The sequence below is a fragment of the Watersipora subatra genome, chromosome 5, assembly GCF_963576615.1.
Source record: "Watersipora subatra chromosome 5, tzWatSuba1.1, whole genome shotgun sequence".
In the NCBI taxonomy this organism is placed as follows: domain Eukaryota; kingdom Metazoa; phylum Bryozoa; class Gymnolaemata; order Cheilostomatida; family Watersiporidae; genus Watersipora; species Watersipora subatra.
The window spans coordinates 5263690-5335778 of NC_088712.1; the positions used below are offsets into that span (position 1 = coordinate 5263690).

Genomic DNA, 72089 nt, shown 5'->3' on the forward strand with positions numbered 1-72089 from the left:
ATGGCAGCAAAAATATCACAAAAAGAAATTATAAAGATACAAACAAAAGGTTTTTGATTGAAGTACACATATACCAGCTGCCAAAGATTGACAGTGACCTTCAGATGAAAAACGAAAATGAGCTACATGTATTACCTTCTGCGGTGAAAATGTCAGTGTGAATGAACGGGTTACTTAGACGCCAGGTTAAACTACACAACACATGATACTGGTGAAGAAAGGCTGCCTGTTATTATGAAACTTTACGACAACCATTGGAAAGCTCAGTGTTTATTTGTCATATGAATGTCAACAAAATTTGGAATTGTCTGTGATTGATCTAAGAGAGGACAATTCTGTTTTTGATGAGTTGAGCACGGGCACTGTGTGTTTAGTGTGTTGAGAGAAGGCAGTACTTGAAATTCTCAACAATACTCTCTGTTTACTCTTTATATGCATCGAATCAAGAATGATGAGCCTCAAACTTTAATCCAAACAATAGTGCTGTGATGCCTCAGCCGTCATCAAACAGATGAGGAGTTGCCTATCCATGACCTAACATGCAGTTTCGGTATCACTATTATACTTTATCGAACCCGATTAAGTACTTAACCATTACATAATGCTGTAACCATGACAGGATTCAGCAACATTTTTTACCCACAGCAGCAATTGGGACCGCTTCCCAATAAAAAGAGAGCACATGAAGCTGCAGCCATTTTAACATGTATACACACATATATATATATATATATATATATACAGATTTAAATGCGTATAGATGTTTGAAAATATCAACATATATATAAATATAATTATGTATACATGCGGTGTGTAAATATATACAGCACGCATATGCGTATACATGTTTATTTATAAATGTATATGCACTGAACTGCACTAATGAGGCTTAAATAGCCAAAACAGTACTGTCTGTAGCATGAGTGTATATGCGCATATAACAAGATATTTACAAAAAGATATACCATGCTGCATGTATGAAATAAAACACTTTGTCAATTGTTAATTTCTCATAAAATACCTGGTGTCCATCCAAGGCCTAATTAATAATTAGAAGAAAAATACAAACTTAGCCAAACCACATGTTTCCTTTTAGTTAATGAGATTAAAATCAAAACAACCAAATAATTCCCCTGGTATTAAACACACAATCCAAAACAAAAAGGCCCGATGTGCATTCGGCTGCCAGCTGCCGAAGTAACATTAAAAATTCCACCAACTTCAGTAACTATCTATGCATTTGATTTATTCATGATATAATTTACACTCAATATGTGCTCAATAATTCATGTTGCAGGTGCTCTGGAGAAAGACTCGACACTGGAGATGAGATGTAGGCCAGGCATCCGAGTGTCGCACATCATTAAAAGTATATTTTGGGCAATGCAAATGGTAAACAACTCATTTTAATGTTGCAAGTCTACCACTATCTTCAAATTTAGAGTTTTATGTTGAAGTAAACATACAAAAAAGTTAATTAAAAAAAAATGTCACCAGTTCTTTTTTGAAGTCGCCGAGACCCACAACAGAACGATAAAATGGCGACGGGTTGCCAACCTCTGATCCATGATTGCGAGCTAGATCTAGTAAGCAAGCGAAACAAATGGATCAGTACAATAATATATTATTAAGCAATGATAAGAGCAGTACAATGTACATAATATATTCATGCTCAGAAAAACTGTAATAGACTACACGAGGAAACAACTTCCTATACTGGCTTATAGTCAAGTTTGGACTCTAGCTTTTTGTTTTCAGCAACCTTTCTCACAGCTTTCATGAAATCTTCATCTATCACATAATCTCTTTCACCTCGTATGGCGAACATGCCTAGAATAGAATATTAACCATTACATGCGCATATGTAAACAGAAAACGAAGAGAATTTGGACAGACTATATAAAAAATAAACTAACAACACAAAAACGTAATATATAGGTAACCAAACATAGCAAGCAAAAATAGCAGCTTAACCTACCAGCTTCTGTACAAACATTCCTCAAATCAGCCCCATTGAAGTCATCTGAGAGTTTGACAACAGCTTCCCAATCTAAAGACAGACAAATCCCTAGTAGTAACGAGACTACACAGATAAGATGTCAACTTGCTGTGTGACAACAAGTTGACACACAACCCTAGATTATCAACTAGGTTAACTCACAAAGACCTATAAGTGCAATGGGTGTCAGCATGAACAAGGCTCGCTGAATACTGTGACAAATAAATTATGTTAAAATGATATACATGTACATAAACACAGGCTCAAAAGAAAATGCATAACATTAAAATCAGAGTTGTCTTATCATGTTTACAATTAATAGTTAAGAGCAAACAACTCCTAATTACTATGAAAGTTTGTAAATGTCTTAGACGTGTCGTGAGCATGTCTTGTACAGACAACAATGGTCGATGTATGACCTTCAAAAATACATATTAAAGCAAAACCTGAAAACAATTTTTAGTAATGCACAGCGAGTGTAGCGGTTTAGTTAAAAAGCGTTGAAACCACAAAATAAATTTTGGAATTGTCTGTGATCTAAGAGAGGCAATGCTCTGGCATTGATGATGGTATAAATGTGGACGAGAACAGGGAAATATAGTTATATATTAAACAGCCTACAGGTAAAAAGCCTCAATTTGACAACTTTCTTTCAATGGATGCTTTCCAATATTTGACGCATTACAAGCTTTTAGGAATATTTATTTTTTCAACATGAGATCGAAGTTTCAAGGCATTTGAAAGTTCAAAAATCTTTAAGCAGTGTTTGCCCTCTTGCTTCTATTAGAAATATCATCAAGGGTTCATCTTGGTATATGGCTTTGAGACTATGTCAAGAGCTTACGTCTTGAATGATTCCTGTCATATGTTAGTGATAGTTAGATAATCTCATTGCAGCTTCTGGCTAGAGGAAAACTAGCAATAAAATTATCTCTCGTATCTCACGGCTTCAACCATTGCAGCTTCACTTTAACACGGCTAATCAAATTTCTTTAAAGGTTGACTGGCAACAAAATTCACATTACAGTTATTTGGTATCAAAAGATTCACCATGGCTTACTCTGCTGTGTTGTAGGTGCAACATATGTGGAAATGTGACAAGCTCTTAAAAGCTCCAAAGGGAAGAGTTAATCGCCGCCATCACCAAAATGCCATAAATTATTATCCCTTTTCAAAACGGCTCAAATGGGATGTAGATGAACACGGTAGCTTTTGTTTACACTTTTATGGAACCTCATTCGAAGAAATATTTTCCCAAATACACTTCACACATTCAATAAAACCATGGCTATTGTCCTTGAGCGCCTGTTTCATCGTCATTGTAATGCTGTCACCGTGATGATGTCACTTTAAGCACTGACATCTCATAACCTACTGTAAAAAATTGTTTAATTTTTCAACCTTAACTCGAAAGAGTGTATATCATACTCTGATGAACATGAGGAGCCTGTTAGTCTCATGTGATAGTCGAAAAATGCTGCAGAAAATGTTCGTGCTGTTTGGCAGGAAGTGTGGGTCACATGATCAGATTACGATTAGATGATCACACCTGGGTGAAACAAAACTGTAAGGTAGCGAGCATCTATATTTGCTACGGGCTTACCGGTAGGACCCGAAGTGCTTGTCATAACCTAGTGCTCCAAAATGTTTTATATTGAGCCTTTTATTGGCCTTTTATTTTACGTGATAACATCACGTGTCAGAACAATAACCAAAATGTTTGAGGACGCCATCAAAATAAAGAGATTCCAAACTACGACGTTTTCGTGATGGCTGCAATTAACTGTTCGTTTTTGAGTTTTAAAGAGTTTGTAATCACATTTCCACATATTTTGAACCTACAACACAGCAGAGTAAAACATGGTGAATCTTTTGATAACAAATAACTGTAATGTAAATTTTGTTGCAAGTAAACCTTTAATTTTTGTTGAAATCAGGTTTAAAAGTGGTAGTTGTCATTATTTTCAATTCAATAACGTCAGTACAATGTACAAAAGTACATTACATTTTATTGTGTATATGTGATTCCAGGGTGTCACAATGTGCCTGGCCACTAGGTTAGTCTCCATACACATAGTCCTACACTGTTAGTACATCACTGGGGCATGAATTGCATGCATCTGGATGAAAGTACGCGACGCTGAAGAACACAGTCTATTCATACTAAATTCCCCTAGTAATGAGCTGCCTCATGTCAGTGACTCAAGTAGAATCTGATACAAAAATAGCTCGAGACGCTTTTCAACTATTGAATAGAATTGGACCCTCTCCTCCCTCAATTTCAGATAATTGCGATTAAAACGTTTTCCATGATTTCACTATCCAGAATGTGATTGGTTCAAAAATATTTACACTTGATTTTGATTATTTCCCCTGAGACGCTTCACTGTTCAGTTCTCATTAAAGACTTACGGATTTCGATATTGCACATACAAGTATGGCGCAAGAATGTAAATAAGTAAGGAATGTATATAAGTATGTGCAAGGACATGTACAAGGGCTACGGAAGAATACAGCTACTTCCAAGTATAGCGATTGTAAAAGTTTAGAAAACAGTTTGAACTCTTTGAAGGGTTAAAATGATAGTTCATAGGTGAAGAAATTCTAGTTTTTATGTAGTGGAAATCACCATTTTATGGTAGAGCCTGGAAAATGGGCTCCCCAAACTACGAGGATTATTGTATAAAGCAAGACACTGGTACTTACTTGGAAATCATTCGCTTACTCGGTGTAACTTTCACCGAGTAAGCGGGAAATTTTAAAAACATACCAACAGTGCATGACCTGTAAATGAAACGAAGTGAAATGTTGAGTACATACCAATTTCACCATGTTTAGAGATGGGAGCAGCATGAATCTTTAAAATGTCCATTCGCGCCTGTTCGTTTGGTAAGGGAATCTCTATCTTCCGATCAAGTCTGCCTGGTCGCATCAGCGCTGGGTCGAGTGTGTCTGGACGATTTGTCGCCATTATGATTTTGACTTTTCCAAGCACATCAAAACCATCCATCTGATTGAGTAGCTGAGGATAGTAGAAAAAATTCAATCGAAACTGTGACAAACAGAACTAAGTTACGGCTACAAGCAAAGATGTGGGGCTGTCTTTGAACTTTGAAGCTCACAGCTAAAGAGTGATATGCAAAATTGTTTATACAACTACAGGAAAACCTTTATTGGAACTCCTTGTCAGTGTGTTTTTCAACCCTCCCATATAATATCATTCTATTAGAGGTGACATTAAAATAGAGAGTTGCGCTTTACTTTTCGCCAAGCTGGTCAGAATTTTGGGAGCATGAAGTTAACCCTTATTTTACAGGTGACGTGGCGTTAATGTTGCCAATATTCTGCACATTACACCAATGCAATTATTTATTTCAATTGCGTCGCTTTCAAAGTTAAAAAAAAAACTAAAAAATTTAGAGTTAGAAAATGGGCTTCGATACGCCGTAACAATACGTACCATTATTTTTCAATCCTAACCCTGTGGTGGCGCTCTATCAGAGGTGGCATTCAAATAAAGGTGATTTTCAGATTGTTTAACATTATCCAACCCAAATTGTAATAAAATTTCAATAGACTGCTACAGAAGCAAACCATTGAAATACCATGAAGTGTTGTTCATAAACCAGGTAAGTACATTATTTGGATATTTGGCACAATGATTATTAATATAATCATTATGTGCCAAAACCTGTTGTAGTGAGCAAGATAATCAGTAGTTCGCATTTGATGTTGTGATATACAGAAAGTATTTGTGGTAATATTTAACTATTTGTGGTAGTATAACGAAACATTTTAAGGCACTTATTAAAGAAAAGGGTTAGTTCTACGATCCAAGATTTAATCTAATACACAATAACTACTCTCTTATAAATAATAGTGTTTTAATTTTATCAAGCAGAGATTTAAGAACAGACCTTTATATGTTTTCAGGGCTGGGATATTGTTTCAATTCATAAACCATATAAAGTAGACGCTCCTATAACGTATACCTCCTATAACGTAAATTCCAGATGACATAGCAATGATGCGAAATTTTTGCTTCCTACTATGTAAAAAATTCCATATAACACAAAGTGTCAAGTTGGGAGAGTTTTCAAAAGCGATTTGAGTGTTAGTTTATTTCGCCGCTGTTGCGGGAAAAAAAAAACGCTGTGCGCTTAGCGAACCAAATATATTAAATATAACTGTCGCACCATTCTAGTTTGTCGTTATAGATCATTGAATGTGTCGACAAAAGGCGAATAGGATAGCTTCGCAAGTGTTCATAGATACAAAGGCGATCGGTAATTGTAGGTGTTTCAGCATTGGTCTACCAGTTTCATTGTCACGAGTTGGAGTATCGTCGAAAATTATCTTTATCCAAGCCTTGACCCCTGGATAGTAATAGACGACAGGTAGAACTGCTTTTTGTAATAAAAGTATTCTGTTGTTTTGCCTTATTGTAGACATACAAAATATTTGTTATTAGCTTTACTTTGCATAATAGACTTTGCGTTTAGAAAAATGAGCAAATCGTTGTAAATGAACGCCGAAAATGTGCAGTTCATATCAACTTGCGGTAAGTTTACTGCAATCATGGACTATAAAACCAGTGAGATTGATCAAAAAAAAGAGAAAAGATGTTGATGCAAACAAAGTTTTCTGCAGTTTCGGTACAGCCTACAAATTAAGTTCAGTAAAGTTTTTTCTTTTATTCCATGACCAAAGGGGTGAGTTTGGAAAGATCTTGGAACGGATTATGCAATTTATATGCATTTTACTGTTCTTATAACGTAAACGCTCCTGGAATTTTACGTATAATATTTACGTTATAGGAGCGTCTACTGTACAGAGGAACCACTACTTACAAAAGCAATTCATTCTGGAAGTCGTCGGTCAATACTCAGATAATTTTGTGAAAAGAAACCCATTTTACTGCAAAAATGTCTTAATTTGTTTCGAGCCATCCCACCAAACTTGGATGTGATTTTGTATGAATAGTAAATGCATGTAATGATTAACATCTATAACAAATACATATTAGAATATTATTACTATTTTACTATTACTATATTACTAGTAAGTGGAAAAAAAATACATGGGTAGAAGAACGGGAGAATAACAAAAAAACTAACAATGGTAGGCTTATTTGCCCTTGGAGTTGGCCATTTAGCCAAGACTAAGCCAAGACCACGATAAGTGGGATGACTATAATAATAGGAGGTGAGCGTTGTAATTGTGTCTCGATTTTGTTTTGCTCAGAATGTTTTTAGAACGCAAGTAAAGCATTTATTTACATCGCCGCGATTTAACAAAATCTATGTCATCATAGAAAAAAGCAGAATTTAATTGCTAGAAACTAAAATTGTCCTACCCTTTTTGTGAGGTATAATAACTCCAGACTGTAAAACGAACGAAAACCAAACGCTTGTCGTCTACTGACTATCTCTAGCAAATGAAACCCAGTGATGTGTTGTGCATCGTATCCACAGGCGGTAAAAGGGTCAAAATACAAGACAAACTAATGAGGTGAAACACAACAGGCCTTTGGTATCTTAAAATTCTGCCTTAAAGATTGACTTGCAATAAAATTCACATTACAGTTATTTGGTATCAAAAGATTCACCATGTCTTACTCTGGTGTGTTGTAAGTGCCAAATATGTGGAAATGTAATTACAAGCTCTTAAAAGCTCAAAAACGAAAAGCCGCCGTAGATTGGAATCTCTTTATTTTGATGACGTAGCCATGAAATTTGGTTATTGTCTTGTCACGTATGTTCTCACGTGAATTGAAAGGCCAACAAAAAGCTCAATATAAACTTATCGTAGCACTAGTTTATGACAAACACTTCGGGTTTTACCGAAGACCCCATATCAAATATAGATGCTCACTACTTTAGTTTTGTTTCGGCTTGGTCGAATAGGCAAGTCGTAATCTGATCATGGGACCAAGTACTTCAAAAATAGTTTTTGCAGCACTTTTCGATTATCACAGGGGACCAACAGGCTCGTCATGATTATCATACAATGATATATACTCCTTCGAGGTAAGGTTAAAAGATTAAATGAATTTTTACGGTAAGTTATAAGATATCACTGCTAAAAGTGACAGCATTACAATGATGATAACACAGACGCGTAAGAACAATAGACATGGTTTTATTGAATGCGTGAAGTATATTTGTGAAAATATTTCGACGAATAAGGTTGTATGAAAGTGTAAACAAAAACCATCTCTCACAACTACGTCACATTTGAGCTGTTTTGGAAAGTGAATCCAAACTACGGCGGTCTCGTGTGACTGCGATTAACTGTTCGTTTTTGAGCTTTTAAGAGCTTGTATACACATTTTCACATATTTTGCACCTACAACACAGCAGAGTAAGACATGGTGAATCTTTTGATATCAAATAACTATAATGTGAATTTTGTTGCAAGTCAACCTTTAATAATTTCGTATGAAGAGACTTTCGAGAGTAGAGGTCAGTAGTAGAGGTCAAGTATTAGTCATATTTTACACCTCATCGTAAATAAACTAGGCATGAAATAAATGCCTAAAAACTATTTTTGTTTGAAGCATTGGAAGCCTGTGTTATAATATCTAATAGATTACATTTTTACATGGTTGTACGAAAAATATATTTCCCGATGCTTCAAACCTAATGATTTTCAAAGCACCATCACTGGCTCTTCAAATTGAACTACAAAATGCTATTATGAACTATATTTGCAATTACATTAATAAAGAATAAATTAATTAGGGATGAGCTCCTCGTCATTTCCTATACACAAACTGCTAAATTACTATCTAATAATACCCAAGTAATAGAAAAACACTACAAACAAACACCGTATTGATAATATAAGAGAGATATTTTACTGCGACCAAGTTTTGCCAATTTTAATCTACAAACATCTTGGCAGTCAGGCGACCTGAAATATCAAAAACAGTGTTCAATGACAAAAAATTCCGATACTTTTGGATAAAATCTACTAAAATTTTGGTTTATCTTCAATGACACAGGAGCAATCACATTTCCTCGGTAAACAGGAAACTCAAGTCAGCCCCTAAAGGTTAGCCGGTAGGAAATGCAGCACAGGCTGATGATTTATTCACCAACAAACTCAAATAATTTTAGGCATCACAAACTAAAGAAAGGAAGTATTACCTCCATGAGAGTACGCTGAATTTCTCTGTCTGCTGAGGTGCCTTCGCTGAACCGTCTGCCACCAATGGCATCAATCTCGTCCATAAATATGATACATGGCTGGTGGTCCCTAGCAAAAGCGAACATCTCCCTAATGAGCCGTGCACTCTCCCCGATGTACTTATCCACAATGGCACTGGAAACAACCTGCCAAATGAATGAATTTTAAAGGATGGTCAAGCGGAGTGACTTTTCTGTGAATTGATATTCAGTTTGAAGCGAAGGATATCTATAAACTATTATTAACAATGAATAATGAGACATGCCTGTGTTTCCTACGAGCTGCTTCGCAGTACATGGGTGAATGGTAATAAACTGAGCATTTGCCCGTTTTAAAAAAATTGTTATTTTTAAGTCATCAATGCTTTACCAATAATTCATACACAATAAAAATACTGTACTATAAATGAAACTAATCAAGTGTACATGTCCTGTCATCAAATTAATCTCCGAGACAAAACTCGTGAAAAAACAAGACTGATGTATCCGACATCTGAGTGATTTCAGATTTTCACCACATCAAATTCAAAATTAAGACAGAGTCTGTCCCTCTACAGCTTGACAGAATCATTAAAACCACCGTGTTAGCAAACAATGACAAACACCTGAAGAGGCTGGACGAGGATGGAAGTTTGAGTCAATTATCAAAGACTGTAAAACTGATTGGGTTACCTTTAGGAAGTTCGCATCAAGTTGACTAGCAACAGCTCTTGCAAGGAGAGTCTTGCCTGTTCCAGGTGGGCCGTAGAGGAGGACACCTTTTGGTGGGGTAATTCCAACCCTCTACAACGGAAGCCAAGAAATGATAAGCCAGTCCAGTTATCAAGGACAGTCGAGACATAGAGATAAGTTGAGTCGTACTCAATAGATGAATATAATTAGTATTTGTGAAGGTTTCCAAGACAAGGATTGGGTATGAACGACCCCAACTAAGAACAGAGAAATAGAACTAATTATGTTATCTATGGATTGACAAGCAACTGGGAAAAATAACTAGGGATAGAAGTAATTTTTAATTGACTGAGCAGAAGGCTCTGCAGATGCAAACGCTGAAATTGAAACATCTTTCGTTTAATGAACACAGTTCCAATTTAAAGTTGGTAAAATAATTTCATGTCTGTAAAATTTCTATAAATTTAATAAAGGTCCACTATAATTTAAAATTCATATTTTTGTATTAAATCTATATAGATAGTAAAGGAATACCTGGAAGAGCTCAGGGTTGATAAGTGGGAGTTCAATGACTTCTCTCAACTCTCTGACCTGTTCCCCAAGACCACCAACCTGGTTGTAATTGATATCGCATGGGTCCTCCATGAACATATTGTACACAACAGGGTCTACCTCCCTCGGCAAGTACCTGGAGCTGTCATCACAACAATACATGAGACCATTGTATTGTTGTAATGTCAAAACAATACAAACCATTCAAAGCATTATGATTCGTTGAGGCAATAGTTGGAATTGCAATTATGTGTACAAATGCAAAATAAAATAAAAAAGTTCTAAAGTGAATAATTAATCAAATTTTATCTACTTAGTGTCAGGTGGCCAGAAATTCGGAAAAATAAATTTAACCCATTTATGAATGAAGTGATGCTAATGTCAACTATGTTTTACACTATCCATCGAGCTGAGCGACATTAATGCCATCTGCATCAACACTTTTGCCAAACTGTTTTTCAATAATATCGAAGGATCACACCGAATTGAACAAGGAACAGCTTTGAGTAAAAATAATTAGACAATAAGATTATTATTGATCTTAACCCTTTTGCAGGCATAGCAACATTATTGTCGTTTTGACTGCCGATAATGGGCAGAGCGAGTATTATATCGCCACGCGACCGTTTTTTATGAATTGATTTCTGGTTGGCTTATTGCCTTTTTCGTTTAATTTTTTCATCAATATTAAACTACAATAGATCGGTTAATAGTAATGCTTTCAACGTTTTTAGGAAAAGTGTAATCAAATTAAATGTTATATTTTTATCACCTCCTCTCTCTCCAAGCCAACCACAGCCAAGCCTAAACTTAATTGATATCTTTCCAAGATAAAGTGACAATAAAACACGATCTTACTGTTTATTAAATTATTAATTTCGTTTTTATGTAAAATTATTGTTTCAACATTTAGCCCCATGATATAGCTTTATATAACACACTGGTATTAATTGCTCTATGTAATTACACAAAGAATTCATCATTGTTCTATGGTGTTAAATGAATTAAATTATTGGTGGGTGAAAACTCAACTGAAAGATAACAAGGTAGATGCATTGAATGAGTCATACCGCATGATAGCGAGTGTTGTCATATCGAGTGCGACACGTGTGCCCTGCTTTAAATTTGACTTATCCAATGTCCTTCCGCAGCCCACGACGTACCTTGGACCATTTGTCGCCTTCACTATGACTGAAATTAAGACATTCAATACTAACAGTTATCAAGCTTGGTAGCTGCTACTCAGTAGGTCTCAGGAGCAGAAACAAGAGAGCTAGGTTAAAACTTACCTGTGAAAGGGTCAAGCCTATCATTGCCACCAATATTCAACAGCACACAAGTAGGCTAACTGAACTACCTTATCAAAAACAGGTCATGCAAAATGCTCTGCTCTTTCATGACCTGTTTTCACATAAACACACGGCAACACGCTGTGCGCAGGATGAATGGCAAGCAAAGCATGTGCCCAACTTCGGTAGCTGTTTAAAAAGAGACTGTGTCATAAACTATTTATAGGATCAGGACTAGTATGTTATGATACAGATGATAGTAATAAAATATTATAACGTACCAGTGTGAGACAACAAGTGCTGAACAACTGCTTGCCTGGTACTTAATAATGCAACAATAAGATACATAATCTTACACTGTGAAATACCCATCATAATCTTCAAAGGAAAGCTAAGAAAAGAACAAAAATCAATAGACTTTAGCATTGACAGCCCCATGGTAGTGTTCTCACTGATACGCTTATCACTGTTTGGTTACACCAAATGTAGGTATCTACAACGGAAAGGAACTTGTGACCTGTACGGCAAAAAGGTGTTTCAAGCTGACAGATGATGTGTTATGAGCAACTGCTTTTTAACCTGTGAAACTACAATTTAGAGTTATTCGATCCTTCATTTCAAAAAAGTACAGACAACTCCTTGCTTTATAAAGTCTCATTCGTTAAATTTAGTAGTTCAAAATTTATTGGAAGGATCTGAAAGTTTGACAAGCATGTCACAAATTTCCTTATTATAAATAAACAGTATTATGCCAGAATATGAAAACAGCAGAAATGATTTGAACAGGCTCAAATGAACTAGCAAATCCAACACTGCTTGTATATTCCAGAATGCAAAATGCCAGCTCAGTGAGATAAAGCTAACTAAATAGAGCAAAAATAAATGCAAATTTAGCTTTGGTTTAAACCCGATGAAGAACAAGTAGCAGCTTTTTATAAACTGTAAACACCAAATTATCTGTTTATATACGCTGAACACGCATGACTCTGTATAACTCAAGCTAATGAAGAGAAAGCTTCTAGCTGTTCAAACATCTATATATGTGACTCAGGCAGTCAGAATGTACAATCGTGCTAAAACCACATTTTTGAGTTATTTAAATATTTAAAATCAGCAAAGTCTGAAGATTCTAATGCATTTTAAATTTTTTAAATCGGGTTGTTTATGCCCAGGTTATGCAAAATTTAGTAGAGAAGGTCTTGTGATGAACTAAAACTGTTGTTTTAAGTTTAAGCAGGATAAAGTTGGTGATTCATGAACTGTAAATCATAGTATTTGTTTACAAATCAAAATGCTATAGCAAACAACCTTAATCTCAACCTATATTGATGAAATCTGGCATTCTCCACAATAAAACCCGGAAAAAGACGATCGTTGCATTTTTATTCCAATTCGATTGACTGTTGACCTCCCAAAGGTCATGGTAAGGTTAACAATATATGTGGCTAAAAGCTCACTGTCCTGGAGATAATCATTAAAAGGGTATGCTTCAAACTGGGCACTTCTCATCAAGCTATATTGCTATGACTGCATATAATGACAGTCCTACAACTTAACAAAGAGTTGGAAGTGTATTCAGAATTGTTAACCTATACAGAAGGTCGTGGTAAGGTCAATGAAAAGTGACAACAGAGGGCATCAGTATGCGGAAATATCAACCCAAATTATCAAGTGACCATTCAATCTAGAGCTCTTTTTTATGTAGTTTAACACTCACACAGTGTAGCACGAGTACGCTGCAGAGATTTATCGTAGCGCATTGGAGGGGTTTGTTTGTTATGCTAGTGGCAATTTGTCCCAACACAACCATATCCAATGTTTCCTTTGGTAATCCTTGATACACAGTTCTAATGAGATTTAATTGTTCAGATGGCATAAAACTAGCACACAATTTCCTACATTTGCACCCACTTATTAGTTTGATGTCAACAGCTAAAATGGGAATGTTATCAGCAGTGATAGCCTGATTGTTATTCTCTTTAATTTAATTTATTCGCATTATCGTTTGCAGCTAGGGAAAGAGTAGGATACATGGACATGGAGGTTACTTGGACCACTCCCTATATCTAGAGTTGTGTCCTCTTATCTTGGTAATTGCTGCCATAATCCTTCAAGCCAATCAGCATCAAGGTCACGGTTGCCATCTTAGGTCAAATCATACAAAGACTCTGAGCTGTGGAGGTAAGTCGTCTTATGCAGGATATTTTTTGTTAAATTTCTTGATTTCAAGATTATGTACACACTATAAAACTGATGATAGTGATTAGACGGTGAAGTATATGTTGGAACAGTTTGTTAAGATCATATTCACACCAGAATAAAATCTGTTGAAATAAATTGTCAAATTTTATTGCTTATTGAAAATCACATGGTCTGAGGATACATGGGACATTTTTGAAAAGGATACATGGTCCAACCGGTACATGTATCCTCCTCTATTGGTTTTCATAAGATACTTGGGTCAAATGGCCCAACCATCCTCTTGCAGTTGTTATGTTTTTATATTAACAGATAATGCCTCAATTCTAAAAGAAAAAAACTGATCGCTGTCATCTTCCACATGAGGAGATGAAGCTGACTGTACAAAAGGTGGTAGATGACAAAGAATCAATGAGGAGCGTGTCAAAAGCGATGAACATTTCACGTTCAACTCTCAGTAGGTGAGTTACTAGAAGTGAGTACAATTTTTGTCTGTAAGCCTATAGGCCTACTTTTACATAGCCTTATGGCCTACTGTGATTACTGACAATTGGCCTCCTGGACTTGGCGTTGGTATATTTAGTGTAGTTCTCTTTTTTATGTTCACAGAACCCTGTAAGTGTGAAATTTATAATGGGTTGCAGATTATATTTCAATGAATGCTGCATTGGGGCCTCATTATCAAGCTGTGAGTTTGAAAAGTCATTTTGCCATGATGCTATAGATCAATTATCAAATTATTCTTTCAGATATGTGGAAAAGTACAAAGCCAACAATTCTTCAACTCTCACTGCAAACTTCCACCAAAGAATGTTGTTCTCCATGGAACAGGAAACTACAATCAAAGAATACCTTATTGACTGCTCCAATCGGTATTATGGTCTCACTCGCGAAGCTACTCGAAAGTTTGTTTATGATTTGGCCAAGGACAACAACATCAAGATGCCCAATTCCTGGATAACAAACAAAACTGCAGGAGAAAAATGGCTAGTTGGTTTCATGGCGAGAAACAAGGAGCTATCTCTGCGACAACCTGAGGCAACTTTCATTGCCAGAGCAGCGGCCTTCACGAGAGGAAATGTCATTAGCTTCTTCGATTCATTGGAAGAAGTGTACAAACGTACGAATGTTGATGGTTTTAGAATATTCAATCTTGACAAATCCGGGTTTACTACCGTACAAGAACTACCCAAAGTCATATCACCAAGAGTTCAAAAGCAGGTCGGGCAACAGACAAGTAGAGAGAGAGGTAATTGGTCACCTGTTGTGCGAAAGTCAATGCAGTCGGTAACAAGCTGCCCCCAGTGTTGATTTTCCCAAGAAAAAAGTATAATGAAACCTTCATGAATGGAGCACCAGAGGGAAGTCTTAGTCTAACAAACACCCTAACAGGATCCGCATGGATGACATCTGATTTGTTCATCAGAATTTTTGAACATATCATAAAGCATGCAGGCCAACAAAAGAAGCCCCGATGGTCTTGGTGATAGATAACCAAGCAAGCCATTGTGGCTACACTGTGCTGAAGATGTGCAGAGATAATGGCATCCATATCGTCACATTTCCTCCTCATACTTCAAACAAAACCCAGCCACTCGATCGCACGGTGTTTGGTCCGATGACCCAGTATTTCAACTCAGGAGCTAACTCATGGCAAATCACGCACACAGGGTAGCCAATCAACATCTACCAAAGTGTTCAACTTATTGGATCTACGTACACACGAGCCTGCAGTGCAAAAATATCATAAGTGGATTTAAGGCAGCTGGAATTTGGCCACTCAACAGAGATGTCTATACTGATGTTGATTACCTCCCATCTACAGTGTTTCAGGATGTCCATACAGCTCCTACACCTGACCAAGAACAACCTTCTACAATTGGTGCAGATGGAGCATCAGACCAGCAACCTTCCACGAGTGGTGCAGATGGAGCATCGGACCAGCAACCTTCTACGAGTGGTGCAGGTGGGGCAGCAGACCAGCAACCTTCCACGAGTGGTGCAAGTGGAGCATCGAACCAGCAACCTTCTACGAGTGAGGTAGTGACTAGACCTCTGCAAAAGCAAGGCAGATTTAAAAATCCGCCCTCAGTTGTCAGATCACTTCAAAAAAAGATGGCTGTTGCTACGCCAAAACGAAGAAGAAAACTGGCCGAACATGGTTACATTACTTCAACGCCCTCTCTGAAGAAGCAAAAGCCTGCACTCCATGATGACAGTTCCTCTGGTGACAAAGTTGATGGTGTTGTACCACTTGATGATTCTTCTGGGGATGAACTCGAAGAGCCTCCAGTGGAACTCCCAGGGGTTAGTGTGTTGTGACTTATGTCTAGTTGAATCCATCAATACAGACTAAAGGACTTGGGAACTTGGTGCGATTTCTTAAATACATAAAGCATTTTATAGCAGCGGAGTGAAAGGGCCCTATGCAAAAGTTATTCATGAAAATTTTGTTTTGTTTTCATTTCAGGAGATCAAAGCAGAAGTTGGTAAATACTATGTGGTACGATTTGATAATAAGAAAGCTCAGATGTTTTATGTGGGAAAGATTGTTACTCTGGTCGATGATTCCAGCGTAAAGATGATATTCCACCACAGAGGAGCTGATGGTATTTTCTGACTTACTGCTACAGAGGATGTCGCGACAATCAGCTTGGTAGATTTACATACCATGCTCCCTGAGCCCACCAATTAATCTGGAAGTCAAACCAGGGAGCAGAGAGGGCTCAAATTTGACGTGGAGTTTGGAAACAAAGTCAGATTAACTTTTAGTAACTTTTCATTCAATAGTTTAATCATAGTGCAATACATTATTTGTCAAATTTCATATATTCCATGACCACAAATATAACCTAACATGAAATACAAACTACTGTAATTTTCATATTTGAAGAGGATACTTGAATCGCCCATGTCCAAGCATCCTTGATGGCGGCCCATGTCTCCTACATGGTGGCCCATGTATCCTGATTTGAAGGATACATGGGCCACCACTTTGGATGGCAGATTCTGTGAATACAGGTAGTTGCACCATGCTGCTATTTGCTGCTCAGGCAGACTTTATGTAGGTCTATACCATCACTGATTTTCAACTATGTACTTGGCAAGACTATTTATGTAGATATTAGCGTCTAAAGAAAAATGCTGTTTTCGAGGCCCATGTATCCTACTCTTCCCCTACATTTTGCGTAAGCAGCTGTATTTCTAAAGTTGCCCTATATTTTCACAATCCTCATCATTACTTTCACTATGATCTGAGGCAGCTGACTCAGATTTTAAGTAGAAATACTCATCTAGCATCAACTAGCCTTAATTTTTGCGATGGCTCTAATTTGTTCTAGCCTGAAGCATTAAAACAGGAAATAGCCACATACATGCGCGCACACGCAGTTAGAACCTACATGTATATTTATGATCTTGGGTTATGAAAAATTCCATAGCAACCACCGATATGGGTATAGTTAAATGACAATTCTTGCTTTATGATTGGTCAGACACAAAAATAAACAAGACCATGTGAAAGAGCAGAGTTGAATGCATTATAAACCACTGTTTACTAAAATAGTGACGGTGAGTCATATAATAGCGTAAAGCACGCTTAGCGCGCTATTGTGAACAATGCAATTACCGCACGATTGTACATTCTGACGGGTAGGGTCACATATAGTACTGCCTGCAGACTATCTATTCTAGCCAAATTGTAAAAACAAGCTTATACGATGCTATTAAATCACTGCTTGCCAGCAATTTCCATATTGAACCGACCACAATCTTGTTAAAAACAGCTTTTATCCCGACTGGCCTTAAAATAAAACACTCGTTATTATTTAAGACAAGTTTTAAAAGACGACTAGGCAATCTTAATGAAAATTCTGTGTGAAGTCTCAAATACAAAAAAATTTTGCCAAGTACTTTTCAGTTGCGTTGATTGTTGGCTAATTATATATGATGGAAATAGTTGGCATTTGTCATTGTCTAATTCTTTAACATGAGCAAGGGGAGCAACTAGAAGTTATTCTTCAAAACCCAAAAGGGATTTACATGAACTTACATGCCAACATCTGACATTCACGAAATGCATTCCCTATGTAGCTGTCACACCTAGTTCTTAGTGCTATATATTTTACTATTGATTAATATATTCTGTACAATATCAGTTAAACTTTAAATCATGCCACCTGTAAATAGCTGTATAGCAAATGCTACGAAAGAGCACAGTAAGAAACATGAACTCTCAAAATACAGTTAGTGACTTCACAGTTTCTAAAGTTTCCCGTATGAAGAAGCGCAATAGCGTTTATTAAACTTGTGTTCTTCAAAATGGTAAAGATGCTCATCAAATAGTTACTTACATTTGTCCTCTGTGAGCTGTCGGAGGACCTCACCAACATTCTAAAGAAGTAAAATTTATGTATTTTAGTTCTGTGATGCAAGGAAAAGGTCCATGACATATTTATCCAATTTTAAATTATAGCTTTGGTGCTTAGTTGGTTGCTGGGAAACTAAGCACATACCTGCCCGACGCTTTGCAGTGCTTGCAGATCATCATCGGATTTGTCATATTGTTTTGTGAGCTCCTTTAACTGTTCTCTCACTAGACGAGAAAAGAAGTACCAGTCATCAAGTGCCTCACTGATGAACCCGGTTACACAAATTTTAAGTCCAAACAGGCTATAAATGTAGTATCGCTAAAACAGGGAACTGTCTAATTCTTCCAGATTGATACAAATCACGCTACATTTGCACACTTGTACTTTATGACTTATTTTTTAATGAAAATTACCTCCATGATTACTAATGCAGCTTAATTAATACACTTACAAAACGAATTGTGCACGGTAAATATTAACAGATAACGATTTATTCTTGTAAACGCTGTGCTAATAACAAATATGTTTCAATACCCATAATCTAGTGCAACAGTAAATATAATATTGATCCTATTTAATATAACCAAGCTATTAATCAATCTGCTATTACTCATCTCTACTTTTTGATCTTAGAAACTAGTTTTACCACGCCATAGTAGGGTGATAATTTAATTTCCATGTAATATGCTGGTAAAGCATGTTATCAGCTGCTAAAAGGTTTGGTTTGCAACTTGACTCAACATTGCTGATGGTCCATTGCGAGTAATGCATATCTCTACTACTCTACGTTAGATTAACAATTTTATAGTGAAACCAATAATTGCGTATCGGCAATTCTATTTATATAGTTTATAACCGAAACTGAACAAAGCGCTAAGTTAAAAGAACATCGAATGTTCTAAAATACGCAACACAAAAGTGTGACAGGTAAGCAACTGAAAATATATTTGTTAATTTTGTTCTGATGCCAGTTACAAATTATTCATTGTCTCTCATACAGCTCGTATTTCCATAATTTTTGACTTAAGGTCATGGTACATATCTTTAATCAAAAGTTCATAGAGTAGGTAAACTCTTTTAGAAGTTTGCTCTCTATGGTAACAAGATATCGCCGAGTTAAAATACATTATGGGCTCATCTATTTTTTGATTAAAGCGCTTTGTGTAATCTTTTTGGCTTCCACACTTGTCTGGGCTATCCATAACACACATCATTGTTTTTGCAACTGCTACAATGCTTGAAGTTTCAGCATATCCAAAAGTTGTCAAGAAGAACTTTTTGCAGAAACTCTTTTACATTTTTTGTCGTCCATCACCCGATAAATGTAGTGAACCTAAAATAGCGATAACAACTTTTACTTTTGTTATAGCTACAAAACAAAAGAGACATGAATTAAAACCAAGATTAGTTCAAAAACAAATCCCTAATTATTTTTTGCCTATTTAAAATAATGTGACTATAACACGAATTTTTGCAGCAAACGTAAAATATACAATTGGATTTCAATAGAACGGCTACAAACTGTCTCAAGGAAAACATTTCAATGTTTCTTAAAGTATTATATGATCTCATCATAAATTTTTGAATACCCACTGTGCTATCATCTAAACGTTGAACCAGACGGTGTATGAAATTTGTCCTCTCCAAAGAATTAACACTCCAGTATTGCAAATAAATTTTGATGCACTGTATTTGATTTATAAATGTAATGCAGTTCTAAGAGAAGCTACAAGGTTCAAACATTGGATGTTTTGTGCGCTCGTGAGGAAGCTTTTCGTCTAGTGTGCATAGGTTTTTTTGTTGTTCGCATCTGCGTTGAAGTATCTGAAGAAGTATGCACATATATGCCAACTCGCTTTGCCATATTTACCTTCAAATGTAACTTGGTAAGTGTACTACTGAAAGTTTTATATATCTGAGTGCAGCTTCTAATTCCATGGACTTTATGTGAGATGTTAAATGCTAAAGTTATGCAGTACCCACAATGGACCATTCGTATTGTGGAGACAAGTTGTTGAAAAAACCTAATAGCAGCTGATAACCTGTTTTACCAAAAAATTACACTGCTACTGTTAACATTCAGTGTGATGGTATAACAGGTTAACAAAGAATTACTGAAGATTGAAAAAATTGGATTCTCAGAGATTTTCATACCAGTTAGGCTACAGGTTTAAAAATACACATACAAAATTCCAAAGCCATAAAATGAAAATCTTGCATTGGCAAGCATAAAATGTGAAATTATGAGAGATTACACGTTATACCAACAATGGGCTTAATAAGTGTTTTGATCTCTTTTTCTGAAGTTCTTCTATTAAAACTTTCTCTAAGACTACGTTATAACACCAAAAAAGAAAAATAAATACACTGTAGAAACTTGAAACTCACATGTTTCACAACCTAAACAATTCAGAACTCCAATGGTAATTTTGAGAAAAATGTTCTACCATAATCTTTGTAGTATTCAGAGTTACAGCATTCAAGCATGCATCGGTTTAACAACATCAATGAATGCACAGGAAAAAAATAGACTTACGTTTAGGGTTCAGTTTGTACCTTGTGCAAAAACTAACAATGAAACTTTCCTGTGACCCAATTTACTTTATCCAGGGTTCAAAAAGAGTCAGCAATGATTAGAGGTCATACAAGAGCACAGTGCAAACTATGATTTGTTTAAGAAAAAAATATATAATGGTGCTTTTTGATGTATTTGTACAATTATCGTAAATCATTTGTTTCTGAAATACATATATTCTATTATGTTTATTAGTTAACAATCATTACACATTTGTTCTCGTCGTATTTTAGTTTATGATGGGATAAATTTTCTTGATGCCAAAATTGGTAATTAAGCAGTTAAGTGCTAAAGTAAAGTTACATGATATTCACAACAAAACTTAAAACTATATTTTACAATAAAGAGGTTTGTTAACAAGTAATTACACATTTTGGGTGTTTCAAACTTGTTAGAACATGTATAAACTTACTTTTGTGAAATAAATTATAAAATCATACTTTAGTTCTGATATGGCCAACATGGAAGCTATTGTACCCATTGCCAAATAATGTGGTTTCTGTTTAAGACAAGGAGTAGCTCTACGCAACCCTCGCCAGCTTACCTGCAACCATGTACATTGCCTTGAATTTCTGACTGGCTCCTAAGGTAAGAATAAGATTCTAAGTTGTCTATGGAAAGATTGCAGGTATTTTGTCTGCTAAAAATATTTCAATTTTTAAAAGGTAATTTTTTAAGTTACGATAAATTGACTTCACTTCATGAAGATTTACTCATGCATAATTATTCCTGTAAAAAACATTTAAAAATTACCTTTTGGCTTACATTTGACTTGTTAGCTCAAAATACCAAGTTCCTAAAGTATTTTTAAAACATTGGCTGATCACTTGCCTGAATAGGTTAAAATTGAGTATATATATATATATATATATATAGACAAAGTGGACGCTGCACAGTTCGTTACAGAGTGCTCAATGATAAATCAGAGCTAAATTATAAAATATTTATAAGTTGAACTTCACTCTATAAGTTAAACATTTTATTACTAATAGTTTCATGTGGTACACTCAGTATCACACTCTTCAGATAAAATGTCTAAAATGAATTTCATACTCCAGTATTAAATACGCTGTTATGCAGAGTTAGATAAGCTGATAATTGGATGAGTGTACAGAAGCCAAAAGCCAAATAGTTAAGTGATACAATTACGTAGCAAGAACTTAGATGAATGTCTGCATGATGATAATAGCTCGTTACGTTTATTGAGAGTGCCTAATGATGGTCTGTAAATAATAAAGAATTTCTCCCATAGGCATAAGTTACACTTGTTTGAGATAGTGTTGTATGCTTTAGCATACCGTAGGGTCTTCCATGATATTGCGTAGTTGGTATTATTGTCCTTTAGTGACCATATATATTTACTTAATTCAGTAGAGTTTCTCTTAGATGGGTGGTTGAAAGAAGCTTTATGGTTAGTGAATCGCGTCATCACACACTCCAAAAGATCAATTCTATGTAGTGAAGGAGAATACTGGGGAAAAACATCCGCTGATGAACTATTTGATGTAACAATGGGAAGTTTCGACGGTGCCGAAACCTGTGAGCTGGTCGGTACGTTTCTACTCCATCAGATCACAACAAAATATGGTAACCACTTTGGATTGTACAGAGATGATGGGCTAGGCATAGTAGAAGGTTCAACACGTAATGCAGAATCTATGAAAAAAGATCTCTGTGCTATATTCAGCTCGTATGGACTAAAGATTACCATCAATGTTAATAAAAGAGTTGTAAACTTCCTTGATGTTACCCTCAACTTAGACAATGGTAAACACATGCCATACGTCAAACCCAATGAGAGACCAGTGTATGTCAACAAAGAGTCCAACCACCCACCTGGCATAATCAGAAACATTCCAGCAAGTATAAATAAGAGGCTCTCTACAATTTCGTCTGATGCTGAATGCTTCAATAAAACAGCAAATATCTACCAAGAAGCACTAACCAAGAGCGGATATAGCCACCAACTAACATACCAAGAACATCTACCAACATCTGAAAACAGACAATGCAAACGGAGCAGGACGATTACATGGTACAACCCACCTTACAGCAGTAATGTCCATACTAACATCGGCAAACTCTTCATCCAACTAGTCAAGAAGGAATTTACGACAAGGCACCCACTGCATAAAATATTTAACAGCAACAATATCAAAATTAGCTACAGTTGTATGAGCAATGTAAGAGAGTCTATCAATGCTCACAACAAAATTATACTGACTGCCAACACCGCAAATGAAGACCGAACATGCAACTGCAGAAAAAGAGAAGAGTGCCCGATGAATGGAGAATGCCTGAAAACATCATTAATTTACCAGGCTACTGTAAAAACCAACACCGATTCACCAGACCAGACATACATTGGACTAACAGAGAACACTTTCAAGACGCGATTCACTAACCATAAAGCTTCTTTCAACCACCCATCTAAGAGAAACTCTACTGAATTAAGTAAATATATATGGTCACTAAAGGACAATAATACCAACTACGCAATATCATGGAAGACCCTACGGTATGCTAAAGCATACAACACTATCTCAAACAAGTGTAACTTATGCCTATGGGAGAAATTCTTTATTATTTACAGACCATCATTAGGCACTCTCAATAAACGTAACGAGCTATTATCATCATGCAGACATTCATCTAAGTTCTTGCTACGTAATTGTATCACTTAACTATTTGGCTTTTGGCTTCTGTACACTCATCCAATTATCAGCTTATCTAACTCTGCATAACAGCGTATTTAATACTGGAGTATGAAATTCATTTTAGACATTTTATCTGAAGAGTGTGATACTGAGTGTACCACATGAAACTATTAGTAATAAAATGTTTAACTTATAGAGTGAAGTTCAACTTATAAATATTTTATATATATATATATATATATATATATATATATATATATATATATATATATATATATATATATATATATATATATATGTCGGGCATCTGTGCTTTGCAATGTCTTGCTATAGCTATTAAAATTTTGGAATTAAAATTTAACATTTTGCTAAACTTTAACTCATTATGATTGCGAACAAATTTTGATAATCCAGAGCTTTAACCAGGAGACCATGGAACTTTTCACAGTTGCTCACTCTTAACGCATAAAGTATACATTATTTTCCATTTTCATACCAAAATGACATATTAATTTGAAATCTAGTAAACTTTTTAGCTCTTTTTAGCTCTTAGAAACCCGATCCTTTTTCATCCTAATCTTTTAGAGCTAATTATTTTCAGCAAACGATATGACCCTTCGATCTTCTCAAAATTAAACTTTGCTGATTAAACTTTATTAACACCATGAAACATGATGCATTTTTGCATTTTTGTAAACTTCAATCTGGTTTTCCTTCAGGTTCAATTTCTAAACCGCGATCTAGGCCATTAATTTTTTACGCATAGATTTGTATTTTCTTAAGGAGGTATGGCCTTTACATTCTCACATAGTTCGGTCAGACAACGACTTAACAATATCTCACTTTTACATCTGTACTAGTATCGATAGGTACCAGTACAATTGTAGTATTCAGAATTTTGATAGATAGCTGCTGGGATAACAGTAAGTTTGTTATACACAAACTTCAATGCAAGAATCAGTTTTTGTTAAATCATCATATTCAGAAGTTTTATTGTGTTTTATCAGTTTGTAATAATTATACCATTAATGAATCATCTTTTATTGTAATCGTATCAAAACAGACTTAACTTAGCTGATAATTGCAAAGTTTTTTTCCGATATACATTTGAACCTTTTTATAGTCGTTAAATGTTTTTAATATCTTTGACCTGTACAAAACAATTATGTCATAATACGAAGTTTAAAATTTTTTTGAAAAAGTTTCAAAATGTCTACAGTTGTATTTATTTTCTCTTTTAACTTATTTTAACTATTAAAAAAATAAATGTGTATCACGATATGTAGTTTGAAAGTCAGAATGGCAAATGTTGTTATATGTTGAATAAAAATGAATTTTTTGTCCAAAGACATTTTTTAACCTGGGCAACATCGGGTTGTACAGCTAGTACTAAATAAAACCCCATACTGGCTGAAATGCTTCCATACTGACTGAAATGTTTAAGCTGTAAAGTAAATTGATGCTGGAGTTTAGTAAATACTGTAATGTAGTAATATGATGCTAAATCGGTGGTAAGCTGTGTTCAAATTATCACAATACTATATGTTTATACATAAGCAAATGGAGTCATAGTGTTCTCATTGTACAATGCAGCTGCTGCATCAATAAGATATCAGCCTTACACCCTGCCAATATCATGAAGAACAATCAAGTTTACGTAATTCATGACAGCCAATCATAATCACAGAAACACTGTACAATGCCTAACTTGTTGTGAATGCATTGCAGGTTATTCGAGAATTTTGACATCCAGAGTTTGTTCATTATATTTACATTGACACAGCAATACCAGTAGTCTGCAGCGCCGATAATTCAAAAATATTTGACCTGACAGACTGACACAGCTTTTACCGGCTTTAAAAACTCTATTGCAATCATATTTGTTCAATGATTAAGACTCGCGGTTAAATAAGAATGTATCATGCTGGCTATTTTCATGTCAAAATATTTTAACAATAGAGACATAATCACAAGCTTTACTGGTGTAAAGAAAACCAATGATTTTTTTGTATGGCACACAAACATCGAAGAGGTCACCGTGTGTAATATCAAAAATATGTCAAGGGGAGTTTAATAATCAAGAGTGATGGATTATTATTGAAACTGCAAGCTTGCAGATCAATATGGTAAAACTTATAATAACAGAATAGCCAAATCTAAAACTTTTCTCTAAGCATTAATTAAATATGTAATCGTTCACTGCTACTCACCATGTCATGAAGTAACATGTTATCAGCAAATGGTTTTGTTCTTACAAATTTCAATCAGCGATAACCTAATGTACACGCACATTGTACATCAAGACGTTTTTTTTCTGGATCCAAAGATTATGAGAGATTATGACAAAGATTATGATTAAATATGACACAATGATTTAGATTGCCTAGATTTTAATACATTCCCTATGAAACTTGTTTTTATTAATCTACAACCTATTTTATCCAAATTATCTGACTATCGCATAGAATTTCTGTCAAATCAGTCAAGTAGGGTTTTTTATAAGTTTTAATTTTTGCTGTTTGCATACAAAATGTCTGAAACTTTGATTCACTGCAAAAACTCATATATCATCAATCAATTGCCTATGAAAAGTTTATTAACTTTTATCAGTACAAATAGTCCACTATTTTGTCCAGGGGTTATATATGAAAGGTCCTTTATTGAGTTTCCTGCAAGCTTTTACCTAATTGCCGACCTGATACTCCATTTTATTACAAGGTTGGCAATTATGTCGTGACAATTGAGCTATGATGCACCCGCCTCAGCTTATTACAACACCTAACACGCTGACAAGAAACAGCAAACTACAAAGTAAATGCAATGCTAAGAGTCTTTTAAACATGATATCAGTTTAATGACAAATATTTCAGGCTAGATGGAAAGGCTTTACACCTACCAGTGTAATCAGATGACATGTTTGCACATGACCAACATGCTGATATTAGAGACATAGTTTCACACTCTACCGCAGCAGAGTGAACCATGTCAAATGTTTTAAGAAGTACCATCTTTACAAAATTAAAAACTGTAATGGCAAGTATATGTCAATTTTATTTATACTTCATTTGACAACTCAAGAAAATGACTTGACTGATGTTTAACTGAGACTTGTGTCCTTCTATAACTTACCACATTATTCTCTCCAAATCATAAAATATAATTTTCATCGTCTCTGCTACTTAGTAGTATGCTATTTGGAGATAAGAGAACTTACTACCTAAATGTAATATGTGACAGGCAATACTGATAGTTTGTATATTGGGTTGTAAGCACGAGCAATTCATTAGAGACTGACAATGTCAGTAGTGCCTCACAGAGCTTTAGTTTGTTTAAATTTGTTGAAAGGCACATTTACTAACTAGTAATTAAGTAGTCAAAGATCTTCAGATCATATGATTCATAACAAACTTTGAAGATAAATAATTGAAGTTAAACTAGAAAGAAAAGCACTGAGCAGTTGTTTTGTTTTGCATACCGTTTTCAAGTGTGAAAAATATGCATTAATATAATTTCAAAATTCAAATGAATGAAACTTGGAATATCTGCAATAGAACTTGATCAAGCAAAAGTTTAAATGTATTTTGACTATTTTAAGTTAAGTTGTTAGGAAAATTTTAACAGAAGCAAATGATTGATGAACTGTTAGCAGATGCAGAATCTAACCCTTTCACTGCCGTATGCGCATTTATGCGAAATCCATGGTCGACTGCTGTATGAGCATTTACGTGAACTTTCCAGCAATTGCGTCGTAGCTCAAGTTTAATATTCATTGACAACATAACCAATGATTTTTACGACTATTAGGATATTGAGTTGTCCAAAGAATTCTCTATAAAATTCACCTAAAGTAATAAAAAAATTCTAATTTTTGTTAAAAATTTTCCAACTTAAAAACAAAAACTTTTTGTGTAAGTTTTTGTAAGTACCTTTGAGTTAGAAAAAAATATTCACTAATGTTGAATACATTATAGGCAATTCAGAATTAGAGTTTTGTGATTATACCGATAATTTAAATAGCAGCACTGATTCTGATTCTGATGGTGATGAAATAATAGTATTGTGAGAATAAGGAACATTAGAGGATCATTTGGGCTTTGTAGCGATCATAGCTTCGCGTTGTTTTATGAATACACAAATTATTGATATGGTGAACTTTTTGAATAGCAGTGTTTTTTAACATATTGGAAAAATAAAATATTTAACAAAAATATTCTAGAGAGAGTTTTTAATTGACAAATAGTGTATATATTTCATTAAGCAATATCAGCAATTTTCCATAAAATATATGGTAGTAGGCTGATGGCTAAATTTGTATATGGATGGCAGCAAAAACGTTAAATCGTCATGGTTTATGAAAATGTTCTTAGAAGCATTTTTGAGAGATAAACTCTAAAACATGGCACCAGGTTTTTCAGTTGGGAATCTTTCATAGATGGGGCAGTTAACAGAATTGAGGCTACAGTCAATTTAAACAGATAAACAAACTATTTTTAGTTCATATTATTTTGCAGTTAAATTGAATCCATTATAGTACAGTATATACTTTTAATATGGTAGCTCAAAGCCTTACTGTTTCAAGTCATATTGTTTGTTTGATGAGCCACTTAATTTTTGGCAAACTTTGGTAGGTTTCTCTTCTGATCTTTTGTAACTCACCCATAGAAAGTCAACCAGTAAGTTATCGTAGAGCAGTAAGAGTAAACACAGAAGTTCTATTTTTACACTCCCTATCATACATTTTTACCACAAGAATTGGGTGCTTTTATTACTTTATAAAATGTCATGTCATTTGGTACCTAACAAATAAAATATATATTTTGGTTAACGTTGTGCATCACATATATACTCTACCAAGTTATGTTTGGCAATGTTTAGGTTTTGACATCATTCATTCTATCATAGTTTTTTTTTGTAAAAAAACGAGTACTCTTAGCTATAGAGAGTCAGCTCTTTAACTGTGATTGTTATATGCACAGGGTTTCAGACTCAAATACAATATATTGCTTAACGCTTAGAGTGGAATTCTTGTTTTAGGCGGAACCCATGAGTGTGAGGTTAGCATACTCTTCCCACATTACGCTGTTTGCAACAATTTCAGCATAATCTTGGGTTAAACATGAGTTGCCAAATCTATTAGATATATTTTATTGTGTAGAACATCTTTATTAGTCAATTCCTAAAAACTTATTTCAACATCCACACAGACAGGACAGGCAGGGGTACCAAGTAGTAACAAGTGTATTATGAAAACAAAAAGAAAGCCGTACAATATGAGCAAAGACACAGGTTACATGACTAAATTAGCAATAGCTAAAGTACTAAGATATTAAATATTTAAACATTTGTAGGCCTACTCCATTCACCGTTGTTAAACCATATTTGGACAGTTTTTAATTATTAATTGAAACTGGAAGTTGTCATCTTGCATTGGATAGTTCATAGAGCAATGCGCAGCCGCCAGGTTATTTTACGTTGGTCGTGCTGTGTTACGATACTGGTACTTAATCATCCCAAATCGCAATTGACATTTGAATTGACTCAACTGTGGATGGTTTGTCCTTAGCGATAAGAATGTGCCAGCAGGCCTGGGTCCTCTATAATAACCAATTTCTTTTTGATAGAGCAGTCTACCGATATTCCCCTTTCTTGATAGTACACAGTAAGTAGGCCTATGTGGTAAAATTACATACTTCAAGTCTAAAGTTTATTAATCATATTTATTAAGTTATTGTTCATTTTTTGTTTTATAAGCATAGCATTTATTCAGGACAATACAGTAGTTAGGAAACTGTAATACCTTATAAGAAATGTGCTGATAAAAAGTAGGAGGAGCCTAGTGTATATAAGTTGTTGTATTCCATTTTATGAATCAGTATTGCTTACAAACTCATTACAAAAAAGAACAGAATAAAAGTTGGATAAAGATTCTCAAACTTGTTAATTATCATACCATTGTACATAAAATAAAGATACAAGGAATATACAAAATGTACATAATACGCTGGCAGTTTTTATTGGTACAAACCCGTGTATAGTGCTGAATCATTTAGTACATTTTAGTGGCAACGGTGAGATATTGTCAGCCTAGATCACAGAGTACAGTACAGATTACAGAGTACATTACAGATTACAGAGTACAGTACAAATTACTGATTACAGTACAGATTACATAATTATCATAGAGTACAAATACAGAGTTAATTAGTTGGCACTGTTAATTATGTACAGACGGCGTACAAGAAGAAATAACCAGGACAGAGAATGAGAAAACTTGCATGGAACAATTTTATCTGCTGGTTTGCTAACAAGACAATTTGGTACAGTTAATATAGATAATTTTGTACATGTGCTACACAGAACACAGCGCACAGATCGTAAAGAAATAAAAGCACCTACATTGGATGGTGAGGGAAATGTAGAGCTTTTCATTCAATAATTCACATATGTGGATAACTTGAATCAACGGTCAGACCAAGAATCACTACTTCATCTACAGCTCAATCTAACTAGCAAAGCCAGATATGAAGGTTTAAACAGGACTGTGGCACATATTTGTAATAATCTAAAATCCAGGTTTGGATTGACTACAAAGCAAGCTAGAGATAAGCTAGAGAATCTCAGGAAATCAGCAAACATGAAAACTCATGAACTAGGTTCTGAATTAGCTATTCTGAATTGTAGTTCTGAATTATAGTTTTACCAGAAAGCCTGATGTATCCAGACGTGGCTGCTTTCAGTGCAATGGACAGCACATGAAGAAAGACTGTCCTAAGTTCAAGTCTCAAAAACCACAGAACCAGGGAAACGTGAGCGGTTCAGCTCAGTAACTGGCTCATCTCAGCATGAACCATTATTAAAACACAAAGAGCCTAAGTGCAAGAACGCTTGTCCTAAGGCTGAACCAGAGAATACTGCAGTACGAGACGTAGAATGGCAAACTCATGGCTGCCTATACATACCAGGATGGAAGCAGACTTCTTATTTAAGGCACTATAACATTGCCTTGTCTTGTCAGAACGATGCAAATTCGTGTCACATTGAAAGTAGCTAACATCACGGATGATGAAATACTTGGTATTCAATTCTTCTAATAACACAGATGCTTGATAAACCTGGATGAGGAAGGGTTAAATATACAAGATCAATGGCTTCTATGCACTAGTAGAAATGGGTCACTGTACTCTAACAAAGTGTAGGTTACAGAGACCACAACAGTCACATATGGGTGTGAATCACAGTTATTCTGTAGGTTAACATCAAATCTAGCTCATCCAGTAGAAATAGTAGAGCACAGCTTTGCACTGGATTCAAAGGTGGTTATAGCGGCAACATTCACACAACCTAATAGTAGAGGGATAGTCATGGTGAGATGTCTCACTTCAAACTCACTTTCAGTAGAATTACGAGCTGGCACTAATGTCGGACTATACACACCAGTAGATCATGATCAAGTCTTCACAGATATAAATAAGGACAACTCTGTACGAAAATCACAGCCCAAAAACTTAAACTCACAAGTACTTGAACACATAATTCCCTTATATGAGCGGGCAGTTCAATACTGGGTATTTTCCGCTCAAGTACAGACACTGGCTAGATTTCTAGTGAATTACGCAGATGGGTGCAGTAGAGACGACACAGATATAGGTCTAACCAATCTAGTATCACACAGTATACTAAAGGAACCAGGTTCAAACCTAATCAGGCAGCCATTTGGGCTAACGTTGCTAATAAAGACCTGGAAGTCGAAAAACAGGTAGCTGATATTGTAAAGAAAGGAATGGTTGAGTTTACCGATATTTCTTGGAGCTCCCCTGTAGTGCTAGTCACTAAGAAAGACCACTGTTAGAGGCTCTGTGTGGATTACAGAATATTAAATGCTGTAACACGCAATTATGCGTACCTACTGCCCAGGATTGATGATAGTCTCAATAACTTGGCAGGTATTGTATTGTTTAGTACACTAGATCTCTTGAGTGGTTATTGGCAGGTGCCATTGGATCAAGATGCTCAAGAGAAGGCAGCATTTGTTAGCAGAGAGGGACTCTGTGAGTCAAAGGTGCTTCCGTTTGGCTTAACGTTGGCACCGGCAAGCTTTGAAAGTACAAAGTACAAGTACTCAAAGGGTTACATTCAAAAAGTCTACTTTTATACCTGGATGATATAATTGTGTTCTCTACAGTCTTGAACATTCACTTAGAAAGACTTGAGGCAGTAATACACAGATTCCGCACAGCTAACTTGAAACTGACACCATCGAGGCGTGAACCGCTACAAAAAAAGTCAAGTTTTTGGGATATATAGTCAGTTCACAAGAAGCGTCTACATATCGAGAAAATTTTAGAACTGTCAAGGAGTGGAGACACCAAAATGCCAGACATAAGTCAGAACCCTTTTGGGTTTTGTTGGTTATTACAGGAAGTTTTGTATGGGTTTTGCAACTACAGCAAAATCTCTCAACAGGTTAACAGCTAATTGAACTCTATTTGAAAGGGCTGAAGAAGAAGAGATGAAATTTTGTAAGGTAAAAAAGTTTATCATAGAGGCACCTGTATTAGCTTACCCTGACTGCACCAAAGAATTCATACTGGATACAGATGCCAGCCTAGAAGGTGCTGGGGCTGTGTTATCACATGTACAGAATAGAGAAAAAAAGACATAGCATATTACAGTAAAACCTTCAAACCAGCAGAGAGGAATTATTACCAGAAGCTGTTTGTTACACAATAATCTTAGCAACAAAACAATATCGACCATACATACATGTATATGGGAGGAAATTCAATCCGCTCACAGATCATGTATCATAAATCTGGCTTTACAAAAGAAGATACCCTTTTCATCAAGTGGTCAGATGGCTGGAGTTACTATCAGAGTTTCAATTCACACTTAGCCATGGTACTTGAACAAAGCATGGAAGTGCTGATGGGTTAAGCAGAGTTTGCTGTGAATGTAGACAATGTAGTAACATAGAACGCAGAGATTGCGGACCAAGCCGGAAATATATCAATATAACAGATTACCTACAGGTAGCAGGTGATAAAATCTTGGAGGGAAGCGAGGCAGGACCAGATAGCTATGTACTGGAAGGGAGAGAAGACACAACAATGTGTGGCATATCTAAATAACCTGAGCTAAAAAAGGACATAATCCCTCTTCAGAAGCGTACTGGAAGTGCAACAGAGATTATGAGACAACTCATAAAAGATGGAAAGGAACAGTCACAAGAACTAATTGATCATGGAAGTGCAGAGATCAAGAAACTATGTGATATATTCAAAGTCCAGAAGATAGATGATCTGTTCAAAATTAGATTAAGTGTGAACAATCGGTACAGCTGGGTGATTGTGTGACCCACAGAGCTCAGTGCATCTGTAATAAGACAACACCACAGTCAACATCATGCAAGGGTCAACAACACAACAAGAAGATCAGGCTCAATTGATATTGGCCAGGCATGGTATCACAGATAAGGCGCACAGCCAAGATGTGTGAAGTTTGTCAAGCAGCCAAACATAGTACTACAAACAAAAGATCAAGTCAACAAAGATTGTTCTGTGGCCGCCCATGGCAAGTGCTATATGTAGGTTTAGTAGGCCCATTCACAAAGACACCAAAAACATCACCATGATTTTTGTATTAGCTGATCATTTCATGTGGTGGCGTGACACTGTATCCATACATGAGGGTACAACTAAAAGCATAGCCGAGGCTTTAGAGACCCAAGTCTTTGGTTATTTTGGGATTCCAGAGAGGATTAATTTGGACAAAAGAGCTGCATTTGATAACTTGAAACTTGATTTTGAAACTTGGAACGCTGCCAAAATTCTGCCAAACGCTGCAGTCCCAATTAATGCAAAAGTTATGTAAAATCTGGGCGCAGATAAAAGTAGAACAACACCTTACCATCCACATGGAAATGGTGTCGTCGAAAGAGGTAATAAAGACTTGGGAAATACACCACGGTCCTTTCTATTAGGCCGTGACGAGACAGATTGGGACATGTAATTATCCCAGTTAACCAGATCTATGAGAGGCACACACACAGTTTCACTGGTGAACCTTCTAACTTCATGATGTTTGGACGAGAAATTACAATGTCAGATAGCCTCATTTCTGGACCACGCCTAGAGAAGCAATCCAAAGAAAACTGTGCAGCTGAGCTGGAGCACAGAGTGGCATTAGCATATGAATTTACAAGAATTGAGCAAGCAGAAATCAGAGCAAATCACCACAGACAATCTTTGTTGTTTCACAATGGTGACTATGTGTGGCTGAAAGCCAAGAGATACAGAAAGGGATACACACCAAAACTTCAAGCAAAATGTCAAGAGGCCATAGAAAGTCAAAGAATCGTTCAAAAATCATATTTACTTAATTGATTTACATGGTAGAACCTCGATGGAGCACGCATCCAGGTTGAAACTATACACTCCAGCTGATAGCAGGTGGGAGAGAGTCCGAGTTATACAAGACCCTAATTCCTTATCTGCACGATTTAATAAGCTACAATTTAATAATTCGCGACTTGGCTGCTCGCGAATTCGTGAAATTTTATATCCATCGAATATTTTCATCCTGTAGGGTATATATAAGCTGTTGTATCCCATTTTATGTATCAGTATTGCTTACATACTCACTACAGAAAGGAACAGAATAAAAGTTGGAAAAAATTCTCCAGCTTGTTGATTACCATAACATTGTACCGAAAATAAAAATACAAGGAATATACAAAATATACAGAATATGCTGGCAGTCTTGATTGATACAAACCCATATAAAGTACAGAAACATTTGGTACAAGTGACTCTGTCTACGCCCTCTGATGCTCAGAGAGGTGAGACTTCCTATGAATGATTTTTGTCCTTTGTCTCTCTTTGGTGCCTGCTGACTGGATGTGAGAGCTTGCTGCTGAATGTATCCAAACAAAATTCCATGCTTATCATGACAGTTGCGTACATCCAAGGAGTGACCCACTTGTCATAGCTAACTACAAACAGGTATTCTGATTTCCTGTATAATTTCATTTTTCTGGAGTTTGATAATAAATTTAATCACATAAAACTCGCCCTTTTGAATATTTATTCAATTAAAATCAATAATATCAACTGTCTTAAAAGATGAGAATAAGTGAATAAATGAATAAACTCTTGATACAAGCAAGTTCTTATATTAGCAGTCTGTGTTATAGTGAACTGTGGCTCTGTTCATTTCTTTTAACAATTCTCACCCCTTTAATATTTCAAGTAATTGACAACCCCACATTCCTTCATAACACTATAGCAATTCAATTAAAGGAAAATTTGTTTGCCACACTCATGGCCCTGTGCACACGGCGCCAAACTAGAGATGCCGCAATTATAATTTCACCAGCCGATTCAGAGACCGATTCGATATACCGATTCTTATTGAAAAATAAGCCGATTCAGATACTATTTCAGATATTGTGTGCTGCATAGAATATTGTTAATCTTATGATGTGTATATAATGCAAAGAAAATATAAATATTGATGTATATATTTGTTTGTATTTATGGAAAAAAGATATACATGTATATATATTTACATTTTGCCATACCGTGCATCTAGTAACAAAACAGTCCATGTTTCTTGAAGTCTGTTATTAATAATGGTAATTACTGTTAGTGGTACAACTTTTTCTGTGATAATGAAATCTCTCTTCAACTGCTGAACGAACTGCTGCGCCTGTACAAGTTTAGTTCAAATAAATGTTTCTTTCAATTACCGTTAGTGATTCAATTACCTCAGTGAGACGCTTTTATCTTCTATCACTATCAATGTAGCCAGTCGTACTGAATAAGGACTCACTAGCCACAGATGATGGAAGACAAGCTAATTACCAATTAGCCACTGAGATTATTTTATGCGATACAAGCGATACATAATATCATCCGGATCAAGAGAGAGGTGAATAAATCATATCGCTGTAATTGGGAAATATCACACTTTGTGATTGCGTCCTGACTAAAGCCAAACGATTCCTCAGCTGTGCGGATGTCTATTAGGCTATAGACATGAAATAGATAGTGTGACAGGTCTGGAATTCATTAGGTAAAAGTGAGGAACTTGCAGCTGATAGTTTTTTATTAGTGTCGCAGGCTAAAATGCGGTTTTCTGATAAATAGTAGACCTGTCAAAAAGTATCTGAACTATCCGATTTTTTAAGAAAAGATAGGCCGATACCGATTCGGATACTTAACACCCATATTGGCACCAATACCGATTCTGATATTAAAATTGGGGCAGCGCTACTCTAACCCACTTCTGCTTTCTTCTAGTAAACTTGGAGCGCTGAGAAACCCAAATAGCCATTGCTATGTTAAAAATTAGTCTCAAGTGTCAGGGCTGAGCCAAGGAAGGGAAAATCTTCTACTCAGCATCTCTAAATCAGGTTTACTGACAAAAAACAACGATTTAAAAGCTTTTGCTAGCTAAGTTTTAGAAAAATGCAGTGGATATGTTTTAATTTAGCAAAAAATTTATTACTCAGAAAAAAAGATTGAGTATGAGCTGAACTTAAACTTTGTTCTCGTAAACTTGGAACGCTGCCAAAATCAAACCGAAACATGACAAATGTCAGGAGCTATGCTTTGTAAAGTAGTCCATTTGTTTGAATCCTACTCGCTTCCTCCGGCCATCAGGTTTTGTAAATTTTAATCATGAAATGTTTTAGCCTTCAAACTACCTCTGATATGAAAAACGACTGCAAATGGAAGAAAAATGCTGATAATTTCTAGCAAAATCGTTTAAAATTGTTTATTGAGTTTATCTATGAGAAAGTGAAACTATTTCTATAGCAAACCTCAGTGCTAACATTGTTAGGAAACCAGCCGAACATCTGAATAAATAAACACGGTTGACTTCAAAATCATAAATACAACTGATTGCCAAATGGCTGATACATGAAATATGTAAAAATACAATATGGAAAGCTTCAATTTTTCCTTCATTGACTGTAATAACATATTCAACTATTGAACCAGTAATATGAAACTGGATTTATTAACCTACAGGATGAAAACATTAGTTGGTATTAAAAATTCGCAATTTCGCGAACAGTCAATTCCGTGAATTATTAATTTCCGTGAAATTATTAGTTATATTTTTAATCACAAGAGAGATTAACTACTGCATCAAATTAAAAGCTAGCCGCTAGGCTAGTTTTTAATTTGATGCATTAGTTGATGATGATGATTAGTTTGATGAATAGTATTGATGATTGGTTTTCATGTTAACTCTATTGCTATCCGCAATAGAGTAAACTCTTCCTAGATAGTGACAGTATTCAGCCGCGAATAAATTAGTCCGCAAATATGCATGAACTTTTAATTTTCGCGAAATATAACTCCACGAATAAATTCATCCTGTAGGGTATAAGCAACAATAATATATTTGTGTCTTGAATGCACTAGATGATAGCCTATAAAGCAGGAGGTACTAAAACCAAAAAAACATATAAGCATATAAAATGAAGTTATTGTTGATGAAGCTAATACAATGTCAACTTGACATATTATATAATTTATTGAACTCGTGTACTAATATCAAAACTATGTCAGCTTACTTCAACGCAGCCAAACCTTATTCACATATTTAGTTCTTCAACAGGAAGCATTACCTTGTGAAGTCTCTACTGGCTATAAACTTGAAGCATTGTTCTTAAAGCACGAATAGCTTCATGATGAGGATTAAAAGTTGTTCAAGCAAATATTGTTATTAATTGGTTTGCCGGGAAATCAAATCATGAGCCGAAAAATCTCATAAAATGCAAATTTTCTTTATGAACCAACCAATCAGAATGAGCAAAGTGAAAGTGAAGAAAGACAACTATTGATGACGGAAACATTAAACTTTGTTGTATAAAGCAAATCAGTATTTCTACTGAGCAGCGGACAGCTACATCTAAACTATTCTTACAACATGGGTACATATCTTAACTTTTGTAGAGTAGCTTATAGTTTATAACAAGAAACAGAAGGCAGAAACTCAGACTGATGAAGCAGCAGCTATGGTTGTAACTGGAAAACTGCTATGTTGTAGCTATTGAAGTTAGCTACAATTAGTCTGTCTCCAGAGATGTCCATGTCAAACACACAACTACTCTCAATAGCGCTGTCTGTCAGCTCTGAGACTACCTCTCCTACAATATAAGAAGTATAATCAACAGTCTCAGCATACTCCTGATTTCAATATTCTTTAATATAATTTAATATAAATTATCTGAAGGTTTACACTGTATTCTTTAGTCACTCACAAGAAAAGTTTGTTGAAAAGTTATCCTTTCTCAAGAAAAAATATCAGTCACTGCACTGCCATAAAACTGCACCAATGCTCCTCACAGCTAATTAGTTGAACTGTTTGAAAGGGCTTACAGTGAATTTTCCATCAAAGTTCTCAGGCTACACCTGCAACCTTATTCCTCGCTGCGGGAAACTCCTTCCATAAGTTTTATTCGCTATTTCAAAAATCTTTGTTAAAAAAACTATTAAATTTTATTCATGGTGAGTTTCATACTTCAACATAATCAATTCTTCGGCCACGCCCTCTTTATGGAGTTGTCTTTCTACTAAGCTGAGTCTACAGCCTAACCTAATAATTGGAAAGCAAGCCTCGGCTCACTGGACAGGTTGCCCTTTCAAAGGCACATCTTGCAAAATAAACATAGACTGAGTACCACCTGATTATATTATGAACTCAGTGTAAAAAACTAGTTCATCTTATTACACTAGTTCTTACAGCCGCAGGGAGGTTGGCATGATGCCAAATACCAGCTATTGGGAGCCAATGGTAGAGTGTAAAAAGTTTGATGGAAACTATATTTGTGACCTGCAGTTCAAGACTGGCTGCTATGGGTAAGCAAGTAAGTATACAAAATAACAGTGAGTTAACAACTTCATTAACAAAATAAAGTGATTTGGTTTATGTAAAGATTTGTATTATAAATAGAAGATTATACTTAATTTATTTTACTTAAACAAGCTGCCAGACAAAGTTTGCTTGTCTAAAATTGATTTCAAACTTTACAGAGCAACTGAATATAAATTATTTTAGTATTGTTTAAAGTGATTATATTAGCATTATATTATATATAATATTTACAATTAAATAATTATAATTATATAATTATATATATTATTTGAATTGATTATACTACCATTAAGATGACTACCTATTTTTACTAAGCATCATAAACAAAAGTAGAGTAAAAGGCAATTTTTTCATTAAAAACTCAAATTTATAACCGTTTTTAATTTGCTTCATTGAAAGCATGTCCCTCCACACCTTTGGAACACATTGTATGTGGCCCTAATTTCCCATATAGTGGCAGGACTGTCCATAGTTTTATGTACAACTTTGAGACTTGATTATATCACAGGCTATCATAGCAATAACTTATATGATATTCAGATGATCGGTGATAGTATATTGAGTGTGCAGACAAATCCAAAATAATTGGCTAATTAAGGAGAAATAGTGAAAATTATACAGCTGCTCTGAATAATAAGCTAATACTAAGTCTATAGCAAGTAGACTATCAGAGCTCTTTATTAATATGTATAGTGTTTAATTTCACTTTTGCCAGTAATTGATGATCATTATCTCCAATTGTTTACCATTGATTTGACTAAAGAGTAAATAGGCCGAGCAATCAAAGACCAACAGTCGTATTCTTCTACTACTTCTATTACAATTGAAAGACTGTGAAAAAATGTGTCTACCATCTCAGTTACTTAGTAATGTGCTGCAGTAGGTCGATATGAGAAGAGTTACTGCCTAAACAAAATATGTGACAGGCTTTACTGGTAGTTCGTACATCAGGTTATATGCACAAACTTTTCAATTCACGCAGCCACCATTTTTGTCAATGCTTGTCAGTAACACTGGGCAGTTTGTCCAACAATTCAAGGTTTTAAACTTTTATCAAATATGTCTAAATGTTCTCTTAATAGAATGATAATCAGAAAAACACCATTAAAAAAGTTGGACAACCCACAACAAATTTGATCAAACAGAAAAAAAAAACGGTGCTTCACAATTTTTTGCGCTACAACCATGAGAAATTTTAAATTAAAAAAAAATGGTCGAAGCATTCACAGTAGGATGTATCCAACAAGCAAATGTCTACCAATATTCAATGATCCAAAATTTCCTGAAAAATTTAAATTAGTATCAATTTTTTTATTTGCTTTGCAATTAAATGTTAACTACCGACGAACGAGTCGTATCAATCTTTTCGCGATATCATCCTAAGAAAATACGTTATTTTACCGAAAAAAGTGAATAATGATATTTGAAAACTCACAAATAGAAATAAAATTTCTGACCTAATATCCTGTAAAAGAATTAATTTAACTGGTTTGCACAGTTACGTAGAAGCAGTTTGTGTAAACATAGTAATGTGAATGCCAGAATTCTAGCCATTATGGCTTCTGACAAACCACATACACTGTCTGAAAACTGGCTGTTGCGGTTCAAATAGTTGACCTTGATTAGTACATGGCGGCTGTTCCAAAGTCTAGACTTCAAGCTTACCTACACTGCACTCACATTTCCTAATCTCAATGGGACTTTTTTATCCAGCCTAGCATTTTCATCTACAGTACTTCCACGATAATTGAAAGATATACACTCAACCAAATATTTGCTGTTTATGACAACTGTGCTATGCCGGATTACTCTGTTGAGAGATGTTGCTGGCTGAAAGAGACTTTTTCTTTCTAATATGAATTTTAAGGTTAAACTGTTTTGTTGTAACCGCAAATCAGTTGACTAGGCCTTGTCTAACATTAAGTCGGTGAGCAAGTAGGGCACTTTCATCTGCAAAGCAGATCCCACTAGTTTTTTATGGTTTTGGTTTTTGATTTGAACCTGGATGCATTAAACAAATCTACTTGTTTTCTTGTCTGGATGTAGACCCCTCAGAGCTTTCCTTGAAGGTAACTTGAAGCATAACAGACCAATGAAAAGAGAACAGTTTCAGTGCAAGCACACACCATTGCTTTACTCTATTGCTTACTTATAGTGACTAGAGGTGGAACAGCCCATAGTTACGTTTGTCTGCATGTCTGTGTGGAGAGCCTCGATGATGCTAATGAATTTATTTGTGCGGTCAAAATTTATGAAAAAACTTGCCAAAGACCCCTTGAGATACAGTGGGAAAAAAGCCTTACTGGCGTTAACAAATACAATGTATGGTGGCTTGTTTTTCACACATCATAAAAAGAGTTAGCAAAACTAATACTAATGTGTTGTGTAATTAAGGTGAGACTTCTAACCAAGTATGTACATTGCTCATCAATACAGGCAAAACAAAATTTTAAGTTATTCAATGGTAGTGCAAACTCAGTCATTAAAATTCGAACCATTAATCACTGATTAATGGTAGCACAAATTGAATAAAAAACTATAATGTTTGTTGAAACCTTTATCGAATACTAAAAAGTACTATTTACTATAATACAGCGGAGCTCGATATGGTAAAGGTTAATGAATTAAAGCAAAAGCAGTTTTAAATATTATTTATGAATAGTAGTTGGAGATTATTACATACATGTACAGTTATGTAATAATATATGTAATATATTTGTTACTACAAACATGTACATACATGTACATGTATGTAATAATGTGGGTACTATATATGTTACTACATACATGTACATACATGTACATGTATGTAATAATGTTGGTACTATATATGTTACTACATACATGTACATACATGTACATGTATGTAATAATGTGGGTACTATATATGTTACTACATACATGTACATACATGTACATGTATGTAATAATGTGGGTACTATATATGTTACTACATCCATGTACATACATGTACATGGATGTAATAATGTGGGTACTATATATGCTACTACATACATGTACATGTATGTAATAATGTGGGTACTATATATGTTACTACATACATGTACATACATGTACATGTATGTAATAATGTGGGTACTATATATGTTACTACATCCATGTACATACATGTACTTGTTTGTAATAACAAATATAAAATAATGATGCTAATAGCAAGTTATTAAAGATTTTTACCTTTCCTTGTTTGCAATAGACAAGTTTTGAAAATAATTAGAAATAACAACAAATCTGTAGCCATGCCATTCTACTACAAATGATCATTTTACTTGTAACAATGTACTGTGTATACTTAACCTGCTGCTTAGCAGCATTATTGTATCACGAAGGAGTGAAGGTATTTACAAACTACAACATGTGGCAGACTTTGTTTCAATATACAAATGTACATGGGTTTGTAAGCTGAAACAATTTTCAGCCTGAACTGATTAATCGCCAAAAGCTTAATTTTGTGTTTCCATTGTTTCCAAGTGATGTGTGCGTAAAAATGAGCTATCACTGTTACCGTGATGGTAATTATTTCACATACATTCCTAACATAAATCGAAAGTATTTATCAATACTTACGTCCACTTACCTTGCAAGCTAATACCAGCAATCATTAACAGGGTATGATAACTCATGTAAACTTTTGTTTAGATGCGTAAACAAAAGTAAACATATGTTTACTTTTGTTTACTTTAAGGTCCCTCAATAATCTAGTAATTCTTAATGGTTAGTCATTAAACATTCAATCCAAGATGCTTGAAGTTTTAAGTCATCATAAGATATTAAACTATGAATATCTACTTGTGATAGTTAATTCAAGTGTCACTAGCAGTAGACTTCTTCTCTGTATCAATATATTGTGTTGGATCCTGCGACCAACACGTAGAGGCGACTAGGTCGGCTTACTCTACCGGTCTGCATTCACTCTTCACAGGGGCTGTGTAGCGGTTGCCCGTGACCAACACGCGGAGGCGACTAGGTCGACTTACTCCACCGGTCAACATCAACCACCGTACACAAGGAACGGTTCCCAGAGTGGTTCTATACTAGTTCGACAAGGTCGACTTAAGGTCGACGGGGTCGACAGTGTTTCTGTGACTTTACTCCCACAGCACAGTCCATAGGCTGGGTCTTTAGAGTTAGTCAAGTGCTTGGTGTGGTTCTGCTATCGCGCAAGGTAACAGAAGAGTATGGTTCCAAATGCAAGGCATATATTGAACAACATAAAAGAGCCGAGGCTCTGCCTTAAATACATTCAATTATGCAAATAAGGTAGCAAAGGCCAGCCTCCTTTAGGGGCGTGGTTACACAAATGAAAAAGGGAGCACAACTCCAAATGATATAAAGAAAAAGGGGATGGCAACATAACGTTTCCATCACACACGCCGCCCCTATAGACGACCATCGGCTATACAAAAACAAACCAAAAGAAAAAGAAAAATAAAATAATATGAGAAAACACAAACTAACTGAAGCATACCAAGGATAAACAATGTCTTTCACAGACTTCGGTCGCATCTTTTATGGGGTCGACATCCGGTTTGCCAATTCTTCTAGACGACGGGCCGTCCGTCTGAGATTAGAGGCCTCTTCCCGAAGGGCGTCCACCGTGACTCGGGGTCGAATGTCTCCCAGTCGGCTCTGGACGCTTCCGACCGTTGTTAATATTTTCCTGGGAGCTGGTATGGGTCTTTCCACTTTGAGCGGACTACACCGCTGGCCTATCCGCTTTTTCTTCGGGGGAGAGGGAAAGGGCGCCTGGGGTCCTCTTCTCACAGGCGGCTTTGCCTTAACCGGCCCATAGGGTGTGGGTTTCTCGAAAGCCGGAGGGTTAATCAGTCGGACCTTCTGGCTCCACGCGGGGTAACTGGCGCGGTCGACCTCATAAATGTTGATGCCCGTTCCACCGTGGGCTTTTCGTATCTCCACATCCCTTATTCTGGACTGATGTTTAGAGATAGTGTCCCTGGAAGTTGAATTCCTCCCACATTTACAAAAGAATCTAGTGAAATGCTGCGCGATATAAATACGGCGCCGTCGGGGAGTGGACAATAGCTGCTGACACAACGGGCAGTTGGTACCACCTTCCCGGCATAACCTCAGTATCTTCCTAGCCGTTTCTTCAGAGACCCACTTGGTCGGCAGGTGAGAGTTTGGGGAGGAATCCTCTTTCACCGAGTCGGGCTCCGTATCGTCTAGGGTTTCGTTAGGAGCTGGGTGGAGTTCCAGAGAAATTATTAACTCGGGTAGTAGAGGCAAGGCTCCGATAATTGGAGAAGCCTTCTTTATTGTTTCCTTCGTTACTTCCATGGTTAGAGGGGGTGCAGATGTATACGCTTCGAGTTGACAGCAAGCAATGAGCGCGCTCTCTCTGGTGTCCAAGATGGCCGCCCTCTGACCTTGACCTCTGGTGGCTTCTCCTGATTGGACGGCGCTGGTATCATAGTCGGCTAAGTACGCAGGGGGCTTTCTGTTTCGTTGGGGTCGTGGGGGGTTTCCAGTCCCGGCGGTGCTAGCCTGAGCTCCTACATTTCCCGTGGTTCTTGCTTCCTCGGTCGTCAATTCGCAGCCAGGGTCGGGGCCAGCCCTCGAGTTAGGGTTGCGTTCCCCTGGAGAGACCGAGGAATCCTCGCCTGGAAACCGAAGTGATTCCAATCTTCCCGGTATTGTAGTATTGGCAACTCCATTAGTCGACTAGGCAGGAGTGATTCTGGAATAACGACATCTGGATTACCGTTCTCTCGTGATACTCGTCTCCGGGGGTGACCTCTCATGTTAGGACGTCGGGCAGGTTCGATTTCAGCTGGGGCTCGTCCTTGTTGCACCGGACTAGGGCGACAAAGCCTTAACCTTCCTTCAGCTTGAGTGGATCGCTGGCCATATCTTTCTATTTCGTATGTATGATTCTCGTGACTCCTTAGTACGCGATAGGGTCCCACATACTTGGCCGCTAATTTTGGATTTTCCCCTTTTCTTCGCCGCTTGCTTAGTAACCATATGAGGTCACCCTCATTGAATAGCGGAGGCTCTCTCACATCGGTTGATACAATCTCCTTCTGTCTATCTCGGAGGAGAGTATGGGCTTGCATCAACCGGTCGTGAACAGTCTGGACATACTCGTGTATGCTCGTAAATGATTCCAGCCTGTTTCCATACAACAACTGGTCAGGAAGACGAAGCTCTCGACCCAACATCAAGTAATTGGGTGTTTCCTTAGTGGCGGAGTGCGGTAAAGCTCGCAGCGTCCGCATGATTTGTGGCAATAACTGATCCCAATCCTCTTGTCCTCTGCCCAGTAGAAGGGCTCGTAGGGAGTCACCCAGTACTCGATTATTTCTTTCAACCACACCATTCCCTTCGGGGTGGTACGGAGTGGTCCTAGATTTGTCGACTCCCCACAAGTCACATAGCTCTTGAAATAAAGAGGACTCGAATTGGCTCCCCTGGTCGGTGTGGATAATTTCGGGCAGACCGAAGTAACTGAATATTCTCTCGTCCAAGACCTGAGCTACCGTTGGGGCTGTAGCGTCGGGGATAGCTAAGGCATCTGACCACCGAGTGAAATGGTCAGTGAGCACCAACACCCAGCTATTTCCTCGAGGGGTCTGAGGTAGGGGTCCCACCAAGTCTACGGCTAGACGTTGCCATGGCCTCCCGGCGTACAGCCGTTGTCGGTTCCCGGAGGTCCAGCCCTTTCCCGTCTTGGCCCGCTGGCAAACTTCACAAGAGAGAACTGCCCTCCTGATATCTCCAGCCATGCCCGGCCAGTACCAATCCAGTTGGACGCGTTTCAGGGTCCTCTCCACACCGCAATGTGTTTGTTCGTGGGCTTTCCACAGGATCTCCTGTCTCAGCGTTTGGGGGCATACCACCACCACCCTTTCTCGTCCATTCTGGATGAGATGAAGGGTCAATACACCTGACTCGTCAAGCTGGAGCTGGTGGAACATCCGGGCCAATCGCTGCAACTCGGGGCTGCCTACTTGTAGCACGGCCTCTTCTATTATTTTCCGGTTCCTGACGGCCTAATAAATTATCCCTAGGTCGGTAGCGGGCCTCTGTTGCAATGCCCGTACTTCATCTAGCGAAGTCTGCACCACCGCCAACAGTTCCGGGACCTTTGGGACCGTGATTTCATCAGTTTCCTCAACGGGTCCTGGTTCACCTGTCATCTTGACGGCCCGTAACCGAGGGTTTTGAAGCTTTCTGAGGGGGTCGTCCAACACTCCCGGTGACCCCGCACCGCATGGCAGCCGTACTGGAACTGGGTTGGCTGGTGTGGGAGTCGGGAGGTCGGGCCCTGATGTATGTCCGCTGCTGGGTAGTCGAGGCCATTCGTCCTCATCCAACTGGCGGGCGCTGGGACTGGGTCCTCCTGTACCTCTTGGTGGCTGTACTGGAACTTGGTCCACTGGTACAGTAGTTTCCCCATTTGTCCCTGGAGTTACTAAAGAGTCACACACTTGTGACCTAGTTGGCCCCCGATCCCGCTTTTCAATGGCTGCACACTGCCGGCAGTCGATGCACTGTCGTCGACTCAATCCATCGGCGTTACCGTGCTTAACGCCCTTTCGATGGATAATTCGATACTTGTGCTCGGCTAGGCTCTCCAGCCACCGGGCCACCTGGCAAAAGGGTTCCTTCCTCCGGTGCAACCAAACCAAGGAGGCATGGTCTGTCCGGATAGTAAATTCTCTGCCATATAGGTAGGGCCGGAAATGTCGGACAGCCAGCACGACTGCCAGCAACTCTCTTCTAGTCACGCAGTAATTGCGTTCGGCGGAGGAGAGGGTCTTGCTATAGTAGGCTATAGGTCGCTCCTTGCCTTGCTAGACCTGGGATAGCACAGCCCCGGTTCCTACGTTACTAGCATCGGTATCGAGCACGTAGGGTAAGGAGGGGTCAGGATATGCCAGTACTGGAGCGTGCGTCAGTGACCACTTGAGCTTAAGGAAAGCTTCCTGTTCCTCTCCCTCCCACTTCCAGGGGACCCCCTCGCTTGTCAACAAGGTGAGAGGTTTGGCGATCGAGGCGTAGTCAGGTACGTATCGGTGATAGTACCCAGTGGTACCCAAGTATGATCTTAACTGCGTCACATCCTGGGGTGCTGCCCATCCACTGATGGCCTGAATCTTCTCAGGGTCGGTAGCCACTCCAGTGTCGCTGACTATGTGGCCCAGGTACTTAACTTGGGTCTGGAACAGACTGCATTTAGAGGGCTTTAGTTTTAACCCGGCCTGTCTCAGTCGCTCCAACACCTCTGCCAGCCTAGTTACATGACTAGAGAAGTCTGCCGACATGCCGATGATGTCGTCCAGGTACAACAGCAAAGTTTTCCAGTGTAGCCCTTGGAGGACGCGTTCCATTAGCCGCTGGAAGGTAGCCGGGGCGGAGGTCAGTCCAAAGGGGAGCACCTTCCATCTCCATAACCCACTGCGTGTGGTGAACGCTGACCGTTCCTGGGCCTCGGCAGAGAGGGGTACCTGCCAATATCCGCTCATCATATCCAAGGTACTGAAAAACCTGCTGCCGGACAAGGCGTCCAAACTCTCATCAATCCGGGGGAGGGGGTAGGCGTCCTGGCGAGTGACACTATTGAGTTTTCTATAGTCCACACACAATCGCCACGCCCCGTCCTTCTTCCTCACCAAGACCACCGGAGAACTCCAGGCCCCGTGAGCAGGCTCAATCATGCCCTGTTTCTCCAGGGCCGAAACCTGTCGCTCGAATTCGGCTTCTTTCTCGTGCCCTACTCGATATGGGTGTTGACGGACGGGTTGTGCCCCTGGAAGGAGGGGGATTTCGTGCTGTACCAGGGTGGTACGCCCCACGTCCTCGCTTCCTTGGCTGAACACATCCGCATAACGGACCAAAAGGTCTTCCATCCTTCGGTGCTCGGTAGGGGACGAGCAATGTGGCGCTGCCTGTTGGAGCAAGTCCAGCATATGGGGAGGTACGTTGGAAGCAGAAGGGGGAGGTTCCTTAGAAATCTCGGCCTCTTCTTTCGCTGTCCAGGGGACCCCTATTTTGTCTGGCCCGACTCCAGTGTATTGTCCCACAACCGTCCCTGCCGTCACGCTGACTGGATGGTCGGTAGGATTCATGCAGCGGATGGCCACTCTCCCCTTCTCACCGGGTTGATGTAGGCTGGCGGCCACCATATAACCGTTTCTTACTCCCTCGATTAACCCGACTGGTTGATAGGATGAGGACGTGAGACGTCCGGCAACCAGGACCTCGGTTCGAGGGGGAAGCGTTGTGGCTCGCATTATTTGAACTCCACTTGTCAGGGGTCGACCCTCTCTGTCAGTGCAAGTCAATTTCTGCCCATTTAACACCAACATGGGTTGCTGAAAGTTCATCTCACAGTGGTGGTCGACCAAGAAGGGCATGCCCAGGATGGCATCTTCCTTCAGGGCACACACCACTAGAGACACAGTGACCTGGACACTCCTGACTCTGACTGGGAGAGTGATGAGTCCGTGAAACTGCAGCCGGGTACCATCTGCCATCCGCCCATAGTCTTCTCGAACCTCTAATTGGCTCTTGACATCCTTGGGTAAGCGCTCAAAGACATGTCGTCCCAACAGATTAGAGGTGCATCCGGTGTCCACGAGAAACTGGACGGGCTGACCTCCGATGCGACCTGGCAAGAAATAGCTGCTATTGTGTGGCTTCCACAATTCATCTCCATGAGTTCGTCTGGCTTGGCTCATTCTCTGGGGGCCTTTTCGGGAAGGCCGAGACGGCTTTGGCCAGATGTACGTTTCGTCCTTGGCTTCTGAGGGTGGGAGACCTGCACACTCAGGTAAGGGTTGATACTGGTTATGCAAGGGGACCGGTGGCGAGCAGGGGGGGAGCCTGTGTCGCCTAGTCCGTCGTGGCCGTTGCCACTGGCCTTGCATTGGTACAGTAGATCCACAGTCAGCGCTTCCCCCTACTGCTGTGGATGGGAACCGTTTCCCGACCTCGTGGCTTGAGGTGATTGTCCTTGGGTAACTTGAGGGCACCGGCGTTGTGTGTGCCCTGTCTGGCCGCAACCCCAACAATTTGGTCCCCTTTTCTCCACTCCCCGTCGTCCCAACAGATTTCCTTCCCTTAGTCCATCCGCTAATCCTTTTATAGCCATCAGGACGTCATTCAGGGTGGCTGATGGGGGATCCGAGTAGACGGGGGCGACTGTAGCAGGGGTAGTCTCCTCCTCCTCCACTGTCATTACTATGGGTCGGGCACCAGGCCGAGGAAGAGTGGGCTGAATTTGCAGGAACTCATTCCCTGCCTGCACTGCTTCATCTAAGCTCTGGGCTTTTATTGCCAGAAGATGGCGTTGGAGGGGCGTGTTTCCTAGAGTCAGGGAAAACGCATCCATGGCCATACTGGCTTGGTAGGAGTTCGGAAGGTCAGCGTATGCGATCTTCACTAGACGCTCCATTTCGGTTGCGTGTTCTTGGAGGCTAGTCTTTGGCTCCCTCTTGAGGTGGAGCCTACTCTTAGCCTCTCTCGGGGAAAGCCCGTACTTTGTGCGTAAGGCCGAGAAGATGGAGGCAGGCGAATCTCCTCGACTACAACCTCTGGCTCCCTCCTTCAGTGTCTCACGCAGGTGGAGGAGAGTGGCCTTCTCATTCCACTCATTAGCTTCCGCAACCTCCTCGAACTGGGAGATGAACAACTCCACATCCTCACTCCCATCGAACTTCGGTGGCTTGAAGCTAGCTTCCTTCTTAGGCATTTGTAAGGCTCTAGTAATAGCCTCTGTCAGCTGACCAATCTGGTCGACATGTTGTAATTCCGCCTCAGCCAGATCTCTGGTAGCACTCCGTCGGCTGTGTGGCATGGTTACAAGGGTTGTCTTAGAAGTCCGAATTACCGCAGTCAGATCCCACTGCTGCCACCAGTGTGTTGGATCCTGCGACCAACACGTAGAGGCGACTAGGTCGGCTTACTCTACCGGTCTGCATTCACTCTTCACAGGGGCTGTGTAGCGGTTGCCCGTGACCAACACGCGGAGGCGACTAGGTCGACTTACTCCACCGGTCAACATCAACCACCGTACACAAGGAACGGTTCCCAGAGTGGTTCTATACTAGTTCGACAAGGTCGACTTGAGGTCGACGGGGTCGACAGTGTTTCTGTGACTTTACTCCCACAGCACAGTCCATAGACTGGGTCTTTGGAGTTAGTCAAGTGCTTGGTGTGGTTCTGCTATCGCGCAAGGTAACAGAAGAGTATGGTTCCAAATGCAAGGCATATATTGAACATCATAAAAGAGCCGAGGCTCTGCCTTAAATACATTCAATTATGCAAATAAGGTAGCAAAGGCCAGCCTCCTTTAGGGGCGTGGTTACACAAATGAAAAAGGGAGCACAACTCCAAATGATATAAAGAAAAAGGGGATGGCAACATAACGTTTCCATCACAATATTAATACAAATACAAAAAGACTAACTGTCCCAGTCAACAGAACGACAGTCTGATTCAAATTTGCTTTAGTCTAAATCTTATCCATTTTCTAAGACTTGTCAGTGTTGAGCAGTCTTATACATTCTTATATGAAGAAGAATTGTAAACATTTGAATGATAAAAATACTCTTCAGGAACATTGTACAAGGTAATGAGCACAATTTGTATGATGTGTTTTAGCTTTAAAACATTAACAATGACTTAAAAGAGTAATTACTGTTTTTTTTAAACTATAAAGTTGTACGATCAATTTTCTTAACTTTAATAGCAATACCATCAAAATAATTATTAAAATTACCAAGCTATTATTTTAAAATTAAAGTAATTGTTTAACTAGATTCGATACTTCAACATATCTGAAAAAACTTTTAAGCAAAAATACTATGGTCAAAGGCAAGGGTTTTGATCTACCCAAACGAGAGTACACATTAGTTGTGTCATTAGAATGGTTTTGCCAATAAAAAAGTTAAATTTGTTTTCCTGAAATATTGATAAATATTTTGAAAGGCACACCAACTTTATTTATCTTAACGCTGCTTTTAATTAAATATAAGTACATGCAAAAAATTATAAAACATTGTGGTCATTATGGCATTTAAACAGAGGATCTACTGTAAATCCTATAAAAATAAGCCTATAGCTTACTGTAAGAGTAAGCACTAGGCGTATTGACCAAAAACTGTGAGCTGTAAAGCTAACAAAATGATAAAAGCCAATCTGCCAAGTTTATTCAATGGATGATTAAGATTCCTGAACAGACCTCTTGCTAAAGAAGGTTTCATGTCTGCTGTTTTAAGCATTTAAATAAAAGGTGATGACCTTGGTCTTGTAGACAATGCAGCTGTAGAAAGATATGGTCACATCATAACAAATTTGCGATAGTTCAAGCTATAAGCAAAAAGGTTCTGACAATACTTAAAAACAATCAAAAATATCAGAAAAAAAGACATGTTCTTCCTATGAATCAAGCCAATTTTTGTTGAACCACTTGGCTGTCAACCCAAAAGAAGATTATCACCAGAATGATTACCAACTGCTAAGATTTATGCTACGACTGTTAGATGCAATGATTGGAACACGCTGCGCGTGTTTGCGTGCTAATTTATGTGTCAGTGTAGGGGGGGGGGGGGTGTAGGAAGTCAATTCTCTGCTAAAATTTGTTATGTACTCTGACTCAACTAATTCTGTTTATCCCATATTAATGTTCGGGTGCAAAACCATTGGTCTGCAGTAGTTTGCTACTTTACCTAATCTATATATCAGTTTTAATCAATGTTAAGGATGATGTGTCGCCTTTGTAAACACAAGAATTATAACTTGTAGAGATATAGATATTTACTTCTAGGCTTATTCTCAGCTTTTTTAGATCTGGTGTTGTAGAAAGGTATGTGAGGTGCCGCTAATTGAGCTGCCATCATACAACATAACTAAGGATAAGCCCAGATCATGTGACCCCTGTAGAAAAAAAGGAAATGACAATCATTATGCATTTTCCTATTGCTCACCGTGTGATAAGATTTTTTGTGCTCTGCACCATGAGGTAAGATTTGTTTTATATATTACATGTATGTTTGTTTAATATAAGCTTCATTGAACATTGAAACCATCTCTTATCTAATGCACGACTCATGTAAAACGTTCTTGTGGATATTTATGCGTTGTGAAAGTTTATTTAATCTTCATCTTATTTAGGGTTATTTTACGACTACTGCGCTGAAAGTAAAAACACTTTGTGTAATGTTTAACATGTTAAAAATTTGAACACTTTTGTATTAATCTTTAGAATTACTCAAATATATCCAAACCTGAAGTCTAGTAGGGACAATTTTATGAGGGTTGTAAGTAAATATGGCTGTAATAGTAATTTACCGATTTGCTCAGCTTATTTCACCCAAAGAATTGAGAATTAAATCAAAAGTATAATTTAAGCAGTAGCGACTGTCATCTTGTTTTCTTTGAGTCCTTCTAAACAAGCTCTGTTTCACAGATGTGAAAAGCAATAATTAATCAAATCATTTAAATCAATCGAAATAGCATATTATCTCTCAAAAAATCTATCAATTAACTCAACCTTTTTTATGTGGATATTGCCTCCTGGAGATGTGAAACATCGCGTGTCTAATACATTATTGTTAAGTTTTGCACCGTTTTGTGTTTATGTCCTTTCATTGTTGTAAAACAACTTTATGAGTAAATAATTTTACCAGCTAAGAACTCATGCATTTTTTCTCAATGAGATTTTATTTTATGTATTTTAGCTTCAAACCGATTAAAGAATGATTTTTCTAAGGTTAAAAAATGCTGAAAGGTTTCTTGGCAATCTGTGAAAGTCTTAAAAAAATCATGTTTAAAAGTTTCAGAAGATATGACCTTACCAAAAGACTATTTGTGAACATCAACGTAATTAAATTTAGCAGTAGATTTCTGGTCTTTGTCAAGATAATCATGGTTTGTTTACTGTTTTAGAGGATTTTAATTTGAGCTATAGTTTCAAAGGGTTATTTGTATAAAGCATTGATGATATTTATTAGGTAATTGGAAAATTTACCTATTGGTTAAATATTTAAGAGTATTTGCTCAGTCCTTACAAAGCTTGTCAACAGTAGAAATTTGGTAGAATTGGTCAATTGAAGTGATCTGTAGTACACTATGTTTACTTTTTTGGAGAACCGCCTCTAATGGTAAAAACATTGTAACAAACTTTATATTATAGTCTCATCAGGAGTACTATGAAGGAATTGGTGAGCCTCATCCAACCATAAACATGGAGCAGTATGAACTACTGAAGAGTCAGTAAAGCAGAGTCTGTCTTGATCATGACAACAAGCCAATTACTTTGGGATGCAGAAAATGCCTAAAATTGAGTTGTCGTGGATGTGTCTCTTCTATGAATGCTTGTGGCAAGGGTAAATGGTTTTACCTCAAAAAATCTGTTTTGTGCCACATAATCTACAACTAGTATATTTTGTGAAAGCCTGCTGTGTTAAATATGCTTTAATTTAGCTTTGAAATAGTGAAAAAGTAAATAGGCTGTATCTTACACGCTAACTTTTAGTTTTTACATTTTGATTGATAAAATATGTGTTGCTGTATGTGCCACGTTTTTTCACTCAGAGACACGACATTTTGTTTTGGTTTTTCTCAATTATTATTTGGTCCTTTTCACTCACATTAACCACATAATTTAATATGCCCAGCAACAGAATATAACAAATGATACAAGACTTATGTGACTTCATAGTAAACAAAATGAGATGCAAAATATAAAAAATAGTTTTTCGAAATAATAACATAACATTTTTGAATCGGTTTTGTATTTCATGCCTCTATATTGCTACTAATGTGTTAAAATAATGAAAAAGTAGTTTTGACTGACTTATATAACAGAGTATGAAATTAACAAAAACTTGAAATGCAGTTCTAAAAAATGTACGGCTTACTAACAAATAAATGTGTTTCATTCCGTCATTTCCTCAAATTAAAGACAATGAGTGCAACAATGAAAGGTTTTGAATTCAATTTGAAAGACATGGTAACAACATTTTACACGAAGCTCCAAACAAAAATATAGGTCTTTTAAAAAAGCAAAGGGTTTCGAAAAAAATTTTTTTACAAGATATGTTTTGTTCTATCGATGCAAAAAAACATTTAGCATGCATTATATCATTATCATATAATGTTTCATAAAATACTCTGTTAGATCTTAGATAACGGGTGCTGTCACAAAGTTTTGAAAGTGTACGAAAACAAGCTTATCATATATGTAAAAAAATTAAAACAAGTCCATTGGGCAATAAATTAATACGGTAGTGGCCAGAAGAGAAGAGAAGAGAAGGTTTCTATATGTGTTAAAAGATAATTACAAATACACTGGGCAGTGTTTATACAAGATGTTGTAACCTGTAACGCAAATGCAGAAAGGAGTAGGTTTGAGATAAGGAAGAATGTTTCAATGTTTTTGAAGCTTATAATAAGGGTGGGAATAGGTAACCTGTATTACACAATTGATAGCCTAGAAGTCTCAATATAAATTTTTCTAAGAAAAATCTTTATATCTTTTGTCGACGAGGTGAGAAAGAAAAAAAAAATTTACACCAGTTCCTTATTGAAAACCAAGGTTAAAAAATAAAAACAAACTGTTGCGAATATGGACTTTTGCAAGACATGGTTTTTTATTGAGATGTACAACAATTTCTAGAAAATTAGGCTTTTTAATGATTTTTCATATATATTTTCATAATGTTATGGAACTTGGCTTAAGGAAGTTATCACATTGCTTTGAAAGTCCTGATAAACGTTTGCAAAATGTTTGAAAAATCTCAATTAAAAGTGTATTATTTTGCATTGTTCATTTTTAAACCACTATTAACTACATACACTTTCTAACTGTTGAAAACCCCTTGTCATATGTCTAAAAATCTAATTAAAACTCTAAAAAACTTGAAATGCATGCAAACTGTAAAATATAGTTTGCAAAAATTAAACACTTTGATGTGAAAAATAATCAGACTGTCTCAAACATTTGGCCGGCTTCAATAATTATTGTGTCGTTGTATGGTGTTGTTATATGGTGTCGTTATAATGTGTTGTTATATTGTGTTGTTATATTGTGTTGCTATATTGTGTTGTTATATGGTGTCGTTATATGGTTTCGTTATATTGTGTTGTTATATGGTGTTGTTATATGGAGTCGTTATTTGGTGTCATTATATGGAGTAGTTTTATGGTGTCATTATATTGTGTTGTTATATTGTGTTGTTATATTGTGTTGTTATATTGTGTTGTTATATTGTGTTGTTCTATGGTGTCGTTATATGGTGTCGTTATATGGTGTCATTATATTATGTGGTTATATTTTGTTGTTGTATCTGGTGTCGTTTTATGGTGTCGTTTCATGGGGTCGTTACATGGTGTCATTATATGGTATCGTTATATTGTGTTGTTATACGATGTCGTTATATTGTGTCATTATATGGAGTTGTTTTATTGTGTCGTTGTATAGTGTCGTTATATTGTGTTGTTATTTTGTGTTGTTATATAGTGTCGTTATATGAAGTTGTTATATGGTGTCGTTATATGGTGTCGTTATATTGTGATGTTATATTGTGTCGTTATATGGTGTCGTTATACTGTTTTGTTATATTGTGTTGTTCTATTGTGTCGTTAGATGACGTTGTGTAGTTGCCAATATTTAGAGGCACTTATTGTACATAAAAATAAAACGCTGAGCTGCCTCTAATTATATGTCATTGAAAGCACGTAAAATGTAGTTTACTACTGGAAATGCAGACTTGTGCTTTCTGCTTGCACAAAAACTTAAAATCAAAAACTTTAACTTTTAAAGACCTCAAAAACAATATGTCAGTTCAATCTCAGATTTAATCACCTGAACTGCTGAACAAAAGCAATGAAATAGTTTTATAGGCAGTGCGTTTGTTTCATGCACCGCTCTAAATATACAACTGCGCTCATTCAGCAATTGTTAAAATTCATAGATTCTGAACTACTACATATTTGGAGAAATGCAAAATTGGTGTTCAGGTCACATAAGTGATTGTGCAGAGGTGCGAAAAAAGCACCTCAAGAGTTAAACAGACAAATTTTATAAACTAAACATGAAACTGGATTATACTCGTACTTTCAGTTGCTGAATTCAATAACTTGTCATCATAGATGATTTTTCCCTAGTAGCACAAATGCCACAAAACCTCGTAAAATAATGAAAAGTAGTTTTGACTGACTTATATAACAGAGTATGAAATTAATAAAAACTTGAAATGCAGCTCCAAAAAAATGTACGGCCTACTAACAAATAAATATGTTTCATCCCGAAACTTCCTCAAATTAAAGACAATGAGTGCAACAATGAAAGGTTTTGAATTCAATTTGAAAGACATGGTAACAACATTTTACATGAAGCTCCAAAGAAAAATATAGGTCTTTTAAACAAAGAAAATAGTTTTGAAAAATTGACTTTTACAAAATATTTGTTCTTCTGTCGATGCAAAAAACATTTTGCACGCATTATAGCGTTATCATATGATATTTCATAAATTACTCTGTTAGATCTTAGATAACGGGTGCTGTCACAAAGTTTTGAAAGTGTACAAAAACAAGCTTATCGTACACGTAAAAAAATTAAAACAAAGCCATTGGGCAATAACTTAATACGGTAGTAGCCAGAAGAGAAGAAAGGTTTTTTATATGTGTTAAATATAGTAATTACAAATACACTGGGCAGTGTTTATACAAGATGTTGTAACCTGTGACGCAAATGCAGAAATGAGTAAGTTTGAGATAAGGAAGAATGTTTCAATGTTTTTGATGCTTATAATAAGAGTGGGAATAGGTAACCTGTATTACACAATTGATAGCCTAGAAGTCTCAGTATAGATTTGTGCAAGATAAATATTTATATTTTTGTTGACGAGGTGAGAAAGAAAAAAAAAATATTTACACCAGTTCCTTATCGAAAACCAAGGTTAAAAAATAAAAACAAACTTTTGCGAATATGGACTTTTGCAAGACACAACTTTTTATTGAGAGGTACAACAATTTCTAGCAAATTAGGCTCTTTAATGATTTTTCATATATACATGTATTTTCAAAATGTTATGAAACTTGGCTTAAGGAAGTTATCACATTGCTTTGAAAGTCCTGATAAACGTTTGCAAAATGTTTGAAAAATCTCAATGAAAAGTGTATTATTTTGCATTGTTCATTTTTAAACCACTATTAACTACATACGCTTTCTAACTGTTGAAAACTGCTTGTAATATGTCTAAAAACCTAATTAAAACTCTAAAAAACTTGAAATGCATGCAAACTGTAAAATATAGTTTGCAAAAATTAAACAATCTGATGTGAAAAATAATCAGACTGACTCAAAAATTTGGCCGGCTTCAATAAATATTGTGTCGTTGTATGGTGTTGTTATATGGTGTCGTTATAATGTGTCATTATATTGTGTTGTTATATTGTGTTGTTATATTGTGTCGTTATAATGTGTCGTTATATTGTGTTGTTATATGGTGTCGTTATATGGTGTCGTTATATGTTGTCATTATATGATGTCCTTATATGGTGTCGTTATATGGAGTTGTTATATGGTGTCATTATATGGTGTCGTTATATGGTGTCGTTATATGGTGTTGTTATATTGTGTTGTTATATGGTGTTGTTAAATTGTGTTGTTATATTGTGTTGTTATATGGTTTCATTATACGGTGTCTTTATATGATGTGAAACTGGATTATACTCGTGCTTTGAGTTGCTGAATTCAATACCTTGTCATCATATAGGATTTTTCGTTAGTAGCTCAAATGCCAGAAAACCTATTGATAATAATGTTTTATTTCAATTAGTAGAACAGGTATATTTAATCCTGTAACTTGAACAGCATTTTTTGCTTTATTTTATAAAATCAACTAATTTTCCCACTCATGTTTTGTTGTGTTTTGTTAGATCCTTACTTTTTTAATTTTTCGGTTGTGCTCAATATTGAAATTCATAAAATTTGGCCTCTGCGGATTTTAACAAATGTCTCACCTAGTATCAACAATGAAAATTTTATAACTTTCCACGCTAACAGCATAGCAAATGTTGTAAAAGAGTTGAACAAAATTGTCTATTTGTCTGTTTCATGCAGGAGAGCACCATCAGCTGATGTCTTTGGAAGAGCTTGTACTACTGCTAAATGATGAAATCAACAAGCTGAAGAAAGAGATGATTGAGAAGGAAGAGAGTTTGGAACAACTCTTCAAGTTCACTTCTCAAACACTTGCTGAGTATGACATGGAAACAGCTCAGTCAGTAGAGAAGATACACAAGAAAAGGGATGAGCAGGTCGGATATTTTCCAGAAACGTTTCCCCACAAATTAGATCAATCGATCTGTCATAACAGTGGAAAACAATAAATATCTCAAAATGTAGAACAATTTCAAAAATCATTATTGATAGTCGAAGAAACTTTTTTCGGTAGAATACTGAAAGAAGAACAACACAACTTATTAAGAAAACAAGAAATTCTTAGCTATAAATAATTTAGGCATCTCACATTGGACCTGCACATGGAAGTGACAATGATCAATGTAAAGACTGCAGCAACTAACTCACTAATAAGTTATTTCATGAATTGAGCACCTAAAAGTTCGAAATTGAAAACACTCAAACAAAGTCCTGAGAAACCTTTAGTATATTTGTTTTTATTTACCAACATTTGTAGACTTACCAGCATTAATGATGTTTAAGCTGTTTTTTTTCACGTAGAAAAACATTTTGTTACCGACACAGAAGGTAGTGGTTGTGAAATGACCTTTTTTAATCACTATAACATATGAGATCAGTATAAACATTTTTTGTTGCCGTCAATATTAAATTTGTCATCTATTACATGCCATCATTGGCTTACAGCCATATTATGTTTCGGTCGGTTGTAAGACAATATGAACGCAGGTAGAATGTTGAAATTTGGTCGATCCTGGTGTAACTTGAATAGTTTGTAGCTTACTAAAGCCATGCTTGAAGGAAGTTTCAGTATGCATATTAGTGGAATTCAAATTTTTAGGTAAAACTTTTTCTTTTATCTTTTCGCAAATTTATTTAGCTGAAACTAATAGCAATGAACTTGCCATAGCGAGCAAAATATATCTCTAAATGGCTTATAAAATCAGTACACGTATCGCCAAAGTTTAACTTCAAGAGAAACTATTCTTGGTTTTATGTGACAAAAAACATCCCCCTAACGAAAAAGTATCGAAAAGGCTTATCAACACTAGCAAATAACGGCTTTTGCTACGCCTCATATTAGAACGCCTGACCTTTCTATGGCTGTGGTTGTAAAGTTGGGTGGGCATATGTTGCATAAGTCCAAAGGCGACTTACTGTATTACGAACTATTACTGTTTTGCCGGTTGTCAGTGATGACTCAAACAGCCAATCAAATAATGATGTAATTGTCTAGTTAATATGTCAACTAGGGATTACATTTAAATGCTAATATATGCTATTAATTTTTGCAACTTAACACATTCCTTTCAATTCATCAAAAATCAATCAATGTCTGTTTAGCTCACAGAAAGGATAATTTTTGGGAGGTTTTTAAGAATATTTTTGCTCACACATTAATGTTGATTTTGGCTGTAGATGTCTTAATGGAGACATTTTAGGTTCAGACTGCAAATAAACACTCTGTGCCATTTGTGTTACTAAGCAGTAGCCAATTTTGGAGAATTCAACTTCAAACTGTCATTTGGGCATACATTTATACAGAGAACAATTGATCCACTAGAATATCAGCTCATATTGGCATTTAATGTACAAGGAAATGAGGGGAATGTCTTAAGTGACAGACAGTATTAGAAACTGGCGAGGAAATTATGGATCAAGCGCAGTCATTGATTTTCAGATGAACGAGAAAAATATATTATTATTGCAATGGCAGTATGAAGCATCACTCATGAATAGCAAAAGACATATTATGTAGATATTTTTGATAAAAAGTGATAAACTCTATACAGTCAATGCTCAATATCCAGGTGCCTCAACATATGAGAAAATCTTAATATAATCAGAACTTCTTTGAGCATTTTCTTCTTTTCAATAGCAATTTTCTTCCTTCATTTCAGAGTAATCCTTGAGTTCGGTGAACTAATACTAGATACTTGGTAACAGCATCTATATCCCCAAGTATGCAAGGGACTACTACCAAAAACAGCATCAATCAGTTTTTCTCCCAATTAAACTATGTAAAAGCAATTATAGTGAATGCGTTGCGCAAAGCGCAACACTAAAACAGATAAAAAAATTAGGACCTCAAAATTAAAATAATTTAGTATAAGATTAAAGCTTGTTTTCAAGTTTGTGTTTATTTAACTAAATTTTTCTAAGTTCAGATCAAAGTTTGTGCCACAATAGCTACAATAGCTACAGATCTGCCAAACAATAGGTTTTTGTGCGGAACGCTATGCTGTCGAGTGTCGGTCAGATTCTGGTTAGCCACCACATTTGAATTTAAAAGGAAAACTTGCAATTGTGTACTGTACATAGAAATTTTACATATATGACAGATTTTTACAACTAAATATGTATTTGGTGTGTCATCTTCTTAGGTACTGAATTGCAACAACTAAAAATTGTTTTTTTACTGTTGTTTCCAGTATTGTGTGGTTTTTCATATTATGGTTGCGGAGTAATTTGTATTCAGTAATACCAGATGATAAGTTTGGGTTTGCGACTTGAGTAAATTGACATACAAGGTCAGGCGTAAAACTAATTAAGCTCAAGTGTGGAGGTTGTACTAGGTAACTGCAACCAACATTGTAAATACTAAAATCAAACGCTATTCTGTCTAAAATAACTCAATTACATTTTTCCTCTGTGTCCCTTTAAAAATATTTATCTAGGAAAAATTAAATGAGTATTGATGAAGATAAAAGTTTTGTATATCATTAAATAACCTGTGGCGCAAATAGTAAAAATACTAACACTTTAGCTAATGTTTTTTAATTCGTAAATTCTTTGAGTACTCTAAACAAAAGTAATTTAGCTGAGTGTTTGCTGGTGCAGTCTGCTCAGCGCCTAGCTTCAATTTTATTTTTTGATTCCATTCAAAAGCTGCGATAAAATTATATTGGCCCTAATTATCATTTGAGTGACAAATAAATCTTTTTTTGTAAATGCTCCTATTAGACGTCACATAAAATACATATTTTTTTGTAGCAGAATTTTGCAAAACTGAATGTTGCTTTTAAAAACTTGAAACAAAATAATACAATTAAAGCAAACTAGCATTTCCTGTCATGTTGGAACCAGCAAAAGGTCAAAAAAAATATAGTTCTCAACCCTACAAGAGAATATTCTAGATGACGATATACCAAAAAGTTTGAAGGAGTTAAAACAGAGTTATTAAAATTATAAGAAAACTTGTTTTTGGTTATTAATGACCAATGAAAATATTACCAACCACAGCATGAAATAATCTTCAACTTTGAATTATGGTAATGCTGCTAAATATAGCACAGTCATACACTGACATATGCGCCTGATGCCTTTTTAGGACTGAGCTCGTGTGTCAATTATTTTGCATGTCCAGGCACTATTTCTTTAAAAAGAACTAACGGGCGGTAAATGCATTGACATACTGTGAAAAAAGGTAGCTACTGGGGAAAAACTAGCTTTTCTTTTTTTTGTAAATCATTACACTCGCTAAAAAGAAAAGAGTTTATTTTTGACAGCTAGATGTATGAACTGCACAAAAATGTAACATCATTCAGTAAAATACTTCAGGGAGCTTTTCAAGACATACGTTTTTGGATAACAGTCAGCTGATAGCAACTTCAGAGCAGCACATTTTCTGAACTATACTTGTGGGACCCTTTGTAATATAAATATTCAATTTAAATTCAATGAATTTACTTAACTGAACACAAACTTAAAGGTAATCTTTAACATTTCAGAAAACTTTAATTTTTTGTTTCAAGTTTAGCGTATGTTTCTGTTCAGCAACATTTTACCTCGCTTTTAGTAGAAATTTTAGCCAACCTTTTCAAAAAAATTTAAAACTGATTCATGGTGAAAGACTACGTGATGATGTCTTGATTATTGGTCTTTTAAGTTCACTTAGAGATAATTACCAAATAGTTGGTCAGATAGAGATAATTACCAACAAGCTTGTAAGCTCATATTTTAAAGAGTACTTATTTATGAGAAACTAAAGTTGTTTTGATGATAGTTTTAGTTTAATAAAAGGGATATATGTACAGGTATAATTGTTAAAGTTAATTTGGTTATGATGTACACAGTTTTTCAATATTTCAGATAAAATCAAATGTTATTTTTCAAAAACATATTAGCACGAACGAACTAAAATGAATATAATTTTAGCTCAGTCAAATAACTCTTGAAATTATTTAAACACTCGTGATTGCATTTTTCAATTATTAAAATCATTTTAATGAAACTACTTCAACTATCCCTGTATAGATTACATCGTCTAAATTTTTGTGCATTGGTTTTACATGTACTATAACATTGGCTGCTATATTATAGTCAATATAATACAAAATCGTCACAACACTCCATATGTTATTTTATAACCATCAGAGTGTAAGTGATCATATCACTGTATTTTTCTTGACTGTTAATACAGCGTTATTAAACAAGAACATTTTTTGGTAGATGGAATTAATTTCTTTGAAATACCAGCAACTTGAGGATGATTTCCAAGAAGCTCAGCTAAAGACTAAAACTTGCATCACTGATTTTCTGGAAGATAAAATTTTGGGTCAATGGAGCCAGCTGAGGAATCTTAGACGTCAAGTTGATTCCAGGGCTCAGCATGCTCACCAGGTATGAGTTATTCTTTTGATAGTTAATCACACATTTGCAAATATTCCCTTATTTTCATCTCTCGCTTGACCAAACTTGGCCTTATCAGATAACTAAGGGAAAGCAAAAAAATTTACTCTTTGCTTCCTTAAATTTGTAAAATTAAATATCACGTTTAGTCGGTCTGTTGCTTTTTGTTCATTTATAGAGATGAAGTTTTAAGATCGAAAATTGTGCTTCTTGTAGTTCCACTTGGAATCTAAAGGTTTTCAGACAAGCGTCTCATGCATTAGACTATGCGTTCAAATGGCATTGCTATGGAAACATTGAAGACACAATTTTTTACTCGCCAATCGTTAATGTTGGTTGGCTAAAATAACATTATTTGCTTTTGCACAGTTGAAGGTCATTATTGCATACAATATTGCAACACAACTTTATTACTAACTTGATAGGCTTTAGAGGAACATAAACACATCTTATTGTTTTAAACATGTACACTAACTTAAGTTACTCAAACTCATTGGTGAAGAAACTTAGAAAAGTGAAAAAAGTTCCATGTTCAAACTTTTATTCCCCCTGCTCAGTTGGTTATTCAATTAGTTAGTTGTATTCATATATTTTCGTTATCCATGAATTATTTGTGTGATAATTAAATGAAGTGCAATGGTTTCATAAAATGAGACCATTGAGCAATGTTATAGCTTTTGTGGGGCTTAAAACTTTAGACACACTTTGCTAATGTAGTAAATTTTTAAATTGAAGTGATAAAGTTATTGTTTTAACCCTGCAGAGCCCAAAGGTGTTATTAAGTAGAAGAAAATTTTTCTTGCTGGTTTTGATTTGTTTATAAAGTCAGAAAAAAATGTTTCTGTTCAATTAATCTTACATTAATAATCGCTTTTTGAAATTTGGCATTTCTAAAAGGTTGGCCTATAGAAGATTCAATTTAAAATATTTAAAAACATATTGACGAACTTATCGAAAATGTAGCAACCAAAATATAGTAACTATCAAAGCAAAATTAAAAACATTCTTCAAATAAAACTATTCAAAAACTTACAAATGATTGTGAAATTCACATTTGAAACCACTCAAAGCAGTTTGGTTCTTTGTGTAGACATAACTGAACATCACATTTTTCACACTGAATGTTGCATTGCCTTCCAGTACACTAGTTGCACTGTTTTTTTGCTCAGCCCTTATAGGCCAGTGAAAATAGCCATCCCGCTTTATGCCTTTGCATAGGGCCTTGATGGCACGTCTACGTGAAACTGCTACAGCTGGCTCATCATCTGCAGCACTTCCAGTAGTTTTAGTGAGGCTGCTGGTAACATTTGAATATAATTGATGTCTGCTCATATCATCTTTTGTTGGCATTGCCAGTAATCAACAATCACCGCAGTGGAGTGGCCAGCTATTGACAATTGCAACTGTTACAAAATTCTAAAAGATGTTCGTGTCTTATGTCTTGGATCTCATGAGAAAGTTATGTTTCCCCAAAAAGCTCACGCTATCCCACACCTCCCACATTAGTATTCTAGTTTTTTTTATAGTTGCTGAGATTGATACAGGCATGTTTTTTATTCTTTTTGTCTCAGCGCATTGCTTCAGCAATTGGCTTAATTCTAGTCATGGTAGAAAGCGTACAAACAGCCCGTTGTCGAAAATGTGTACTGCCACTATGTTGTGGGTATTGATATTTGAGACTCGTGTTTGGTTGAATTGAAAAAGTTTTAAAAAACAAACTAGTTGGTGGCCTTTTACTATTACTGCTAAAGAATTATTATTATATTTCTAAAAATAAACCATGTTTGCAACTAAATCACCATGAAATTCCACTGAGAACCATTATGTTATTTATAACACACAAATATACTGAGTTGAATAACTGGGTTGTTCAAGTATTTGCCGGCAATTTTTTTGGCAATTATGCAAAAAATTGAATCTTCTGTTTGTGTAATCCCATAATTCTTCAAGTTCTACTTATCTTGTAACCTTCCAAAAATTGACACCCATTAGGCTATTTTAGCCCATGCATACCAAACTTTTTGAAGCCATGTGAGAACCAACAGGAAACCATCATTAACCACCAACCAACTGAACTTTTTTCAAGTTTTGTGGTGAATATAACACATTGGGCTTTAAGGGCTAATAAAGAATTAGCAAACTTATGCATCTGAAAGCTACTTATGATTTCAACAAATTTGACAAGCTATATTTAACACAAGGGGCTCAGCAGGGTTATGCCTTTACATAACTAAACAATCATTGGCTAGGAACATCATATTATCATTGGAAAACAGTAATACTTTGAAAATATAGAAAATTTAGTCTAATTTTTGCTAATAACTGCAGGATTAAAATGGCAACTATCTGCAATATAGCGATGATGGAATTATTTACAGTCATGTTTTTGTACCACCAATAAAAGGTTACCATTATAAATACTGTAAATATTTTGTGCTTTACCTTTACTGCTCCACCAGTACAAGACTCAGTGCAAAAGGCTATACATGTACTTGTCTGCTTCGTTCATAAAAGGTTATGACAGAAATCATGCAACATGTAATTAATAGGCACAGAACAGTTCTGCTTTGCTATGACAAATGTTCAAGCTTATATAGCGGGTAGCCCTGCCACTCCTTACACTCGCCTAGACTGGACTCGGCTAGGCTCAGCTCGCTTCAGCTCGGCTCGATTCGGTCCATACACACAATCCATCACACACTCCCCCAATGGCGACTATGGTCTCCAATTAATATATTGGGAAAGAGCTAGATGTCCCAAGGCTTCGTGCTGATGGGCATCATAGCGAGGCTCCCAATTTTTCTAATAAAAGTTGGCATGTTTGGCCCTCCAACTGGGCTTGGTGTAGTAGAACTTGCATGGCCTCTGCAGCCTTTTTCAGTCCTGTGCATTATAGGATAGCAACCGGGCTCTCCTACGCTGGGTTGGCAGCAGCGTTTACCTAGCGGATGCCCGACTAACTATGTCATGGATGCCTGACTCATGGCAGGGCCAGTCCTGGTTTGTCTGACCCGGCCAAAAACAAGAAGGGTCCTGGCTGGTAAGTTGGTCAATATCCCGGGCCACCCAGCTCCTCTGCATGGGCTGTGTCACATTTCCCCCTGGTAGTTGGGATGCATGCAGCCTTGGGTAGGGAGACTTACATGTTTTCTTGGCAAATCCTCTCCCATGTGTCCTGATTAACCAGGTAGACAACTGGGTCGATGTCTACTGGCTAGTGTGTATCATGGTGGATCAATACTTGGTCTTGCGACACATGTTGCCAATCAGAGGGGCATACAAACACTGCATAGTGCTGCAATATGTGAGATATAATCCGCCGGTTGGTAGTAGTAAACCGGCAAATCCGGCAGCTCCTTCCTTGTACCTGTTCTGCCATTTGCGCGGTAGTCTGTGCATACATGTATTTAATGGTCCTTACTATTGGCTTCTTGGTGGTAGGTTTCTCCATTGGTCCTATTTCCCTGACGGGCGTGTTCTCACAGAGTGTCACAGCCTGGAGAAAGGAGGGCAAGTCTGGAAAGGGTGGCTCGATCCTTTTCCTTTTCGTCTTCATCGCAGCCACCTGGCGTACATCCTCCCCGTCTTCCGTTAGAGTCCAATCTAAAGGTGCTCCGATCCCTGCATCAGTCAGGGCCAACAAGGCAGGTTCTGAATGGCCCAGTTTTCCTTGTGTCGTGCCTGTTTCTTCACTACCTTCTTTGTAGGCCACCACATTTGCCGGCGTTGGCCTATCTGACACTTCCCCAGCTTCTTTCAAGCTAATTGTGACCAAAGTCAGCGGATCCTGCAGAGAGGTATTACATACAATATCTATATTCTCAAGCTTACTGACGTCGTCTGTAGTAAATTAATGCTTTTAAAGGAAAGCTTTGGTAGCAGCTAGAAGAGCCATTTTACTGCTTTCCTTTTTGAACTCCGAGCCATTTTCTGGCGGTCCATTGAGAAGCACACTCCGCTTTGGTACTGTTTTGGCCTCCTAGTAATTCGGGCCGACCTCGGATTGTGTCAGAGAAGTTCTGATTAGGTTTCTTGCGTAGAGCTCGTTATGGTTTCCTCCGAGTTTGTTTCCGGTTTTCCCGAAATTTATCCGAGTGTGACCGGATCAGTCATTACGGAGCTCAGTCTTTGATTATCCTTTTTTCTGGTCCGGCCAGGTTTCCTACGAGAGTTGCCTCTTGTCTTTGGGTTTTTGCGGCCTCCACCAGCGAGTTTTCCAAACTGGGGTCAGCATTACTGCTAAAGGTTCATTTCTAATTTCCTCCGGTTTAAGTCCATCCTGCTCGGTCAGGCTTCCTTCGTGTTAGGGCCCCTTTTTGGCTTCAGGGTGGCTGGGGCTTGTCCGAGCTTCTCTGGAAAAGTGTAGTAGGGCTTCAGTCTTGTTTCACTTTGAATTGAGAACTGGCTCTGCCTCTCTACTAGCTAGGTGTGGTTGCCCCAGGCGTTTAGGACCTGGTATGGTCCCACAAACCTCGCCTGTAGCTTCGGGTTTTCTCTATCCGTTGCCGGCGTTTGTTCGTGAGCCATATCGTGTCGCCTGGGGTGTACAGCAGGGGTTCCTCTCCGTCCTTCTGTCTCAACTCTGTTTGGTTCTGCCATAGCGTTTCACGCATAGTTTTCAACCTTGGCTGCACTCCAAGGTCATGTTCGTGGGTAAAGAAGAACTCGGTTGATGGAGGGTGGCTCTCCAGCTGGTCCTGCAACCTCAGCTTCCATTCCAACATCAGCATTATGGCTGTTTCTCTGGTTGCGGAAGGGGGGTGTCTCGGTATGCCTTTATCAGCTGCACAGTAACCGGTCCCACTCGCCCTTTTCTTGAGCTAGCAATAACTCCTTCAGGAAATCCCCAAGTCCACGGTGGTTCTGTCCCACAATTTTGTTAGCCTGTTGGTAGTAAAGAGTGGCGTGCGTCTTCTCCACATTCCAAAGTTGGTCATTAGTTGGCTCTCGAACTGCGCTCTCTGGTTCGTGTGATCTGTTCTGTTAGCCCCAGGTAACAGAACACACATTTGTCCAGAACCTTTGCCACCCCAGTGCTGTGGGGTCGGGCAGTGTCAATGCAACATGCTATAGGGAGAAATGGTCTGTGAGGACCAGTACCCACTTATTTTTCCTTGGAGTGACCCAACCAGCTTCATGGCCATCTTCTGCCAGTGTCTTTTGCCTCTCCTCTGGACGCTTTTGTTCCTTCATTTTTTGCGGCCTGGCACACCCCGCAATTCTTTACGAGCCGTCTGACAGTGGATGTCAGTCCGGGCAAGTACAAGGTAAACTGGAGACAGCTTGTCGGCCTTCTCATCACGGAGTGGGTCAGGGCGAGTGATTGCCACATCATTTTTTCTTGCATTGCCGGCGAACAGATAGCACACCATTCAGCTTGGCATTGCAGGGCCACGCATGCCTTCAGCATGCCATCCTGTCGGATGCGCAGGGAGCCTTGCATGTGGTTCAGTATGCCTGCATCCTCCTGGCTACATCCAGTTGCCTGCCGGCACCTCCTCTTACGCAGCGATTACACAATACATGATGGTCACTAGTCCCTGTACTATAGCCTCTAGCCTGGCCAGCTCGCATTTTCATCCTGGTTCCCGGGTAAAGTTGGTAGCCACTCGGGACACCACCGGCACTCAGGTTCAATCTCGCCATGGTTGGAGCAGGAATCCCATGCGAACTGCCGGTTGGTGCTCTGGGCTACGTGATGCTGCCCAGAGTTAATCCCGCACTGTTAGGAGTGGGAGTCCTATCCAGGCAACTGGTCGGTACTCATGTGGTCAATAGCCCCTGTTCTCGAGCCAGCTTTTTCTGCCATGGGTCTCCTTTCCTCCGTTCAATGCTCGCATATTGTTGGCAATTCTCTCATGTTTGTTTTCTCAATCTATCTGTGTTCCCGTGCCGGGTTCCTGACTGGTGCTCCAGGGTATATCATAACTCTGCCAGGATCTCGAGCCTCCGGGCACTCTGGTTCAATGGCTCCATTTTCCTACACAACCATCGGAGGGAGGCGTGATTGGTGCGTAGAAGAAACCCCTGTTTATACATTTATGGCTGAATGTGCTTTATTGCCTAGACCACCGCGAGCAATTCTCTTCGAGTGATGTGGTAATTGCGTGCCAAAGGGGTGAGAGTGTTGCTGTAGTAGGCAATGACCCTCTGTTGCTATTTTGCAATTTGGACAGCACATGCCCCTACTCCACATTCACTGTCATCTGTACCTAAAATCTACTGCCAACAGGGGTTTGAATAGCCCAACATTGGTGCAGTGCTGATGCTGTCCCTCAGTTTGCTAAAGGTGATCTGTTTCTCCTTCCTCAAACTCCAGGGCCTTCCCTATGCCGTCATCTGGTGCAAGGGGTGTGCTATCATGGCAAATTCCTAAATGCAATGTTAGTAGTAGCCAGCTGTCTCGACTATCCCTTTGACTTTTTTAATTCCGAGCAGGTTTGGCCTATCTGCCACAGTCTGGACTTCATGGGGGTCCGTGAAAACTCTGTCCTTGCTTACAATATGACCCAGGTAGCATAATGTGAGCTGTAATAATTTGGTTTTTGATGAAATCCACTTCATCCCAGCCCTGTGATTCTCTGGAAGACTTCATGCAGTCGCTGCAGATGTCTGTTGAAATTTGGTGTGCGGAAGATGATGTCGCCGCGGTTTAACCACTTCCTCCAGTTGAGGTCATGTAATATGCGTTCTATGAGCCTGTAGAAGGTGGCTGGGGCAGAAGTCTGCCTAATGGGTGATTCCTTCTACCTCCACAGCTCGGATCGAGTTGAAAACTGCGGGTTCTCTTGGGCTTCTGCATCCACAGACACCTGCCAGTACCCGCTCACCAGGTCGAGCCTGCTGAAGTAGCGGCTGCCAAACAGCAATCCTAGGCTGTCGTCAATCCTGGGTAGGGGTAGGGGTCCGGCTCGTTGATGGCCTTCAGACACCGGTAGTCTATGCAGAAGCGCCACTCCCCGTCCTCCCTCCCTTCTTCCTTCCGAACCGACACTACAGGGAGCTCCAAGCACCTCGAGCTGGCTCACTAAGCCCTTTATTGAGTAGGTGACGGACCTGCCTTTCGAGTTCCACCTCGTTTTCCGGTCCGAGTCTGTCGGGGGTTGCCATATTGGCCAAGTGGTTTTCTTAGCCTTTGCGATCCAAAACCGAACTTTGTCGGTTTACGAGCAATTTCCCAGTGTACAAAAACCGAAAAACCCGACATTTTTACGTTTTCGATAGACCTTTCTTAAAACGTTTTATTTATTTTAAGAATAGTGTTAAATTTAAAATTAATATTTTGAGCAAGTTCAGTTGGTTTGTTACTACTTTTTTGAGGCGATAAATAATCTCTTATGCGCATGTGCAAAAAGAACACGTTGTAAAGATTTGATCTTTTATTATGGAAAGCTGATCAACAAATACAGACGCGGTTATTTGAGCTCTGCTAAAAAAATTGTTTAGAGGAAGACATTGACTGGTTTAGAAGTTGAGAAGAAAGTTTCAGGTCAGAAAAATCTAGGGAAGACAATGGAAGTAAAAAAGAAGATCAACAGAGCGAGTTGGATTGCGAAGGTAGGGTTGAAATGGCCGGCGTTAAAACAGGGAATAATGACGGATATCAAAGAGGAGCTGATTTAAAACCAATATAATTACATTTTGATGATAGCTTGGCAGGAGATAAGTTCAAATACTTAAACAGGTAAGTATTTTTTATTATGTGAAGCTTTTTATAACATTGGCCATGATAAATGTAATATTTAACGAATGAATGAATATGGCCTTCAAAAACATTGTGATGCTTCGGAGCCTGTTGATGATAAATATATATGACGAGTTATTGGTTTAGTTTTTTCATATAGGTATTCTCTAAAAGCCTACTCTGTTGTCTTACTGGTCCACAATCCTTCATTATCTATGCCGATTTTTAATAAAATTAAAAGTAGAAAGAAAAATAGACGCAAGTTTACCTTTCACTGAAAATTTTGAAGACCCTGATGGCAATAATTTGTTCAAGTTGGAAAATGTTTTTGCCATGATATGCGACCGGTTATGCTCTGTTTTGCTGCCTGGAAAATTTATATCTATAGATGAAAGCTTGCTGGCCTTGAAAGGATGGCTCAACTTCCGACAGTGTATTCCATTTAACACATCTGGATCAAAGTTATTTGCTCTCCGATGCTGTCTCCGGCTATGTGCACAAGTTGTCTGTATACATGGCTGATGAGCAAGAGCAAGCTGAAGGTACCGGCAGCAGAATATCTTGTGGAATATCTCTATGCGAGTCATATTTTGGTCCCTACCATGCAAAATAAGTTTATTTACAAATTGTATTTTATTTAGTTTGTGCAAATGCTTCCTTACTTTGTATTGCTAGCTTTTCTACATACAGTACGTTTGCTGAAATGTCATTATCTATTGTATTTGTTGTGTATTGATATGTTTTATTTGTTGCCCATTGCACTCATCACCCACCTAATCAAAGGATTTCAGTTCTCATATTGTTTTGCCATCTAGCAGAATGATTTCTACATCATTTGTTGTATCTGCTCATAATAAATTTTGTTTCCTGTCTTTTGCTGCTTCACAAAATGTGTGAATACAGGCTCACAACTCAATTATTCTTGTGCACAACCAGTTAATCTTTGCTGCAGCGAACATGGATCTTAGCTGCAGCACACCTGAATCCACGCAAAGAGTTTATATGCAAAAGTGTTACTTAAATCTATAATTTCAAGAAATGCACATAAATCTGCAAGTAAAAAATCATATATGTGAATATACTGATCTCAAATTGCAGTCTTTGCAAGCTGCTTACAGGAAAATGTCTCAGTTTTCCAATGCATATTCATTTGCAGTCTTATGCCAATTTGCATGAGAGTTATAGCGGAGTTTGAGAAGCCATGTCGGGTAACAGTTGCACTGCTTATTGCCATGGCGTCATGAGCGATTCGAAGATCTTCTCCCGCAATGCGCAGAAGCACCTAACTCGACTTTTGATGTGCTTGGATAACCCAATTTTTTTGCAAACTCTTGTAAACATATGACACCGTGCAGATGCTTATCATAAACCAGTTTAGACAGAGATATTGATTTTAAAAATATATTTGTAATCGATATTTCATAATAGAGAGGTGACCACTTTGTTAAATCAGAATTTTGACTAAAGTTTTCACAGCCGATTTGCAGGAAATAAATGTGTGTCTGTTGAAAAATTTCTAAGCTTTCAAATGCATATTCATTTATAGCTCCATTCTAATTTGCATGCGAGTTATAGCCAAGTTTAGCCGGCCAGGTCAAGCCTCGATTTTCGCAGGTCGTTAAGGTCACTCGCTGAAAATTTGGAAAGGCGCTCCTGCATTGTAACGGAACTCATATCTACACTTTCAATGCTCTTTGATGACCAGTTTTTTATGCAAATTGTTTTGAAGATATAAATTTATGCAAGAATTATTTAGAGAACACTGTCAATTGCCTTCATCAATTAAAAAATACAATTAAAAAAGACGTACAAAGATAAAAAATTCATTGCTTCAGCCAATTGAGACTTTTGTTGGTAAATATTTGCAAGCTATCTACATAGAAAAAACACCAGCTTGTAGAGAAATTTCTCAGCTTTCATATGCATGTCAATTTATGTAACTGCCACTGTTTGATGTAAGTTACTGCAGTTTCTATGCGGTCATTTCGAAAGCTCAAATCGCGCCAAATATTGCCTGGTACGCTAGTGGTTTTTCCATCATAACCTTGGGGTCGCTAAAGGGTTAAGTAGAATAGAAAGTTTTACATCAGATGTTATCTCTACATCTTCGTTGCCTGCGCTGAACCCGGTGGCATATCGACTCAGCAAGGGGCCAACCTCGCCGACTTGCCCATTATCTCACAGTTCGG

At 37.4% G+C, this 72089-nt stretch overlaps 1 protein-coding gene across 1 annotated transcript; it reads right to left on the reverse strand.

Annotated features, from left to right (window-relative positions):
• Positions 1-1372: 1372 nt before the first annotated feature.
• On the reverse strand, positions 1373-11521 carry LOC137397621 (26S proteasome regulatory subunit 10B-like). Its single transcript, XM_068083914.1, has 7 exons — positions 11484-11521; positions 10396-10549; positions 9862-9972; positions 9151-9336; positions 4820-5021; positions 1979-2050; positions 1373-1830 (listed from the first exon to the last, which is right to left on the reverse strand). The coding sequence occupies exons 1-7, from the start codon at positions 11504-11506 to the stop codon at positions 1712-1714; spliced, it is 867 nt and encodes a 288-aa protein (XP_067940015.1). The 5' UTR covers positions 11507-11521; the 3' UTR covers positions 1373-1711.
• Between the last annotated feature and the right edge of the window lie 60568 nt (positions 11522-72089).

Coding starts and splice junctions, on each gene's coding strand:
- LOC137397621 (XM_068083914.1), bottom strand. CDS start 11,506: ATGACAACACTCGCTATCATGCG. Junction 9,973..10,395: donor TCAACCCTGAGCTCTTCCAG/GTATTCCTTTAC, acceptor CTTCCGTTGTAG/AGGGTTGGAATTACCCCACC. Junction 2,051..4,819: donor CTCTAAACATGGTGAAATTG/GTATGTACTCAA, acceptor GTCTGTCTTTAG/ATTGGGAAGCTGTTGTCAAA.